Source organism: Squalius cephalus (genome assembly GCF_949319135.1).
Source record: "Squalius cephalus genome assembly, chromosome: 9".
NCBI lineage: Eukaryota > Metazoa > Chordata > Actinopteri > Cypriniformes > Leuciscidae > Squalius > Squalius cephalus.
Genome location: NC_137130.1, coordinates 35788213 through 35859631, shown reverse-complemented (window position 1 = coordinate 35859631; position 71419 = coordinate 35788213). Strand labels below are relative to the sequence as shown.

General features: G+C 37.2%; 7 protein-coding genes across 12 annotated transcripts; all 7 read right to left on the bottom strand.

Moving 5' to 3' along the window:
* Nucleotides 1-15461: 15461 nt before the first annotated feature.
* hoxd3a (homeobox D3a) lies at nt 15462-33157 on the bottom strand. 2 transcript variants are annotated; one of them, XM_079881756.1, is made up of 4 exons: nt 33049-33157; nt 19948-20010; nt 17122-17666; nt 15462-16970 (listed from the first exon to the last, which is right to left on the bottom strand). In XM_079881756.1, the coding sequence occupies exons 3-4, from the start codon at nt 17561-17563 to the stop codon at nt 16228-16230; spliced, it is 1185 nt and encodes a 394-aa protein (XP_079737882.1). In that variant the 5' UTR covers nt 17564-17666; nt 19948-20010; nt 33049-33157; the 3' UTR covers nt 15462-16227. The 2 variants fall into 2 exon arrangements, with proteins under 2 accessions (XP_079737882.1, XP_079737883.1); XM_079881757.1 differs by lacking the exon at nt 33049-33157 and having other exon boundaries at nt 19948-20164.
* Nucleotides 27437-28993, bottom strand: hoxd4a (homeobox D4a). Its single transcript, XM_079881810.1, has 2 exons — nt 28469-28993; nt 27437-28087 (listed from the first exon to the last, which is right to left on the bottom strand). Exons 1-2 carry the CDS (start codon nt 28920-28922, stop codon nt 27786-27788), a joined length of 756 nt encoding a protein of 251 aa, XP_079737936.1. The 5' UTR covers nt 28923-28993; the 3' UTR covers nt 27437-27785.
* Nucleotides 33158-40756: 7599 nt separating the features above from the next.
* hoxd9a (homeobox D9a) lies at nt 40757-42062 on the bottom strand. Its single transcript, XM_079882125.1, has 2 exons — nt 41433-42062; nt 40757-41100 (listed from the first exon to the last, which is right to left on the bottom strand). Exons 1-2 carry the CDS (start codon nt 41968-41970, stop codon nt 40859-40861), a joined length of 780 nt encoding a protein of 259 aa, XP_079738251.1. The 5' UTR covers nt 41971-42062; the 3' UTR covers nt 40757-40858.
* A 1446-nt stretch (nt 42063-43508) lies between these two features.
* hoxd10a (homeobox D10a) lies at nt 43509-53339 on the bottom strand. 2 transcript variants are annotated; one of them, XM_079881760.1, is made up of 3 exons: nt 52953-53339; nt 45254-46189; nt 43509-44504 (listed from the first exon to the last, which is right to left on the bottom strand). In XM_079881760.1, exons 2-3 carry the CDS (start codon nt 45972-45974, stop codon nt 44230-44232), a joined length of 996 nt encoding a protein of 331 aa, XP_079737886.1. In that variant the 5' UTR covers nt 45975-46189; nt 52953-53339; the 3' UTR covers nt 43509-44229. The 2 variants fall into 2 exon arrangements, with proteins under 2 accessions (XP_079737886.1, XP_079737885.1); XM_079881759.1 differs by lacking the exon at nt 52953-53339 and adding an exon at nt 46365-46562.
* Nucleotides 50022-52383, bottom strand: hoxd11a (homeobox D11a). Its single transcript, XM_079881761.1, has 2 exons — nt 51404-52383; nt 50022-50713 (listed from the first exon to the last, which is right to left on the bottom strand). Exons 1-2 carry the CDS (start codon nt 51996-51998, stop codon nt 50481-50483), a joined length of 828 nt encoding a protein of 275 aa, XP_079737887.1. The 5' UTR covers nt 51999-52383; the 3' UTR covers nt 50022-50480.
* A 1733-nt stretch (nt 53340-55072) lies between the features above and the next one.
* hoxd12a (homeobox D12a) lies at nt 55073-59431 on the bottom strand. 4 transcript variants are annotated; one of them, XM_079881144.1, is made up of 3 exons: nt 56354-59431; nt 55795-55817; nt 55073-55541 (listed from the first exon to the last, which is right to left on the bottom strand). In XM_079881144.1, the coding sequence occupies exons 1-3, from the start codon at nt 56871-56873 to the stop codon at nt 55347-55349; spliced, it is 738 nt and encodes a 245-aa protein (XP_079737270.1). In that variant the 5' UTR covers nt 56874-59431; the 3' UTR covers nt 55073-55346. The 4 variants fall into 4 exon arrangements, with proteins under 4 accessions (XP_079737270.1, XP_079737272.1, XP_079737269.1 ...); XM_079881146.1 differs by having other exon boundaries at nt 55370-55541; nt 56371-59431; XM_079881143.1 differs by having other exon boundaries at nt 55402-55817; nt 56354-57017; nt 58553-59431.
* Nucleotides 59432-60396: 965 nt separating this feature from the next.
* hoxd13a (homeobox D13a) lies at nt 60397-62191 on the bottom strand. The gene is made up of 2 exons (XM_079881148.1): nt 61529-62191; nt 60397-60978 (listed from the first exon to the last, which is right to left on the bottom strand). The coding sequence occupies exons 1-2, from the start codon at nt 62055-62057 to the stop codon at nt 60755-60757; spliced, it is 753 nt and encodes a 250-aa protein (XP_079737274.1). The 5' UTR covers nt 62058-62191; the 3' UTR covers nt 60397-60754.
* Nucleotides 62192-71419: the final 9228 nt, after the last annotated feature.

Here is a 71419-nt window from a genome sequence, read left to right as displayed (position 1 = left end):
TGTGAGATTGAACCAGTTTTACGCCATCTTACAGTACAGTACTTCTGAAAGAGATCTCATTTTTGCATGTTAGACACCGAGAAAGAGAGGATGAGAAAGAAAGAGGGAACGAATGAATGAATGATAGAGACAGAGTATCAGAGACAGAGAATGGTTGCAATTGCACCAAACAAAGCCACTCAGTTTGAGGCACTAGCAAAATACTGAAAGAAATCCATTGTGTTAGCTCTGTTTCAGCTCTGACAGAAATTAAATTGTGTCCAGAGACTTTTTTATATAGCAGCACAAGGTCTGAGACAATATTGCCAGTGGCTCAGAGTCGGCTGTCTTCGCACAGATCTCTCTGTTTGCAAAAACAGATCACACCGCCTCATTCCTCGCTGACTCCAAAAAAAACTGTACAACTCTCATTTATCTTAACATAAAGTTCATAAAGTTCCCCAAATGACTGAAATCTGGAAATGCTTATAACTTGATTTCATTTTCCAGCAATGGTTATGATGAGGGATTGTATACATATTAACGTAGGTTCAATCCAGTTGTTTGTTGTTTGAACTTTGAAGGTTTACATTTAATTAGTATTTAATTTATATTATGTTTGCTTTATGGTTTTGTTAGATTAGACTCTCTCTTTCATTGCAGGTTCTTTGTCAATGTGTGTGTCTCTTGCTGGAAAGTTTGAGTAGTGTCTTGTGTTTCATGAGGTCTAAACTCAATGAGATTATAATGTGCTTATATGTGTTCCTCCACACAGGAAATCATATACTGTTTTTTTTATGTATTTAAAACATCTTTGATCTAAAACTGCAGGCCTTACTCATTATGAGCACTTTTTTTTGTTTGTTGTTGCTATAAACATGATAACAGGGTTGTGCATGTGCATTGCACATGTACAGGTAGGTGTGAGGTCGTGCCTGATTCTCTTTTGTATTGAATGAATTGGAGCAGCAGTGCTGAAAAACTCACACAGCAGTGTAAACACACTAAGACACAGTGATGTAATCAGCACTGACAGCGGAGGCTCACAGATCAGAGACTGAAGCGAGAGAATGAGTGATGATAGTGGGAATGGAGTTTATAGCTTTATATTAAAATAGCACAGAGACATGGCGGAACAGACAGAGAGACCACAGAATAAGACTGATTATACTTAGAGAGATAGAGTGAGTGTGTGGCATGCACGCTGCATCAGAGTGAGACATGTAGGCTGTGTTGTGTTGTGAGGAGTGTGTTGTGCTTGTTCATGTTACACATTTCTCTGTGATCTTGTGATGCGTTTTGTATATTTTTGTCTTGTCTCTCAAGGCCAGGAGAGTAAGCTTTACTTGCACAGCTCTTACTACCCTGCTCAAAAGCATAAGGTATGTTTTACATGCTTTGGATGCTGGTGGAACAGCATATATTATCTTCTGGATGCTGGTGTGATCCCAGAAAGACCACAACAAAACTTGCACATGCATTAAATGTAATGTTTCTTAGTGTGTGTTCAAGGTTTAAAAAAAAAAGACCAAGACAATTATCCAATTAATTTTAATAGATTATTTTAAAAAAGAAAAACACATGTTGCAGGGAACATGTTCAATGGTACACAGTCAAATCCCCAGTGTTAAATGAACACTGCTCAGTTTTCACATGGTCCCAATCTAGAGTAAAAGTAACGCTGAAACAATGTTGCAGTTAGTGAAATAAACTAGATTCACTCTACAAGTGATGACTGAACATTAGACACCTGCAGTTAACAAGCAGAATCACTGAAGATAAGAGGAACAAGGAGAACAGAACAAAGAGAAGCAGAAACACAACAACTACAACTGACTCTCAGTTGTATTTTGAGGTGGCTAATTCGTACAAATTAATACGACCTCACTCGTACGAATTTGTAAGGTTTTTGCTAAATCGTACATATTTTACAAGATGCCCTATTTGTATGAATTCATATGAATGACCTACCCCTCACCCTGCCCCTTAACCTACCCATCACTGGGGTTTAGACAAATCGTACGGATTCGTACGAGTGAGGTTGTGAGATAGCGCTGGGAATTCATGCTGGGTTTTTTTCAGCAGGATACAATCACCCCCCTAAACTTCCCTCCCATCCAGGTCACAGCACCAATGTAGCCCCTCCGGTTCAATTCAAAACTCCGAGCGGGATTCGATCCGCCATTTCCAGCATGGGAGGTGGGCAAGCTAACAAGGATGCTAGGATGCCCTGTGCCTGGTTGCCCTGTGTTGTGATGTGATGTGTTGCCCTGTGATGAGCTGAAATGTGTGATGTATTATACTATTCTGTGCTGTGATATATTGCTATAACAAAGATAAAGGCTCAGGGAAAGAGGTGGGAACCGGCGAAAGTTCAATATAAAACTACAAACACAAAATACAAGCAACAAAAGTAAAGCGGCAGCCCCTCACGGACGACTGCCACAAATAAACATAATAAAACACAACATGAATGTCCCAGGCTTGGTCCTCTCTCGTCTTGCACTGTTGTCACTCCTCCTTTTATCCTTCTGGAGTTCCTCCATGGAACTGGAGACCGGTATAACTCATTTTCACTCGCTCCGTTCCCACGGATCTCGTCCACGCCCTTCTTTCCTCAGTTGCCTTGTTTTGTGATATGTTGTGCTGTATTGCCCTGTGCTGTTTTGTGCTGTTATGTGATGTCGCCCTATTATTGGATATGTTGTGCTGTATTGCCCTGTTGCTTCATGTTTCACAACATGAAAACACATCACATTATATTACATTATATAATGTAATATAATGTAATATAATACATTATATAATGTAATATAATGTAATATATTACATTATATAATGTCAAGTGTTTTCATGCTGTGTTGCCCTGTGATGTGCTGTGCTGTTATGCAATGTGTTGTCCTGTTATGTTATGTGCTATGTTGCTCTGTGATGTATTGTCTTGTGTTGCCCTGTACCTTTCTGTAAAGGTGGGCTTGATGTTTATTTAGTACTTTGCAGATGTGCATTAAAATAAACAGTGTGTGACATCACCAGTGTGTGTTCCCATGGCTGCGGTGATGTGTTAAATGGGCTGAATTGTGTAATTGTGTGTGTAGGTCCAGGGGCGTCTCCAACCGCGCTCTCGGGCTCTTTTTGTACACACCTCATTGCTTTACTGGTTCCCGGTCGACATGATTTGCCTCATATTCCTCTTATGAAATATCTAAAACCACATGTACCCCCACACTAAACCTGGAAGCTGTTTAAGATGCTCACTATATTTAAGCTTTAATGGTATTTAGCATAAAAACCATTCACTCGGATAAAACCAGCTACCACCATGATGGCGACTGGTGCTAGCAAGGTGGAACCATGTTTATTTGACACTCGGGGGACCAAACAGATGGTGAGACACACAAACACACACTCTACTGGACATTGGAGCCCTCACACAGGCAGACATATTGTTCTTCAATACATAGAGAGGGACAATACTAAACAGAAGCGAATGTGTCAGTCGTGCACACGCGAAACGCCCCTCCCCCATCTGAAAACAATACAGATTGTTGGAGATGTTGATTAATGGCACAGATATAAAATGTAAATGTTTGCACTATTGTACGTGTCCTCTGCTGTTGTGTGGAAATGCGGGTCAGACACTTTAAAGGTAGCATGGTGCTGAGCAGGAGGGAACAGGATCAGCCAGGGGACAGCAAATGTATTCAGATTATACTGCCGCTCAGGACGCATCCCAAAATCTCCCTGTTTGATTTTAGCTCATTTATCATTATTCTCTTTGGCAAGCACAATGTCATCCTCTCCCAGAAGAATTATAGGATTGCACTGCAGAAGACAAACAATTTACTGGCACTTTGCCTCACTGAACAACACTGTCTGCCTGCCAGCTCCCATCCATTTCACTGTTCGCACCATACGTCACACAACACACACACACACACACACACACCAACATATATGCACAATACACACTGAAACAAACAAACATCTTGAACCACAGACACAAACATATGCGTACGCAGCACAGACCTGACTCAACCCAGCAAAACATTTGTAACAAACAGCATGTGTAATCACGTGTAGTGGTTCCTGCTAAAGGTCATGCCTTTCACTTTCCTCGGAAGATGAATACTCAGGTTGGTTTTTCACATTGAAATGTTTGTGTGTGATTTTTTTGTGATCCAGTTTAATCAACGCTATCTCATGACCAATTCGTACGATTTGTCCCCAGTGATGGGTACGTTTAGGGGCGGGGTGAGGGGTAGGTCATTCGTACAAATTCATTCGAATAGGGCAACTCGTAAAATATGTACGATTTAGCAAAAATCGTATAAATTCGTATGAGGGAGGTTGTATGAATTCGTACGAATTAGCCATTCATAGGTTGATTTTACTGAGAAATTTAAACACAATTGTTTTTTGTCACTATATCAAAGTCAGGGTCACCGTGATTTTGCCAAGTAAGACAAATACGATTGACCATTAGCATATATTTTGGATTGGTGGTATGGTTCTGTTCTGAGCAGCCTATGGATAAGAGCAGGGAGAGCAATAACCCCCCTTGGGGTAAACAGAACAGAACCAACATGAATGTATTGCAGATATCATTAATTCAAGATTTTAAGTACAATATAATTTGAGAATTTATTCTGATTTAAATGGCACTCAGAAGGCCAAATCCTGACTGACGAGAGGTGGAGCTGGGGATGGAGGAGGGTAATTAGCTCCTGATAAACGCGATAGCTGCTGATAATACTGGAGGAGCTTATATATGAATACAGTGATAGGTGTCGTATTCCTATAGGTAGACGTGGATCAGCTGATGCGAGCTTGACTAACGTGACCTGCCAGAACTAACACAATGCTTAATTTCCTGGATCAACATATTTTGTTGACCCTGGAACAACATTCCTGTCCGAAAATGTAGTCCTTACTCTATCCACACCTAACCCTAACCATAACATCCCTAAAATCAGAGGGAAATGATAGGTGAATGAGAATGCAGAAACCCTCAACCCTTGGTGTAAGCCTAAACTTGACAGAAACTGTAAACTTGTTCCTCAAATCTGATTGGTTGATTAGAATGTTGTTCCAGGATCAATAAAGATGTTGTACGTGCTGAAATCATGTTCAACGTCAGGAAAGTGCTCTGTAATTTCAGTTTCGTTACAGTAGTCATGTAGAAATACAGTTCATCTTTTAGGTATGTGAATATGGAATTTCAAAGAAAATAGTAAGTGTGTAAAATGTGCTGCAAGATAAGGAAAGAAACATGAACGGTGAGCTTGGCTGATTTTTGTACTGCAAACTCCCTGCTGGTTTCTGCCGCAAATGAGCTATGAGGATCTGCCGTGGGCCGAACGAGTGGAACGGTAGCAGGAACGGGATGGGGGGAGGGAGGGTTTGGTGACAGCCCAAGTCCTGCTCACCCCCCACCCCCAGTGTCCCGTGCTCGCTCTGTCCTCCTCAGACACTGCATTCTCCAGACATTTACATTATTCAAAGATAAATGCATTGTCAATTCGGTGTCTCCACACACTAGATATGTGCGCTGCTCTACTCCCAGCACTGCCAAGGGTCTCTCACCCCTGCTGCCCACAAGACATGCTACAAATGAAATCAAATGGATACTGCTAGAGTGTAGAATAATTTAACCTCACAAAGTGTGCGAGTGTGTGTGTGTGTGTGTGTGGTTGCACTATGATTAAAATACAACGTACCAAAGCTCTGTGAATTTATCACTACAATGTCACTTAGAGTTTTTGCCCTAGATTGTGTAAGAAATGGGCAGTGATTTCAGACTTGCGGTTCAATATATCTCCATGTCATTTCTTGTCATGTGTAAGCGAGGTTGTCCCTGTGAGAGAACATGATATTGATTAAGTGCATTACTATGTTCTTGCCACTAACAGATAATAACCTGTTCACCCTCCTTGTGCATACATTATGCATCGAATTTGTATGGTGACGTATGGTCTTTCGCACTACAGTCTGCACAAACACAATGCTCTCTCTCTCTTTTCCATGAAGATAAACACCCTGTTTTTCAGTATTATGACATATCCCTCTAATGCTCCATTATCATCAAGTTCTGTGTGTGTGTGTGTGTGTGTGTGTGTGTGTGTGTGTGTGTGTGTGTGTGTGTGTGTGTGTGTGTGTGTGTGTGTGTGTGTGTGACAGAGAGAGAGAGAGAGAGAGAGAATCCGCTGAGAATCAGATTTCCTAATGAAGGCAATCTCAGAACACTCCTGAGATCCCCTGCAAACGACATGGGCTTTTTTCAGCCATTTTGTGTGATCATAACATGAACCATAATGGACCCCGTCTGCCCACCACTAATTACATATCCGGCTAACCTACCCAAAGACCAGCAAAGAGAGAAAGCTGTATATATATATATATATATATATATATATATATATATATATGCTTTGACATCACATAAATAGATGGTATTTTTTAAAGTATATTAAAATAGAAAACCATTATTTTAAATTGTAATAATTTTTTTCTGTATTTTTGATCAAAAAATGCAGGCTTGATGTGAATAAGGGACTTCTTTGAAAAAACAAAAACAAATAGTAATGTGTGTGCAATTTTTTTTTTCTTCGGCCTACTGTACTATTATACAATTGCTGCAAAATTATCAAATATGTTAAAATAATAAAGTCACCATTTCGCGTGTCGTTGTCAGCCTACACTTCACATAATAGGCCTGTAGGCCTGGGCTTCATTTAACAAACTATGATTCATCAAATGTTAAACCTACATTTACACTAGAGCATTTTCATTTTAAAACACATAACTTTTGCTACAGTTATGCCTGCCGTCCACACACTACTCCGGATTTTTAGACCCTTGAAAATGGAGACTGACCCCGTCAGTCAAGATCGAAGCGAGACACACGTAACTTGACGCAAATGACGCAACCCATAGCAACGCTTTAGTACGACACCTCAGACTGACAGAAACGTAAAAATAACATAGACAGTAAAAGAAATGGACACAGCGACCCAATTGGCTTCAACGGAGAAAAGTGAAGTCAATTAGAAACTCTTACTTCCTGGGGGTCGAGCGTACTGCGCAGACTCAAACTGAGCTTGACGACGTGGATGTGACGTGAGCAACCCGTCTGTCTTCTAGTAGCTGTGCCAAGAGAAATCTGAATCATTCCCTTCCGAAACTTGCAGAGACGGAGAGTGTGAGTAGGAGGTGTCCATGAGCTTGGAGCAGGAGAAACTTTTGCTAGGTATTCTGATTAATTATTTTGTCATTTTGCCTCCACGTCCCCCCGATTGCCCGCGAGCTTCTCCTCCTGTCCATACAGTAATCTCTCTACTGTGCGACAGAGAGACGCAATCGTTAGCCTATTTTTACAAAAACTGCTTCTACGGGGCCATAACTTAAGCTACAAGGTAATGGAGCCTTTTATACATTTTCGTGTTTCTTTAGAAATAAATAATGGACACATGGAGTCTTTAAACGCCTCAGATGTAAAGTTATTCGCTGTCAAAGAGTCAATGGGATGCTAACAGCAGGTGATGGTCTGCTAATCAATGGCGGCGCCCGGGGAAGCTTCAGTTTTTTCTGAAACATTGCCCCCCTGAAAAATAAACGTGAAATTTGGCTACTTTAGTTTTGTACACATTGTAATGTTAATTATAATCAAATGCATTTTTTTTTTTTTTTTTTTACCACAATATTATCATTGATATCTGTTTGTTTAAAAATATATTAATTTTGAAATAGGGCAGGGGCTTGAGCACCCAAAGCTTTTAGCAAAAGTTTTAAAAAAGTGAACTTAAAAAAATAAATAACAGAATTGTACGTATTGTTATGAAAAATGCACAAACATACAGTATATATTCAATTTATATATGAAATATATATTTTCAAAATCACGTTTTACGCTAAAACTGCAAAAAAAGCAAAGCCATAAATCTAAACGAGTTGTGTTTGAGCTTGATATCTCAAAAAAATTGCTTTCAGTAAGATTTTGTTTGGCCGCAGTACCAAAAGTTTTCACTAGATAAAATTAGTCTCCCATTCATTTCCAATGCGGTCATTTTTGAGTGTTACTATTTTTTTACAGGACCATTTAACCTTTTCCAATCATATCCATGAATTTTTTATTATTATTTTTTTCACATAGCAAGTGCCAAAACCTTTACCAAGTTTCGTACCATTCCAATGAAGTAAGAAATTAAAAAATAAATTAAAAAAACTTTTTATAATATGTGCAAAATTAATTCTCAAACCTCAACACACAATGAAATATTATAACTTAAAAAATCTAAATTAACGGGTTTTATTCAAGCCAAAAATATTATTTATTATATTTATTTAATCAATGAATCAACCTAACTACATTAATTTATGAATTTGCACAATGTGAATGGTACTAAAATGTACTGTTTTATTTTTTAGAAAACATGAAGGTTCACCCCTAAACATAACCACTACTTAGATACACTTAGATACTTAGAAAAGTACAAAATGAGATACAAATCCATGAATTAGCCACCAATTTACCAAAACATAAAATAGTTAGAAATTGCCATGCCATTGTTACATCACAGACCGTCTTTGCTTTCCATCTCAGATACCTGATACTTCTGTTTGCTTGCCCTTTTCAAACATCCATGTAACATAATATAAAATATCAACACATTTCCAAACCAGACATATGAAGTGGATCCACAACTGACAGATCTAACAATCACAGAACTAATCTCAGGTTTCATTTTCATAAAGAATCCGTGGCTGGAGGGCTTATTATGGGTTATTGCAGCTTGTATCTGTCTACTAACATGCAACCTGATCGGCTCTCTTGCTCTGAAACAGATCATAAAAGCATCTAATGTAATGCAGCGGAGCAGAGCTGTGCACGGATAGAAGAACAGGTTCGTTCTGTCGTTACCTGTGGAAGTGAGGATGATAGAGATCTTCTCTGTGCTCAGGTTAGCACTCAGAACGGATCTCACATAGGTGTCTCCCGCTCTTGATAAGATGTTTAATTGCCCATTTTTAAACTTCCTTTTCAAAGAGAAAGACTGTGACGTTTAAAACCCAAACCAATGAACGAAGCTGTCCGCCAGCCATTTTTCATATTTAATAGTGGGAGGCCATTTTACAGAAATAACGTGTCTGGGATTACAAATGAAAAGCAGAGAGATTCATTCTTTATCAAGCAGACAGATTAAATTCCAAACCCTGTTACTGTAATAGGTGCACTTGTAACTCCACATAAATTAGAGCATTAATTCAATCAGACTCTGTTTTAAACAAAATAACACATAGCTCAGAATCCAGCGGTGTAATTTATAGCAAAGCCAGGTTCATTTTCCAGAACAATCCATTTCTCGGCACGTCTGAGGGCTAATATGATGATGTTCTGTGGAATTCGGAGTGTCTGAATCTCTCATCGCAGAGCCAAATAAAAGACAAATGAAGATGTGTTTTATTCCTTCATAATTTCCCACTGAGAATGCCATAAAGGATGACATCCATATGGATTGAGGGTGGGGGTGGTGTTTGTATGCGGAGTGGTATAGTGCTTCTGTAATTTATGGCATCTTTCCTGTATGATCAGTTTGTCTGTCAGGTTGGTGGAGGAGAAAGGAAGGACCAGCCTCAGAAAGAGAGAGAGAAAGACATTGGCTGGGTTAAATATCCTAATGATAAGAATAAATCAAAATTATCAACTGCTGGTCAGTGAAATATACACTACGCTGAAAATCTTGCACATGTGGAAAAACATACATGGCATATATATATATACGGATATGGTAACACTTTACAATAAGGTTCATTAGTTAGTTAGTTAATATATTAACTAACATGAACTAACCATGAGCAATACATTTGTTACTGTATTTGTTAATCTTTGTTAACGTAGTTAATAGAAATCCAGCTGTTCATTGTTAGTTCACAGTGCATTAACTAATGTTGACAAGATTTTAATAAAGTATTAGTAAATGTTGAAATTATCATTAACAAAGATTAATAAATGCTGTATAAGTGTAGTTCATTATTAGTTCATGCTAACTAATGTAGTTAACTAATGTAAACTAATGAACCTTATTGTGAAGTGTTACATATATGGTCTCTATATATGGTAACACTTTACAATAAAGTTCATTATTGTAGAAAGATTGACAAAAATGTCTTATATATATATATATGGAAGACATTTTTTGTCAATCTTTCTTTCGTGTTGCAATTTAAAAACAATTGTCATAACACTGTTATAAACACTATATAATGAATACTTATTATATATGGCTGTGTTTGTGTGTGCAAACTCATAGCTGGTAACTATTAGTCTTCATTATTTTCAGACAACTCTAGCATGATGCTGCGCCCCAAATGGAGGCCATAATGTAATGTGATGATGTATGGAGACCTGCTCACATTAGGCTTTTCACTCATTTTCATGGTCTTTTTTTCTCACATTAAAAAGAGTCATTGGTGAAAGGGCATTGCTTTACAACTAAACATCTCAAAATTGCTGTTTCAGCAATTTTACAGCAAATCCAGCAGACGTGTCTGACCTTTTGTGACGACTTTTAGGATGAGCACGCCAAAAATACTCTTTCCTGGTAGAACTAACTATACACCAGTCAAGCTTTGCTATTTAATCATTAATACGGACTGCACTGTTCCTGAGCTAGTAACACTATAGACTCCTGTTATATCCAACTCAGGGCACATGGGGATAAAGAAGGACTTGGCAATGACATTTCTTGAGTTATTTCTATAGAATGTTTTACTTCACACCAAACTACAATTTTATCTTCTCATCTTTTTTTTTTTTTTTTTTTTGGAAAGAAGATCAGTTTGATCGGATTGCCATTTGTTAACACACCATTAATTCTGTCAAAAATCTTTTAAACTCTTCATCTGATATCTTGAATGCAAAAGTGTTGCAGTCCTGAATACAGAATTCGCATAACCAGTCTGAACTGACACACAGAGATGTTCATATTCTGCACTTGGTTCATGTGTTCAAATTATTCTTTACAAGAACACTTGGGTTGGAATACCATTTTTATCAGTAGTGTATGACTTCAACATAAAGAATAATAAGCACACAGTGATTCACTTTTTATAAAAGTTGAATAATTTGAGTCAGCAATAACAACAAACTCTTGAGTTTAAAATGATCTAATCACATCAAATACATAGTGTGGGAATTATCACTCTTTGGTTACAATAATTTGCTCATCTAAAAGCAGTTAGCTAAGAAGTGGACTGTTGTGAAATGTAGCCTGCTTTATAAGCTCTCTGCTCACTGTAAACATACATTAATTCAAAATCAAAGCTCCATCAAAATATATAAGTTTAAAAAAAATCATATTTGTATTATTACATTTCTTAATATTTTATATATAATGAAAATTGCTTAACTTATTTTCATGAATTCAATCAATGTAAAAACACATATTGTGATAACTTATTGATCTTATCCTTTTTTACAGTGTGCAAATCAATAAGGGCATTCAGACAGTAAAATCCACACCATGAGATTCGGATGAACTGGTGGTTTGATTTAGTTCTAGGCACTTTTATCGTGACAGCGAGAGCAGTGTGATAGAGCAGGCCTTCCTTCTCTCTCTTCTTCTGCCTCATGGAGCTGTTCTGGAACCAGATGAGTCTCTCTCAGGTGCACAGAGAGAGATATCGCAGTTCTTCTTGTGGAACTGAGACTCCTTCTCCAGTTCAGTGAGTTGTTTGGTGAAATTAGTGTGGACAGCAGTGTTGGTCGACCAGTTTGCAAGTCCGTTACCTGAAAAAAAAGACAAAGTAATACGGGCATAGTTTATTTTGGCTATATGCTACATTTTAAAACGGAAAACGTCAACCCAACAAAACGTACTGATTTTAAGATATTTTTTTTCCAATTGAACTTGTTAACCAAGTCTCCTGCTTGCTCCCATCTCCAAGACTTGCCGCGACCCACCCGGGACTGAGAGAAACTTTGGGAACCGCCACACTGCGCGTTATATAACATGCATACGTTGTTTTATCGCTTTGCCTTAACTAACATATTTCTCCAGAGTTATTGTCGCAATGCTCGTTGAAAAGGGGTTTCCGTGCAGCATATAGCCTAAACTACATCTTAAACCTATAGTTCGGTGAGCCAACTCACTAGCATTTCTGTCATAACGCACTTGAAAAGAACCTTGTCCGAGGTTAATCGGGTGTTGACATGATGATCCAGAATGCTTCTCGTCAGTCTGTCTCGGGTGCCTCCGGGGTAAGACGGGCCGCAGTCTTCCTCTGATCCTGGCAGTGCTTGGCCGTGAAAGTCATAAAGTTCCCACCTGGGTAACAGTTGAAGAACGAGGTCATTATGTCTCTTAAAGCGCCACTTTAAACGGTGAATGATAGCTCGCGTCGCTTGTCTTCATTACTTACTGTACTTTCTGGCTCAACATGTAAATATTGCCTACAACAACGAGGGGAGGGGCCTACCCTTCCTCTGACCAATCGAGAGCGACCCATGTGTCGAGCCTATACTGATATCGTTGGACTATTGTGGGTTTATATAGGCTACCCCTTTATTCCCACCCCCCAACATCTTTGCAAGAAATTATTTGCTTTGCTGGCAAACTGAAATTGTTTTGCAGGATTGTCAGGGGCCTCAGAATCAAAGTCACAGGCCATATTATTCAATTAAAATGCATGAATTAATATACCACACTGAAGTGTATTATAAACTAAATTAATCTAATGTTTGCTATTTTTGTCGTGTATTTCAATATTGTGTGCTTTTGTACGACAATCATAAAAAGTAAAAATAATAAATAAAATAAATGCTTCTCTCATCATTATATCGTGTGATGAATTGAGTGCTTGGTTCTGCGGTTTTTGTCTCTTTTGAGCTGAAGATAGACGCAGCGCATCTGGCTTCTCCCCTCGGAAGACTCGGAACTGCTGTCGAGGAAAATTGTGCACAATCAGTGATTGATGAGCTCAAGCTACCGAATACCCATGACAACTGCAGCACTCAAACTGCGACTTGCACTCTTTTTCTGTAACGTGTTATCGAGCGCCTATTTTAAACCGATACAGAGTGAAATAAAGCGTAATTGATCACATTTGTTTAGAAATAGACGTGGGATCAGTTCATTGCATGCTTCTTTCAAAGCCCATAACTAATTAAATGAGTCACCGCGCGGTTCAGCTTTCTGAGAACTTGCATGTGAGATTCTAGAGGAAATTTAGGCAAAGCGTGGTTTTCTGAATCCACAAGACAAGCACGGGATTAAATCCCAAATTTAACATATAAGACCGCAAATGATGGCTGGTGGTTTAGACCTCGATAGACAATGAACTCTGCCTGCTAGTCAAATTTAATAGGCCTGTTTGTGGGTGTGTTTGTCATTAAACAAGAAGCATCTGGAGCTCTTTGATCTGACTTCCAGTTGATGGTCCAAATGAGCTGAAAACGATCTTGTCCCAATTTCTCTGTAAACAGCATAATATATGGTATATCTATTTATTTTATTTATATTTCTCAAGTTGTACATGTTATCCCTAAATGCAGAAGAGGAAAGATGTAAGGATCTTTTTTATTATAACTTTATTTTTTTTGTTTGTGTGTCAGAACATGTACCTATTTATTCCATGCACCTATTTATTAAAATTCTGCCTATTCACTATTAAAAATAAAGGTTCTTTATTGGCATCAATGGAACCATGAAGAACCTTTAACATCCATGGAATCTTTCCATTGCACATAAGTTTCTTTATAGTGGAAAACGATTCTTTATAGATTTTTGAAATCTTCTTCAAATTAAGAAGAAATTACTCTAAGTTTCTTTGTGGAACCAAAAATGGTTCTTCTATGGAATCACTGAGAAAAAACCCTTTTGGAACCTTTATGTTTAAGAGTGTGTAAGAGTGTAAAAAAAAAAAAAAAAAAAAAAAAAAAACCTAGCAATGCAATAAAAATGTAAAATCCTCAGATACCTGTATAGGCAAAATAGAAATAGAAATACATATAATATATATATTTTTTAAAATCGGATAAAAATTATGATCATCAAAGAAAATATTTGCTTGCTGAAACCTGCATATAGCCACAGGAAACTAATCTAATGTCACATTGTATAATAAGAGACCTTTATTTTCCATTTCAACACATTTTCCTCCTGTGCACCATTGGAAAACTTTGAATCTGTGTTCAGGATACATTTTGGTTCCCATGCAATTTTTTTTTCTTTTTTTTTCCTAGTCGTGAGGATATTTTATTTAGAATCGATATATATATATATATAGGCTATATGTCCTTACCCTCAGTGGTTGAGCCCTTTGCAGCTCAATCTTTCTTTCCAGCTTTGAGTTGTCTCTCATCCATACCAATACCATTGACGCCAGAGTGTGTTGTCACAGTCTCTCTCTCTCTCTCTCTCTCTCTCTCTCTCTCTCTCTCTCTCTCTCAGGACAAAGTTTGGCCTCTTGCAGTTTGAAATGTGTTTCCACAGTTGAGAAAGCAAAAAGCTTTGTTCATAAGGAGCTGGAATCAGTAGCGAGACTGAAAGCGACGAGTTTTTGATTAATGAGCTTTGAAATGCCTCGCTAGGGGAAGCCGGGAAAGAGCCTGTTCTGTTAGAGACGGCTTGCCAGTGCTTACAAAGGCAGTGCCGCTTTAGGCTATTCATTACCACATTATAAGGTGCATTTTAAAATACCTAGACCTATATGTATTAATGCATGCGCAGTGGTTTAGGTTAATGTTATATCAAACTGTTTATAAGACAAAACACTTGCTCTGTATCAGAATTGCCATTGAGATCCCAATCTATTAAAAAACATGATTAGCAATACTTTAATCTTGAAAAATTACTACAACAATAGTGCTCAAGAAAAAAAAATGGCTATATTTTAAATCTAGATTTGCACATCGCACCAGTTTAGCAAAGGACGGCATCATATTTACATTTAGGTATTTAATAAGTAACCAGTGGGGAATTTATCTGTGAAATCTCCCAATTTTCCAAATCAGAAAAAAAACAATCGTTAATCTGTTTCAAATTATAATGGTGATGCACTTTTCTTAATATTGCCAAATTTTAAATAATTGCAATGCCTGGTGAGGTTTGCTATTGTGTTTTGTGGACAGCCGTGACACGGGTGCGCGCACATTCACGCGCATCTGGATGGGGGTGAGAGAGAGAGAGAAGGTGCCTCCTTTGTTTACTATCCTTATGTTTCCAAAATGGCGCCTCCGCCTTGTAATTTGGGCGATATCCAAGTTGTAAATCTTTTCATATCCACACAATAATACGAAGATCTTAATTTCAATTGATCCTAAATCCTAAATATGAAAAGACATGTATGAATATATTGATGTAGCATTTGAAATTGCATTTGTTTAGCTTAAGCACTTTATTTACAAAATGTTTAACACAATAAAATATAACATTTCCATATCGCTACCATTTCATCATTTTATGCATGGACAGTGCAACTTACAAAATAACATTTATAATGGACGTGAGGGTGTGTCGTTACGTGCTGGTGTTTGTTAACCATGGCAATAATGAAAGATTGCCAAATTCCCAATGTAGCCTATAATAATAATAATAATTACAATTTCGAGATTCTTGTTAATTCTTCAGTTTCACAATATTTTATTACTGAATGAAGAAAGAAATACACCAGTCCCACATTGTATCACCTTGTTTTGCACCAGTTCAACGGCTTCTGCTCAAAATAATTTCTACAACTGTTATATAAATAATATACATGAGAAGATAAATAATGTGCATTACAAACGACAAATAATAAATATAATACTCAGTCAATATAAACGCTGGAGGGAAATAATAAATAACGGTATTTGTAATGGAGAAAACAGGAAGAACCCGTGAGAAGAACAAAGACGCAATGGTACTTTTCCTCTACAAATCCCATCTCTATAAAGACGGATGCTTATACTGTCAAATCTACAGAACTTACCTTCAAGTAACACGTTATGGAAATTGCCCTCATTTTGCCAATACGGTTCTTCCAAGAACCAAACAACAAACAACCGCGTGTATCGTCAACAGTCAAGAGAAATGGACCACAGCTATTTTAAAAAATAATTACAATCATAGCAGTAATAGTCATATCAATAATAATAATAATAATAATAATAATAATACAGGATAATACGGTATGTTTCTCTCAGAGTGTAGTTTTATAAATTAGTTTAACTAGTGAGGTAATAAAAGAGCGACTTTGCGCTTGGGATCCTTACAGATGCGTGAGTTTGGGCGCATCGGGCAGCCTTCCCTGAGACGCGTGGTGAGAGCTGAGGTCTGTGTATGTGGGGTGCGGGTCACACGGTCCGTGGTGGTGGTTACCCGGAATCTGAGCGGCACAGCTGTAGTCCACACTAGCGGATGAGGGATGGGGAAGATGACCGAGGTTGAACATGGGGCCCGAAGCTGGCATTGAGTCAACGAAGTTTCCCCCGACGTACACAGGGCTACTTTGTAAATTCGCATTGGCAAAGCTGCCGTTGCCCTGCATGCTGTGGTGCTCGTACTCTGTTCCCGGGTACCTTTTCTGTTGCGGTAAGCAGCCGCCCAATGGCGCCGTGTAGGCTGCCAACCCGTACATGTTCTGTTGCGGTTTGGCGAATGACGGCGGAGACGGCGCGTCGTAGCTTAGGCTGTTTGGAAGCTGACCAGAATATCCAATGTGATTCGAGCCACTTAACGGCGGGCTTCTGTCCGGAGAGTGTCCTAAGGGAGAATGCATTATGCCTTTAGATTTCTGATCTTTTTTGTACTTCATCCGCCTGTTTTGAAACCAGATCTTTATTTGGCGCTCGGTGAGATTGAGCAGATTGGCCATCTCCACTCTTCTGGGACGGCACAGGTAGCGATTGAAATGAAACTCCTTCTCCAGTTCAACTAGTTGGGCGCTGGTGTAGGCAGTGCGCACTCGCTTCGAGGCAGGACCAGGTGGACTCTTGTCATCGCAGGGTTCTCCTGAACACAGAGAGCAGAAGTGTGCAATGGATTAATTGTGTTACATCACTTAAAGACCAAAGAAAGACAAACAAAAAAGAACTAGGTCATAATGATAATAGCTGTCTGCAAGTGTAGTTCTGGGTAGATTTCGGGTTGGCCACACACATACCTGTGGTTGGGCAGTTGGTGCTTTTCTGCTTTGCGTTTTGGCGGGACTCTTTCATCCATGGGAAAATCTGCTTGGTGATGACTGGGGTGGCAGTGCTGGAACCAGTGGAGCTGGGAGATTTCTTTTTTTGTGTAGAGTTGGTGTTTGGACTGGGTGAGCTGGCTGCTAAAGGAGCGGCCTGCTGTTGCTCGCTGATACTCTCTGGCTGGCTGTTGCCCTGGCTGGCACTTGGTCGCATACAACTTCCATTGATGTCTCCATTTTTATGTGCTGGTGGCCGGACTGAAGTGGTTTGAATGGGGCAGATTGGATTTTGATAGTCATTCTCTATGCTGGGGGATGAGAAGCCTTGGTGTGTAGAACCATATGAATAGGAGTCAGATTTAGGGTACGAATATCCTCCGAAAAGTCCAGCATTGTCATAATAAGTGGCTTTCTGCATTGTGAAGGTTCAAACTAAGAGAGCCTGTGAACTCCTGTCCAGTTGCATGGACTTGTCAATCACGTGATTGGAGCTTCCCACAGATTTTCTGTCCTTTGACCTGCTGAGAAAGAAAATGAATCAATTTTAGCAAAAGATTTTGCAATTTCAACTTGAAACAATCGTTGATGTGAGATTCCAAACACTTAAAAACATCCATATTTGCATTTGCAGATTTGCATTAGACCCCACTGCAAATGAAAACAGCCCGTAGCATTTTCACTTTTTAAATATGAGATGGAAATAAATTTCTCCAAACTCTGCAATTTCTGGTGTCAGATGTCAAGCAATATTCCCTATTCCTCATAAATGTGATCGTTTTTTCTTAATGCACTTAATGCAAAAGGCGGCAAGCCATAGTTATGAGGGGATGTATTCATATGTGGCTTCCTTAGCTGGACTATTAAACTTAACATTAGTTTCTTATTGTCATCTTGTGAAAGTGCCTTTAGTCAAATCTTGTTGCTCTACAGAAAAATGGTCTCTGGCCTCTTTGCAAATCAGGTTGGAAAAAGGCCACATTGTACATAGTTTTGCACCATAATTTTTTTCCCTTTTTTTTTTTTTTTTTGTTGAATGTTTTAGAATGTTTAAAACCTAAACACATCACCATTCACCACATCTAAACAGTAATAGACCTCATGTTGTGATCAGCCATTTTTCGCAAGGCCTCTCTCTCTCTCTCTCTCTCTCTCTCTCTCTCTCTCTCTCTCTCTCTCTCTCTCTCTCTCTCTCTCTCTCTCTCTCTCTGTTTTTTTTTTAAATTCTTGACAAGCCAAACCCCTTCATCTTTTCACTTTCAGAAGACGGTTAAAGTTTAACTTATGCTAAAAGTTCCCCATTGAGTGAAACGAGACGGCAGCAGAAGGAGATTCAGCATTTCTCTTCAAACAATATCCCATTCTTTCCCGACTCGTTGCTCAGAACTAGACATTTTGGGGGGTCGTTCAATAGAATAGAACATAAAACATTCTATATTAAATCTATTCGTATATTTTAAAGAAATATCTGTCCTGGAATTGTACATCTTTAACGTAGTTTGAAACCACTTATAGTTTGATCGGTTCACTTTAATAAAGTTAATCGATTGATTTTTGCTAAGTTTGATATAACTGGTCTGTTCCTTGCTCTTGTTTGTGAACATTATACGAAAATACACTCTTCATAAAGAAAATGCATAAAAATCCAAGATATAGATTATAAGAACGCAAATACGAAACATCTAGTCTATTTTGTCATTTCTATAATATCGTAACTGATACATGTAAACAATGTATAATGTTTAGTTTATTATATTAGTTTATTGTAAAGCTTTTGGAACACTCTGCAATACCGCTATTAAATTGCTACTTAATCTGTATCATTATGACATGGTAGCTTCGATGTTAGGCTTGTTTCCCACCGATTGTAAAATCAGGGGCATTACGAAGAATGCGAATGTAGCAAATGTTGTTAGCAAAGTCCTTCCACAAACTGAGAACCCAATGTGCAATACACCACACCAAACAGACTTTCTTTCTTTCTTTCTTTCTTTCTTTCTTTCTTTCTTTCTTTCTTTCTTTCTTTCGAACAAGTGACTGTAGCTCGTGCTCAATACAGTAGTTATTAGACGGCCTGAAGCTCCGCACGATACATATCAATGCACCTGTCATTGTAGAGCCCGACTAAATTTATGAGTGGTCATGCTAGAGCCGTAAATGCCTCACAGAGGGGCGAGAAGAAAAGCACTCCTCAAGAATTGGGACCATCAGAGGGGTAAAACTCTAAGCGTAGGAGGATGGCTGGGGGCAAGAATGTCCCGCTACAAGCAGAGCCCACAGCCCGCCAGTATAAATCCAGCTACTGCACTAATTCACACACTCTTGTCTTCAACCTTCTTTAACTACTTGTAATGGAACACACTTTTGACCAATTGCGCGGATAGCCGTGGATTTTAGTAAAGGATACTCTAAATTAAGAAGACAGTGCAGTTCGGATGGGAATATTTGTTTTGGTTTTTACATGCATGCCTTTTTGTTATGTTTATTTTATTGTTTTTTCTTCTTCTATATCAACGAGATAGCATTGCTATTGCATGTTATAATTTGCTCTAGATGTAAGTGTAAACTTGAAATTGCATGGGACAAACCAAGTAAATAATTGTAAAGTTATATTGTTAATTTGTTGTCTAAGCTCAGAGCGACACAGGAATTTTAATTCAACTCGTATTCTTTTTTCTGGCCCATACGTTTTTATGGGCTGTGTTGCAAGCTATTAATTATAGAATCACAAGACAGTGCACGGCAGGTTATGAGTAATATATTGTTTCATTTCAGTGCAAACTTAAATATATAGACATCTCTTACCGCAGTCTGTGGTTTCCTCTCCCCTCCTTCTCCTCAAGCAATCTTCATAATTTATACGGCGACCTAAAGAATAAAAAATATTTTAATTGTTGTTCTTTTTTTTCCCCTTCATGCTCCCAGTTTAATAAATAAGGGCTGTTTTATATGCGTTATACTGCTGAGTATGTTACGTTTGCAAAATGACATCTATGGTTGAGTCTTTCATTCTGAATGTGAATTCACGGCCATCAGCGATGATACCACAAATTTATAACATTTTACATGATGTCCCATTTATTTAATGAACTAATTTATTTTCCCCCCAGAAGGTTAGACTGGTTTTGAGAGAAGTCAAAGATGTAGCTGCATGAGAGAGAGAGAGAAGAAGAAGAAGAAAAAAAACCGACATAAGCGATTTTACACAAAGAGATGCTGGCCAAAATATTTAGCACTCATAAGCCTTTTGGGTGACCTTTGGCTTCCTCTCCAATAACTCACTGATTAATGAACAACGGACGGAAGGGACTCAAGTCACAATGCAATCCACACCACACAACTTTTTCACCGGTGATTTTAAAACCAAGCGCGAGCCTGAAGACGAGATTTTAATCCTCACCCTACCAGACAGACGACCTGTTCTGTTTCACTCTGAAAATCCTTTCGAAAACATGAGACGAGGACATCACCTTTCAACTAGCCTGTGGGATTAATAATACTAGGCTATTACTATTATTCTTATTTGGCGATGGACCGCAACGTTGGCAAATGTAACTAAAACAAGAGAATGCATGCAGCCTGTATTTTAAACTGGTGTGTCACGTTCAAAGACTTAATAGGATAAATGTAGCGAACAAGTCAGCCGAACAAGGTCTGCCTTTATCAGGCGAGCGTGTTTTCGCCCACGCACTCCCACGGTAAGTTTGGTACTCATAATAGAACAATAGGCGGTAAAAAATAATGGACTCTGGAAGTCGGTCTGTAAATATATACATGTATATATCTGCTACTAATTTGCATGCATCTCTTTGGTAGAAAAGTGTTTTATATGGCAACAATTTTAGGCCATGGTGAATTCTGTAATGGAAGTATAGTGTGCATTAATGTCAGCTTAGTGGGGGGAAAAATCCCGAATCATCTCACAAATCAAGTAGAATAGAAAACCGTTTGTGATTGAGCCTCAAGATATTCCTCAAGTATTGGTAAGATATTGCGAAATGAAGAAGAATGCAAGAATGTTTTGTGAAATGCATATGAAACAAACCCTATTTATAAATAGGCTAATCAAAAGCGCTGGTCTGAAAATCTGTTATTCATTTGTAATCACCATTCCGTAAATAGAGCAAACTTAAAAAAAAAAATCAACTTTACATCTTAATTCATTATTTCATATTAAATGACTTTTTGCTCTTATATTGCATGCGAAATATGGTTTCCATTCAAAATGCATGTAATGTTAGAGTGTTTGAATCCAAATATTTTGGTATAAATTACAATCTAAATCAGAGAGACTGATTTAAATGTATGGAAACATGGATGTTTAAAAGAATACCCTAACCCACATATGTCATGTCTAAAATCGCATTGACTATAACACAAATTAAAGTGATTAACGATCTCACAATGTATGACACAGATGTTTTATGTGCATGGCTAACTCAACTACCAGAATATGTAAAATGAAATAGCAACTCTAAAACTGTATGACTGAAATGACCTTACATGTAAAACCTCAAAAAAATAGACAAGGTTGCGCAAAGCTGAAAAACTAGTCTTGCAGTTTTACCTCTATGTCTTCAAATCGTACTTGCTTAGTTGGTAGGCGATGACATTAATAAAGATCAGCTGCTTTGAATGGAATAAATCATATTTTTACGCCGGCCTAATGTAAACCCACGCTTAAAGGTTACGTTTTGCCGTGCAATTGCTTACCTGTAATGCCAATTTATTATATAGCCGTGCTTCTTAGTCTCAATATCTCTCAGTACAGCTGCTCGGATATATCCTTCACCCTTTGTCTATAGACAGTACTGTCTTAAAACTGATCTCGCGCTTTTCCAGTCATTTCCATATACCAATGCAGACAGTATTCCCGAAAGAATGGGAGCCACTCACTCAGCTACCAATAAAAAGCCAAGGTCTTCTTATTCCAAAACGAAATATTACTAGCAATCAACTTCCCATTGGAAAAAAAAAAAAAAAAAAAATGAAGGTTTTACAGAGGCAGGCTCAGCGAACGAGTCGACATTACTATATTTCGGAAAACTTATCATGACAAATAAAGGCGCTGCCTTAAAATACAAGCATATTTGTTCACGTGATCCGGATCGCAGATTGTCCTGATTGAGACTGCTACTCCAACCAGCTTCACCTCACAAATACATTTAAAAAGCAAGAGCACTAACATTCCCTCCAGCCGCACATCATTGTACAATGATTTTGCACAAGATCTCAGCCACTGTATGGGAGTGTGTCATTATAAGGCAAATGCTATCGCTGTTTATTATAGCCTTGCAACCCAGGCATAATAAAGAATTAAATAAAAACAAACGTTCAAATGAAGCACAAAACATTAGTTTTATCGTTACGTTGTCTTTATTTGAAAGACAAATTATTGGATAATCCGCGCAATCATTATATATTTTTTTCACTCTTTTTCTTTATTTCTTTATTATTATTATTATTATTATTATTATTATTATTATTATTATTATTATTATTATTTAACGCAGTGTTATGGGCCTGTGGATCGGACAATCTTTGAAAGCAGCAACATTATGATTTTTTTCTTTTTCTTTAAGATTATTAAATATGTAGTTGTTACTTTTTGCTCGCTGTTTTGAAAAGAAACCCGGCTTTAAGAAACCTCTGAAATATTGTTTGACTACTATGGTTTAGGCAATGACAGCTATGTATGACCTCGTCAGCCAGAGAGATTCATCAAAATCATCCCAAATTCTATATTGTTCTTCTCAAAAAGCAAGAGTGTGTATTGATCCCCATATGTGAGTATGACGTGTAAAAAGAAGTATTTTAAATGTCTAGATTTTTACTACACTCTTATAAAATAAAGGTTCCAAATGGGTGTTTTAGCATCAATGTCATAGAAGAACATTTCGGTTCCCCAAATAACCTTTTAGTAATAACCGATCGGTTCTTAAAATAAAATACAACTTTTTTCCCCTTAGTGTGAAGAACATTCTAAAAATCTGAAGAACCCCTTTCCACTATAAAGAACCTTGAATGATCCATGAATGTTATGGAGCCGTCGATACCAATAAATAACCTTTATTTTTAAGAGTGTATAACTGTGCATTAAAATACATTTTTGTTTCATTGTGTTTTCTAATCGCCTCTAAAATACATTAAAACTCTCTCACCCTTTAACATAACATAATTTAAGCGGTTAAATGCAAGTCGGTTAGGTTATGTGTAGTCTGAGTCCGAATGCTTGCTTTATGGCTGTGCTGTGTGGATATGTACTGGATGGAAAGATGGAGATGAAACGATTGGGAAGGCGGCCGAGCGCAGGATTGTCCTGAGGAGAGGATGCGAGTCTTCTCCCCTTGCAGCATATGTTCACGGGCTAATAAAAGTGAAAGATTTACAGTCCACGCCCGGCCCCCAACAGCCTCTCACCCTTTCAGGAATTACTGAGCATGATTTACAACGATGCAGATCACCGTCATCTCTCTCCAACAGCTCCAAACACTTTGTGGATAGATCTACGATCACAATGCACCATTACTAAAAACGAGTGGAGTTTTGTCACCAATGAAATTGCAATTGGATGCATGCTTTTTATATATATATATATGATTATTTGCTGTTTTGTTAATGTTTGTCAGGATGCAAAATCCACTTATTCAGGCAATTCTTCACGCCAATAACTATGTGACGATTTCCCAGATAGACTTCTACAATGAATTCAAGCTTGTGTCCTTTTTTATCAAACCAAGTCTACACAAATGCTCACCACTAAATCGGTAAAGAACAGCATCTATGACGGATTATAAATCACAAAAAGGCCTTCGTTAAAGCCCTAAGCTAAACACTCTGGCACTGCACTTCACATTTTTATCGCTACACAGATGCATCAATATAACATTACTTAAGAAAATATTTACTAGCCTGCATTTAATGCTTCAAAAGTAAAAGTGTTGTTACTGAAGAGTTTTTATTTTTTGACTCAGGATTGTGCCCCATGCTGAAGCTATTTATGAAAGAAAAAAAAAAAATCACAATGAGCCTGAAGTTGTTTCAGTCAGTCCGCGAGGAAGACTGAATCAAAGGACACCATTTATCAAAATTCTGACAGATATGTTTATTCGATGTCTTACAGCAAATATTAATCTTAAATGTTTACCTACCGATCTTCCATTGGCTGAAAAGCTGTACGAATGTGCAGGTTGCGGTGGTGTGAGATACAGGACCGTTTGGATATTATTTTCTTGGATCTCTTCAGTTTTCAAGTCTGATAGAGTCCTCGCGATTAATGACGACGCCGTGTTTCTAGGGGACGTGCTGCATTAATTATTTAGACAATCACGTGGTCAAACAAAAAAGATACAGAACGGAACCATAGACCGAATTCTATCTTGGGATGTCGACAGCGCAGGTTGATTTATCTTAACGGTTTGTCTCGATGGGCGAAGACATTTTCACCGAACAGCTGGAAATCAAAAATGGCCGTTTGAGTTCGCATTGTGCGAGCGGCGGTATAGTCGGTGCAGAGTCATTGCAAATGGACCCGCGTATGGCTCCCATTTATTCTGTTCAGACATCCAGGTCAATACTCAGAATGCCTTGCGTACTGAAAGACAATGGAGAGATCCCCTGAGTTTTCACAAGGGTTCAAAGGCTTTTTAAACAAATTATATAATATGTATGTATGTATGTATGTATGACACATCTAACATGATTGTTTGTTAATGTTTTGGCTATTCAAGCTGCAATAAACTTTACATTTTGTCCTGGATGTGTGTTGGTGGTATTATAATCTCTCTCTCTCTCTCTCTCTCTCTCTCTCTCTCTCTCTCTCTCTCTCTCTGATTCAAGTGTCTTTTCATTGACAATGCATTGGTAATTTATTACACACACACACACACACACACACACACACACACACACACTCACACACTCACACACACACACACACACACACACACATTTACTCACATTAAATGTGAACCTCAATAAAAAAATTAAAAAAAAAGTTTATAAAATAATAGCAAATATTCTCTCTTGCGAGTGCAACCTTTCTGCACCACACACACACACACACACACACACACACACACACACACACAAACACGTTTCCATGTTTTATAGGGGGCCTTTCCATACAAACCGTATATTCTGTCCCTAACCCTACCCCTAAACCTACCTGTCACACAAAACTTTCTGCATTTTTACATTTTCACACAGTATGATTTATAATCTGATTCCTTATGGGGACCAAAAATGTCCCCACAAGGTCAAAATGAATGGTATTACTATCTTTGTGGGACATTTGGTACCCACAACATAGGGTATACCAGGCAACACACACACACACACACACACACACACACACACACACACACACACACACACACACACACACTAAAATATCAAAATGGGAACATAGACTTCTTTTATTTATTTTTACATACAACTAAGTTTTAAATACTATAGCCTAATCATAACCCACGAGCTTCATTTATTTTACTATTTTACTGTTTCAAATGAGGACATCCCCAAAAGGAGGCTTTGGGAGATTTTGTCAGGTTTAGCTCACTTCTACAAATGTATCCTCAAATATATAGATACACGACAGTAGCTAAAACGCAAGCACACACAATTTCGGTGCTGATGGACAACGCTGAGAACAAAAAAGAAATTTGATTAATATTTAAAAGATAGAACTTTTAACTGCTGTTATGTAAAAACAACCATAGTAGCCTATTGCTTGCTCATAATTCTCTCTATAAAGAGCAGAGGAACCTCTATGCCTACATGAACGGTTTATCAATAAAGCTTTGACATGATATATTTCGCTTAATGAAGCAAAACATATGGTGGTTTATTTACGATTCGTAGTTTTACCATGATCGCAATCAATGTAACATTGTTAGGTGCAGCATAGCCCTTTTTTAATGTGTAGGATGATGCAGAATCTGATAACAAATTCGAAAAAGTTACACGCGGTGTGGCAAATAATCACCGTTTAAAAAGCAAATGTTACTACAGAACACACACTTTTTTTTTTTTTTTTTTTTTTTTTTTTTGGTGCATCTGTGTGCAGAAAGCGTCTGAGAGAAGCGGCTGAAGGTCCATCAGGTCACGGGTGTAGAGGTCAGTGCTCGCGGCTCAAAAGCGTCTAATGCAACAGAAACTCTGTCCTCTGGATGAACCTGCCCGCAAGGCTTTTGTTGAACTTCTGTAAAAATACCTTTTCATTCTCACAACGTGAAGGCTTCAGTGTGAAGACTCCTTCGCAATGTATGTATGGCTCATGTTTTTGTTTAAGGAGACAAAGACACCACAAAGATAGCAGAGCGTCTGAGTTTAATCACTGTTGGAAAGCCATTTCCAGATTCGACACCAATCCCTTTTAAAAAAAATAAAAATAACAGTGTGTATGAAAGTGCTTGATAAAACGTGTTTGTCCTATCTCGTGAGTTTCTAGATTCAACACAATACGACGCAGTTTGAGTGAAACCTCTCTGCATAATATTTATTTAATTACTGCAAAATATGCCTGTAGAAAATATGCACAATATACAGAAATATATACACATATATAAGAACTTAAAAACTGAATTCGATAGCTAATTATGGAACGGATAAGTACGTTCTCATAGAACATAAAGCTTTTAACATTATATTTAATAAATAGAAAGTTCAAACATCTTGAGGGCTAAACGTGTCTAAAATGGAAAATAAAAAAGCGGCTTTTCAAGACTTTCAGGTAATATTCGGAAGACAGATAGGCTATACTGTTCTTTAATGTTTACAAAGATGTCGGGCGGGATTTATAGTGAAGTAAGGCATGGGATATTCGTTTTTTTCTGGATTAAATATGTCATTTTAAAAAGCTGCAATAAACAATTGTAAAACACCTATAACGAAATTCTTAAAAATCACGAACAAGTTAAAAATTACTTGACTGAAATAGTCTTTTAGAAAGTAAACCTTTAAAAAGGCGCGCACAGTTCACGCGAGGTTCAGAATGAAATTTATTCAGTTCTTCAGTCTACAAATAAATAATTTCTCAGGCAACGATTTTTTTCGTATTATTAACTAATTTTATTTAGTTTTTATTACTTGCACCCAGTTGACTCAAGTACCAAAAAAAAAAAAAAAAAAAAAAAAAAAAAATCATAATTTATTATTCGCTGGACATTTCCTTGCTTGAGTTCTGTTTAATGATTAAGTTAAGATAAATTGACGCACCATAGGCGTAAACTTGCCACAATGAGTTTAAAAAGAGGAAAGGGGTGATTAAAATACAGAGTTTTTTTTTTTTTTTAAATTGTGAATAGTGTCACTAAAAAGATCCATGCTCTTCGAAAATTTTGGCAAGTTTGTGTAAAATAGCGTGAGCTTTCTGACGTTTTACTGTACCTCGTTGTGGCATGTGAACCTCATATCCTCATATCCTCTTTGCTTCAGTTACAAACGGTTACAATACTGGAAATTGAAATATTTTACGCATAGCAGTTTTCACGCTGCATTTAGTCGTAGTGTGTGCTTCTTCTCAGTTTTTGGCACTTGTACCCAACATGTCATGATTTGCTACCATGCAATGTCAAATAAAGCATTGTCTATTACATACAGTTCATCTGTACATCTGGAGGGAGGGAGAAAGAGATATCCACTTATAAAGTTGTGATCTCTGTCTGGTTGTCCTTCTGAGCGTGTTGTGCATGCTGATTCCCAACTGACGCCGATCTTCCTTTCGTGTTAGGGAGTTTGTGGTCCTTTTTCCATTTCATTCTTCTGTTCTGAAACCAGATTTTAATCTGTCGTTCAGAGAGACAGAGGGTGTGCGCGATCTCTATGCGACGCCGTCTTGTTAGATACCTGTTAAAATGAAACTCCTTCTCTAGTTCGAGAACTTGCTGTCTTGTGTAGGCTGTCCGAGAACGTTTGGGTTCAGGTCCTGTGTAATCCGGGTTGACTGAGAAAGACAAAAACACACTTCTGTTAGAAAAAAAGAACCCAACTATCAACAAAAAAATCGCTCATTTGAACTTTTGCAAAATAAAAACAAATGCCCGCTCTTTTGAATTTGATCGAACAAATACTCAGAACTCGTCTAATTTTAGTTTAGGAGAATTAATCAAAGTTTATCATTACTAAATGATTCAGTTCAAAGCTTTGGGCCAAGTGGACTGCAGTAGTGGCCAGCACAGCTAGCGGCCTATTTCCTAAGCAATAAAAATTTATGGCTGGTGTAATTGGCGGCCCCTTCAGAGGAACCCATAAATATTTCACTGAATGGTTTTAACTGTGGCTAAAACAGCAGAACAGGACTGGCCTACAAGAGAGTGAATCTTACCCGTAGTAACGTGTACTTTCTTCATCCATGGGTAAACTACAGCAGGCTGCTTGGCTGGTATCCCGTTCTGGCTCTTTGTGTTTTGCGGATGTCCGGATATTTGGACCGCGGGACACTGCTCAGTCTGTGCGGGGAAAGGGCTGTGTTGGCCGGCTTGATCCTGCGCTTGACCCCGCGGCTGAACCGATGAGCCCTGGACAGTGTTGCAACTGTAAGGCTGCTCAGAGTAGTTTGACCGTGAATAGAGTCCGGGATGCTGGAAACCAGTGTCCTGCGACGGACTGTAGTAGCCCGGGCTCTCTTCAGGTATATAGCTGGTCTGAGAATATTCCTCACAAGGAGGAAATTTTGGATCCACATACTTGGAGTTCACCATGTACGAACTCATGGCCATTAATTTCTGAAGGTAGGAAATACTAATTTTTCTCGAGTTGTCTTTTTTTCCTCCCTCCATAAAGCCCTCCTACTTGCTGTCAACTGAATAAAGTTAGGCTACCATGTGACCAGCTTGGCCAATCGAGGTGGAGGGACTTCATCAACACAGAAGAAGCTGTGCACACCTAGTAGTGAATTTCACAAACTTCACATTATCTCTCAATTAGGATGGTGATAATATAATATAAAATTTAGTTGATTAAATACCCGGTCTGTGTAAGAAGAAGAAAAAAAATCTGTTTTGAGACCATGTGGGCATGTACATCATCACATGGGAGGATCCCACACTCTTACAAATAAAGGTTCTTTATTGACATCGATGGTTCCATGAAGAACCTTCAGCATCCATAGAATCTTTACATTCCACAAACGGTTCTTAATAGTGGGAAAAGATTACACTGTTCTTCTAAGATCTTTACACTATTAGAATGATCTTCACACTAAGAAAAAAAAATATTTTAAGAACTGTTCACTGAAAGGTTCTTCTATAAGTGCAAAAAAAATTATATAAATATAAAAGCATGTATTTGCATCACATATATGTGCATGAAGCCCAATTGGTAAATTAATATTCAACTAAGCTAAATCAAACTCGACCCAAGTGGTAAAAAACAAAACAAGACAAAAGATAAAAAACGGTCCAAGGCACAAAAAGAGTCACATAAAGCCAGCAGACAATTGCTGGAGAGCGTCTTTGTCATGTAGAGGTCACTCAGAAGTTACTGGAGTCTCATCATTCCAGTGCTTCTCATCCTTTCAGCTCGCTGTATAGCGCACCCTGGTTCGCCATCAATGCGCGTGCCAATCAATAATCAAACACCACAGAACAGACAATAACCGCTTGCCAGTTCTTAAGGTAAGACCAGGGGCACAGTACATGGGTGTGCAAAGTTTGTTAACATCCATACAAAATATTGCTAATATTATTTAGTGCTCTCTGTCTTATAAGAGGGGCGATTTTATTGCACAAAATTTCAATAAAAGTATTCGGCAGCACTATTTTACAGTGTTCCTGTTACACATTTTGCATGTAGTTACTATAGTAATTACAGTCAATTATGCATAGGTACGTGCAACTAACCCTAAATCAAATCTTAAACCTAACCCTAATTATATATTAAGTGCACGTTAATCACTATTAGGCTACTAGTACTAGTACACTGTATAATTACTGTATAAAACACTGTAATAAGGACACCTTAAAATAAAGTGTAACCAAATATTCTATTCTATTCATATGTACACATTTAGTAAGATTCAAGCGCTGTATAAATGGTTAAAGAGACTTGTTTCAGTAAGAACGGGTAGAAGCGCAGTACACATGATCAAAGCTTTCATGAGTTCAACCACATAATCATATTATGTAATTATATGCGTCTCATTTGATGTTCTTCGTTGTACGAAAGTGGTTCTTCGCTGCCAGCTGCCATTTTCCAAAGCACATTGCATTGGCGATATTGCCCGTACATTAGATGGCAAAAGCATTCAGTGGTTGAACACTCAAATAAGACGAAGTTTTATTCGAAGTTCTTGCATCGACCATATACTCCCCTAGAACCGAATCTGTGACTGTCATTCTTTCACACAAATTCGGTTCTACAGGGTATATATAGACAACGACATGTATTCGCTCAACAAACAAAATGTCTTAGAAAAAATATTCTAACTCAAACATCAAGTGTTGCGAGTGTTTCTTCAAGATTTGCCTTGATTAAAAAAATAAAAAAAATAAAAAATAAAAAAAAAGAAAGAAAGAAAGTTCCGTACTTTTTCAATACTCTTTTATTAATGTTTAACAGGGAGCATAAATCTTAAGATAGAGGCCCGCAGCTCCATTTTCAGACCTCGCGTGCGTTCATATTTTTAAAGTGAACTAATCTAACTAATTCAATTACTAATTATTTCATTCTGTATCTCTAACAACACCCTATACAATTGAACGGAATACTCCTCCAGATCCAGGTACGGGATTGAGGGCTTTAGTGCCAGATGCTGTCATTGATCAGGTATAGCCTTAAATCTGTGTGCTGCACGTGAAGAAGCATATAAAGGAAGGCTAAAGGTCGAAAGGTCAAGCAGAATCATTTACAACACACATCAAAAAGTTTCATTATTTTTGGTAAGACGACAGCGGTAGCGGAAAAAGAAGAAAAGTTCATGGATAATACATGACCTTCTCAGATAAGCAGCTCCTGTGGTCATTCCCACCCGGTCACCAGAGCCAACATATAATAAACCTAGGATCCGTTCAAAAATTAAGAATCAAGAACGCTCAACATTTTCCCGCTTAGGAATTGAATAATTATCCATTTTTATTGTTACTTCTAAATTTAACAGCGACGTTAACTTCAAGTTCTTTTCATATTTACCATGATTTCCTTAAAACAAGCAGATTAAAAGTCTTATGAATTTGCATCGATTTATTTGATTAGCTGTCTGTTCATTTTGATATAATATTTTGGATTGTGATTTTAGAACTTAGAGATGATTATAGCATTTTAGAACAAAATAATAGGCTAGTGCTTTAAAAGAGATGAAATTCTTTCTACCTTTTAGCTGGCAATTCATGCGTGATATTAGCTATTTAATATATTAATTAATTTCTGTATGTATTTATATTTACCAAGCATAAAGACAATGTGCGTTTTAATACGTGTTTTTTATGTAGGCTATGTTTGTTAGACAGCGTGACCCGTGTTTCACCTTGCTTTGCGACTCGTTCAGGCGGGTCAAAGCCGAGTTACTGATGCACAACTGAGTCACATCTGATTTTAAATGAAAATATCTCCATTTGTATATATATCTATATATATAATTCGCATGCATTCACATAGGGGTTTCCATGATATAAACCGTTTTAAATAATTACTTCCCCCATGCGACGTTAAACAAGTTGAAGGTTTATTTTTGTAAGCAGATGTGTGGATTGAGACGGTCTTTCTCTATTAAAAGACATTTTTGCAATGAGTGAATTATTTAATTATAATAATAATAATAATAATAATTTCAACTCACACGGGAATTAGCCACAGTTTCGCTATCAACGAACGAAATATGTAATTTCAAACCTTTTAATACAAAATATCTTGATTATTGGTCATAGAATACATAGGCTTATATTTTGAACTTCATTAGACTGAAGTTTGATTTAAAATTATTTAATATCATTTCGTTGTTTCACTGACATTGTATGGTTGGAAAGCAGTGAAGAAATTATGTATTTTATATTTTCTAACATTCACATTAAATTGCGCATCTCTGCAATTCTGAATTCAGATAATTTAATTAAACAGGACTTTCGATCTTTTTTTTTTCTGACCAGCCACTGTATCAGAGATGAAAATTAATGTAAAGTATAAATGGTAGGGTCAAAATGAGAGTTTCTTTGCTTGGGGGCGCTAGAGAGCTTGTCAATAAAACCCAGAAACCCTGCTTATTATAGAGTTCACTTACAAGTCACGAAAGCGCGTGCATCGAATAATTGATCTCTATTAAAATGAATGGTACACTGTCTAATAACAACAGACGGAGATACATAACAGGTGGAAATTTGTAAAAAAAATTATTTCCAATTCAAAGCAAAAATAAATAAATAAATAAAAAAATAAAAAAAAAATAAAAAAAAATAGTTTCGACATAAATATGTTGTAATCAAAAGACAACTCTCAATTTAGACCAATGTATACTCCACACATGGAAGAAAATCACATTTAATAAGCAGTTTATTTTACTTTCTCCTTATTAACAAATAATGAAAAAGTAAAGCAATTCATAAAAAAATGCTGATGCCTTCGTATCAAAAATGTAAATAAATAACAATAATAGTAGTAGTAATAGTAGTAGTAGTAATACTTCTACTAATAATAATTCAATTCATACAAGCCAAGCCCTGAAAAGTAATCTTTTATAACGTGGCGCCACATTTGCACCAAAGCCGGACTACTGCATAACATTTACGTCACCTTCATCACAACCTATTTTTTCTCTAGTTATCCAACCAACCCAAAACTGTGCACAACAACACAAGAGGGGTTCACATAAACAGATCAGAGCAGGTTTGGTCGATATGAGACTACAGTAAACATCATGGCACAATCCAACACGCGCAAGTTCAGCGACGCGTACACTGAAGAACACAAGCTTACCTCGAGAAGCAGGCGCGTCGCGTAAAGCGCATATATCCATGATCAGAACTCGCGTGGAGACTCTTTCCTCTGCAGCGACACTGGGATCTTTTCCAAACCGTCTGAGCGACCTTTCTAATATACAATGTGAATTATATTTTGGCTTGTCAACTCCCTGGCCATAAAACAAAGTTTAATGGTATCACGTGCTTCCCCACAGCCATTCATGACAGCGCGCGGGTGCCATAAATAATCCTGAAAGTTGCACTTATTCAATAATGGCGATTACTCTGATCTCAGGAGGAAATAAAGACACGGGGTTCAATTCACATTCACTGCACTCACAGGGAAAAACACACAGAGTTTATTTCTCGTAGTATGCTAAAGTAATGTCTGCTGTATGCTTTTTGTAGTATTTATAGAATAATAGAGTTATTTGGTGTAGCGCATTCTTGTGTTACTTCAGTTTGCTCGTTATTTTGCCAGAGTTCAGGACAAATGAGGTGTTTGTGAAATCTCTGACGTGTGAACTAATGGAAATATTTTTCTGACTGTAGATTTTTGAGAGGAAATAAAATAGCGCCATATGGCGGGTTGTCGATTTCTGTGAAGTCACAAATGGCCATTGGGAAAGTTTCAGCAAATAATATTATAACATTTACTGAGAAATGTTCTCACCTCTGTTTTTTTTTTTTTTTTTTTTACGGGATTAAACATTCAATTCGATATTCACCTTAATACATTACATTTTAGTCAATTAACAGTTAAATACATTTAATATGTTATTTAAGTGCATGAAATGTACAGGCATTCACTGTGAGTGTTTCGGGACTTCAAACTCTATGTCTACGATCACAAATATTTTATAATGATATTTTGATCGTCATATGATCTATTAAAACGTAAAACAACGTAATGTCAACACTGCAATGCGTGCATGTGAAAATGATTAAATTATAATCAATAATTGAATACAATATTTATAATATAAATATAATAATTCCAACTGTACTCACACAGTTCCTTTTTATTTCGTTCTAAAAAAAACATTTCTATCAGTTAATAAAGGAACTGTGTGACTTGTGTCACATGACTGCGACAACCAATCACAGTCACAGGAAATGAGCTCAAGGACAAAGATGCAGATAGCGGACAAGCAAGTGCCCGAGTGTTAGACAACAGCGCCGCCTGCCGACCGAAGAAGACACTGCATAGGTGTTCGGGCTTTCTTTTTTTCTTTCTTTTTGCACAACTGCTCATACAGAAATAGAGAACTGAACAACTATTAGAAGTTTTTTTTTTCTTTTTTTTTCTTCTTTTTTTTTTTTTAGATATAGACCATACTTTATATAACAAACACATCAGTGTTCAAATAATGCATGAATAAATAATACAATTTATATTACTGCCATATTTTACAGAGCATTTTTATTATTTATTATTTAATATTTAATATTTAGACAATAGGTATGTTTAATATAATGTGATTTGGGTTTTAATCCTAACTCTAACACTTTAAATGTTGTGGTTTTATAAAAGCTAAATTAGCGAGAATCTCCTAGTTTAAGAGCAATGCAGATCTCGTGGTTATAAATTCATGGATAATTCTAGACTATATAAATTGCATTTTGGACTGCATTTCAAGTTTGTATTGCAGTATATAGGCCTAGATATATTGTTCAGAAGTAAGTGAACTGAATGTGAAGCTCGTTGCATGAACTCGTTCAGGCTCCTCTAACGCTATCTGTTTTGCCGCATTGCAGTGAGGTTGTAAATACCTCTGCCTGTCAGCTGACTGTGAAATACTGTCTTTGTCCCGCACAGCCTGTCTCTCCCTTCCCAAAAAACTGCGCCATTCTCACCATTAAGGGAGGCATACATTAAAACGCACAACTCCACCGTCCGCCACAGGTTTCCAAACGTTCAAAATCATTATTTTATATTTGGATCTTTATTTTCTTGCACAGATTAATTATATATAAAATAATGACGAATGAATATATAAGAATCATTATTTGTATGCACAAATTAATTGTAGGTAAAATAATAACGTCTGAATATGTATTAAGAATGGCTGTGGATCATTATTTTTATGCACAGATTAAATATTTCCTATATTGATAGGCTATATTTAATCTGTGCATTAAAATACTGATTCACAGCCATTCTACTCAGACTTCATTATTTGATATATAATTAATATGTGGATAAATGTGACACTGGCGAAATAGCCTAAGTTAATAGCCTTAATTTAAATTAAAAATCACAAAAAGGGTCTGTCATAAAATGTATGTTAACTACTTGTAAATCCACGAATCTGCTTGCAATAATCATACACGTAACTGCTGAACAGTCATCATTTGAAGGTTTGCATTACTTTTTTATTTCCGTAAAATAATTTTTTCATAATTATGTTTTTTTTTTTTTTTTTTTTTTTTTTAAAGATTTGCTGCTGGCTCATTTGAACGACAACAATACTTTAACTATTGCTGATAATAATGCTAATAATATCAGTTATTGGGAAGTATTTATTCGTAAAGGTTCATGTTTTCAACATTCAGATCAAATCAAACATGAGTAAAATCACATTTTAAGATCTAGTAAAGAAAGGCCATCAGCATTTAAAGAACACAATAAAAACAGCACTCTTCTAGCTTTAAGTGCAATCCAAAATTAACTAATTGAGTTATCTGCAAAAAAAATACTGCAAAAACAGTAAGATTGTTTTTAATAAGATTGCTAATGCTGCCGTCACAATCTGAAATTATAATAGCAAACCAGAAACCTGTATCTTCTGACTGACACGATAGCATGTTCAATCTTATGAAATATAAACTTACCCAACAAAGCCCTATAATCCATGTTTTCCTCCTGCGCTGCTGCTGAATATTGCGAAGCTGGTTTGAGATCAGTCGTCCAGTGCTGTATTGTTGCACTGTTTAGAAATGCAACTCTTGTAGCACCCGTCTAGCTTCTGATCTGACAACAGCCTACGCAATCGGCCTCGAGTTTGTCTTCTCGATCTCTAACACAGATAGACATGCACGGCAAAAAAAAAAAAAAAAAAAAGAGAGAGAGAGAGAAATTATATGATAACACTCTGTATTTTGGATTTGTAGCGTTTAAGCCACAGAATGCAGTGGGAAAATCGCTTGGGAAATCAGGAAAAGGGGTCACGGAGACGTTTGCGTCCTGCACATGACCAGTGGCATCCAATGACCGTCGAAACAGGCTCATAAAAAGATCTATTGCAAAGCTGTAAATTGTCTTCTAACAAAAAAGGAATCTGGGCTGCCGCAAAGCCTATAGTTTTTTGCACATAATGACTGAGCCAGCTGCACTTCCTCAGCAAAGAAAATACAGTCACAGACATCTGTGTGTGTGTGTGTGTGTGTGTGTGTGTGTGTGTGTGTGAGAGAGAGAGAGAGAGAGAGAGAGAGAGAGAGAGAGAGAGAGAGAGAGAGAGGTAGAGAGAGAGAGTGAGAGAGAGAAACAGAGAAATTACAAAAACACTAAAACATTCTTAATACGCTGTTTCGAATAAGTAAAATAATTCAAATTCATTTTAATTTAATTTAAGCCTAGCTAAAAACTGAAACTGACCTAATTAGCTACAAAAACATGTTTCCCAAGTAAAACAAGAACCGTCGAACAATAAAAATTTATGACAATTATACGTGCTAGTCTAACTCAAGTCTAAGTAAATGCTCACAATATATTTTATTGAATACGTAATGCATTTCGAATCGATAGGAAACAAAATAGCCTATATATGAAATGCCTTATTATGTATAGATAGATAGATAGATAGATAGATGATAGATAGATAGATAGATAGATAGATAGATAGATAGATAGATAGATAGATAGATAGATAGATAGATAGATAGATAGATAGATAGATAGATAGATAGATAGATAGATAGATAGATATTAAAATAGAATAATAGCCTAGTAATTGTTCATTAACCTATACATTTTATAAACAGCAATAATGCACAGCTCTGAATATGATTCTCACAATCTGCTTTGAGCAAAACGATCTACGAAAATTCGAAAATTTAAACACATTTGCCACTTTTTGTCTCTGGGTCAAAACGAATAGCCTACTCTAAGCAATTCAGTGGACGGAGTTTTACAAAAGACAACAGATTACCTAGCGATTTTATATGTTATGACTAGGCTATGTTTTTTTTTTATTAGCCTTTTTTTTTTTTTTTACCGCAAATAGGCTATAGGCCTAATGAAAAATACTAATAAATCACTTTACTCGTGGCTGATAATGCGAAATCAAATAACACTCTCAAAAAATAGTAGGATAGGTTATACATTAATTATTGTCTGGTATTTTTCTTATTGACCTTATTTGTACACATCAGTTAAAAGCTGCATTTTTTTAACGCGTGAGATGCCATTTGTCACTGCAGGCAATTTAATGCAAAAATAGCATGCCTGCATAAATAGGCTACATGCTTCTGAACATGCTTTCTATAGATGGACAGATATATCTCTTTCATAAATGTATCATTTTAATTCAAGTTTGCATAGAATAGCTATAATGGGGAGGTATGGAGAGGTGGTGGTAGGGGTCTTAAAAGGGAACGCCTTTATAATCAAAGTAATCTGAAAACCGATTTTACGGCAGACAACCTTGAAGTTTCATCCAAGGGAACATCTGAGAGACGGGGGCGAGCGCTGATTTAGGTATACTGGTTCCGAGCCAGTATCACAACTGGACGATTTACAGGCTCGGTATTGTAGCGACCCGGTCGGCCTCGCAGTGTCGTAAAGACCCGCTGTCTGTGAAAGTTATCGTGTGCGTAAAATAAAGAGATGTCGCAGTGACACGTAATTCCAGCAGGATTCGCCTGATAACTGGCGCTCTGTGTCTGGACAGATTTCCCTAACAGATGAAATTATTGCATCAGTGCAAATACGCCATCGCATGCCTACCGTTCAGCATCTTGTGGAAATGTTGATCCGCAGGAGAAAATACATCGCCCACTGTTCTGTGAAGGGTCGACAAAGTGAGAACTGATGGTGTCAGATCGTTAGCCTACTTATTAATGCCACTGGAATCATATATGATTGAGAGCTGCTGTTATTGAATAGTCTGTTTGGTGAACAGGCCCAGAGCCAAATCCATCGGTCAGGGTTTCTCCTGCATGACCCTAAACACGCTTGCTTTAGCTCACATGAGAGACAGGGAGGGAGAGGAAGGAGAGGGAAATTAGATTAACTGTAGCCTGTGTTTTTCTCTTTTTCCGTTTGGGGTTTGCGAAAGTCTTGCTCGGCGTAGGCTGTGTTTACATTACATTTGCATTTATTAATTTATAAGCTACTACTGCTACTGCTGCTGCTACTACTACTACTACTACTACTAATAATAATAATAATAATAATAATAATAATAATAATTAATAAGAAGGTTGCACTATTTTCTTGAAACATGAAGTACCGACAGGCTTTTATATAGAAAACAATCTCCCAATAATTCAGCATGTAGATATTTCAGATATAACAATAAATCAACACATATTTAAAACTACATTAAGTTTTTAGTTGTTTTGTAACAGATGCATGAATAGCTTATATATAGGCCTATTATACGCTATAACAACAACAAAAACAAGTATATTAACTGTAAATATATGTAGGAGTGTTAATGTGTGTCGTGCGTGCGTGCTTAAAACAAATAAAACGGCTTTGTTATATTTATATATTTTGCTGTATGTTGTGTTGAGTAAAGCTTCCATTTTTACTTTTAATTTCTAAATGGCCTGGACTGTTCTTCCTGATGATTCAGTTTGTATTGGATACCTTCATTCGAAAGGAAAGAAACATTATGTCAAAGAGAAAGTACAGAGAAATAACCTAGAAAACTCGCTTAACATTTAAACACTTTTAGCTCAATCGTTATGGGTCATTATTAATATACTAGGCCTTTTCATAGGTTTAAAGTTTTATCCGTTTAGCCAAAACTGAGCTGAAATATATTTGCCCACACAGTGCTCCATGCTGGGATACATGGAGCGGTCCAAATTTCTTTGTTCCTGTCCTTTTCTCATCCCTACATCTATTCAGAACAGACCCTGCAAAGTGCAATAGATGCACCTTTATGCATAAACTGGGAGGACTGAGGGCATATGTTTGACCCGAAATATTAACTTTCCGGAAGCAAATTAATTTAGATACTTGAATTATCGTGTTTTAATAATAAGATCCTGTTAGTAAGTGTGCACGGGCACATACAGTCCTTTATTTTCACAGAACAACTATGCCCTCTAGTGGCAATAATGTGCACCCCTGATTAATTTTGCATTCTTTGAAATAGCGGGATGCATTCACGTTTCCTTTTTCTATTCGCATTTCAAGGCATGTCTATACACTTTGAAGCCTATCTGTTAATAATCTAAAATAAGTGTTGCAACGAATGTATGACTGAAATTAATTACGTTGATAATCCCTGCTGCATTTTGTTGTAACATCAAAAACTATTATCAGCTTTAAGGTTTGTGGAAACATTAGGAGTGGAAATGCATTTCGAGAATAAACGTGACTTTCAGTGTAGGCCTACTGGGGGGTCGATGCCGCTTTAGTCTCACAATCAATACATCGACCAGACGCCCCGCAAAAAGTGTCTGCGTTTTTGTGTGCAAGTACAGATACAAAGAAACAGTGAGGCTAGTTTCAAAGAGAAGAGCAATAACAGTCCTATACCATAAACTCATTTAGACCAGACGTCTAGCTCTTCTATGGCTTTATTGGACCCAATTTCTCCCTGCTCTAAAGCAATTCTTGGTACAGGTTTGACGATAAATTGGGGTTCCTTGCAACACCTTTTCCTAATCATAAACCTTTTTTTCTGCAATATTCTCTAACAATGAATCTCTAGTTTGTGTTCAGCATGAAAGAAACTGAGGCTGATCCCATATCACTGAAATGTAAAATATCAGTACATAAGCAGTACGCATGTCGAACTTGAAATTTATTTGTAAAAATTGGTCTAAAAGGGAAACATATTATCACAGTAAGTGCACAAGTTGAGTATTCAACAAAGCTTGTCTACACCCAAATTCACTATACAGCACTGAAGTCAATTGAGCTTCACTTTGACCAAAATAAAAGACATAAAATAGACCAAAAAGGAGTTCGTTTTACTTATATAATTTAGACCTTTTGATGCATCTAACACGCCAACAAAAGCTTCAACGAGAAATACAATATTTTAGTAAGGAGAAATTCGAAATAAGGGATTGAATACACGATGTCCAATTTAAAAAGAAAGAAATTAAAGGCACAGTAAATTATTCATGTGGCTGCATGAGGGTGAAGAGGTTTTGCATGCATTATGGACAAAAATGTAAAGATCAGCAGATTAAGAACTAACCAGATCACGGACCATATCCTAATTTCCTATAAGACATTATTATGATGAGTAATGATAAGAAACCACTGACGCTGAATTTCACTGTGCAAAAGAAAAAACTGGATTCTCAGATCTTCAAAGAAATACTCCACCATGATTCTGGGAAATCGATTTTAGGGCGTTTTAAGCCAAATGTAACTATTTTAGAAATCGTTGTAAAATACCCAATCATTTCAAGTCACTCAAATAATTATTTTGACTCAGAATATATATATATATATATATATATATATATATATATATATATATATATATATATATATATATATATATATATATATATAATAGAATATATGCCAATTCAATGTTGGGTAAAAATTTAAAAATCACAAAAGGTGTATCCTAATCCAAGCATATGTTAAAGGGACGCACATTAGCTGCTGAGTTGAAGCACGCTTTCCACTAAGGATCTTTACCGGTCCTCTCTCGGTTCATCTTCTTCATTTTCATTCTTCTGTTCTGAAACCAGATTTTAACCTGCCGCTCTGTTAAACTCAGGATTCGTGCGACTTCATAGCGACGATCCCTCGTTAAATACATGTTATAAAGGAACTCCTTTTCCAATTCCAGAGTCTGATATTTTGTATACGGACAACGTTTCTTTCTTGTTGATCTCGCATGGATCCAGTTTGCAGCAGGGTTGCCTGAAAAGAAAGAAACAAGCTAAAGAAAGCATAATAATAATAATAATAATAACAATGTGAAAAGAAAACCATGCACATAAGCTTAACTTCCACAAGAAATGTCATGACCATATCAGAAACGGAGATACGTTCATATTTAAGCATTAAAATATTGTGTAATTGGTGTTAAACATGTGTGTGAATGCAATTATTTCAAAAGTTTTTTTTTTTTTAATGCCCTCTACACCTATGAAGGCCAGTGGTAAGAGCCCGGACACTTTTATAGGTTTGTAAAACTTCCAGTTTAGGGCAGTTCGACAGTTGTAAATCACAGGGCAATTCATTTTACTTACTTGGGTCAAGTTGTTGTTGTTGCTGTTTTTCGTCTTTAGGTTCGCCGTGGCTCGAAGTATCATTTTCAACTCTTTCTTCAGTAGTTTTGTCTACGGATACAGTGCTGCAGCGAAACTCGGGAACCACCGGCGTCTCTGCTTCAAACGCCGCGCTTTCAGTCCTTTTCGAGGGTAAACTTTCAGTCTTTGTACCGCTGAGCCGAGTGTTGGAGTGGAACCCCGATAAAGAGATATGGTTCGCGACTGGCTCTATCCAGGAGCGGACGTATCTGTTGTCAGAAAGATGGGTCTGGTGGACGTATGGATGGTAAATCCCGGACACTGTAGCAGGAGAGGGCTGATGAACCGAGGACCAGGACGCTGGGAACACGGCCGACTTGGGAGCGAAGCTACACGAGGAAAAGTCCGCATTTTCGCCCACACCTGACGGCCTCGCGGTGTGTGAACCCTGGACATAACGCGCTCCGTACACATCCTCCGTCTCGTGCCCCATAATAGAGTCCACATAATAGCTACTGAGAGCTGAACTAGTCGACATTTCTGGATCCCTTCGAACTCATATAAAACGTTACTCTGTTTCCGAAACCTTGCCTCTGAACAATCATAGTATTTTTGCTGCCTTCATCTTCAGTGATTGGTTGCATGAATCACGTGATCATATTTACTAATACAGAGAGTAAATCAGTCCTCTGATAACGGTATGTTTGATTTTGTGCTCTTAAAAAAGACAAGTTATTTTTATCTGAACTTGTAATGATATTTTGCATTCATCTTTCTTTAAACTACGTATGTTTCTTTTTATATAACAAGGTCAGATTAATGCACCCATTTATTTGCACTCACTATTACCTTAACAAACGATTCCAGCCGTGTAAAATCTTGCAAAAATTTCGTCATAAGGTATGTCATAGTCTAGCCTTGTAAAGTATTTTATAGAGTACCGAGTTGCAAGTCATCGTAAAATAAATGTAATAACATGCTGTAAAACAACGAACCACCACAGCCTCACAGATTCTCATATTTTATAAACTACTTTAGTTTTAAGATCTGTTATGCGGTATTTGTAAGTTTGATGCTGACTGTAAGGTGTTGTAAGATTGACACTGGAAGAAACATTTGTATATTTTTGGTACTTATTCAAAAGAGAGTCATAGTATTTTATGTGTATCAATAAAAATTTTATGAGGTGCATTTGATTATGTATTAATGTTCCCTTAATAAAACAGACTCTTGGTATTTCAAAGTGTCTTGACCTATGTGTTTATCATTAATAACAATAATAATACAGCAATATTGGGATCTTTTTAGATAACAATGTAGCCTTCGTCGAGATTGAATTACTGGTGGTAAAAATGTTAATCTACCAAAATAATAGAAGTTTATATATAGATAAAATAGAATAGATCATTTGTGTAAAAAGGGATTAAGTCAAGGGAAATGTAAACACAAGGAAATACAAAATATAGACGAATGCATTACATATTTCATCTTAATTTGAGAAAATAATTTGTGTGAAGAAAACCATGTGGTTTAGCTTATTTGTCGACAAGTTGTCACTGAGAGCTCAGCCGTTACAATTTCGGTCAAAATGATAATCTGTGTTTCCATCTGTGACCACACACTTGAACACATCTTAGAATGTGCCTACAGGGGTGTATGGCATTGTGTTTGTGTGCGCACATTATAGAGAGTGAGTGGGCGATGCTAGAAATATACTTTTTTTAGACGCTTGGAAGGATCGGTATTAAAAGACGAAAATAATTAGGCATGACAACTTTTAAACAAAATGTTGTTTATGAATGTATGGATTGACGGACCAAATCATTTTCACCTATAGTTTACCAAACCTCTATGTGCTTCTGGTTTGCCTGATTTGGACTATTATTATTATTTATTTTTCTTTTTTTTGGCGTATCATAATTTGAAATTTGGGATATTGACGTTGAAGTTTGAAGGTTACAGGGTTACATTTTAGTATTTTGAATTAAGTTAAGGTTCTATTTAGTAAAAACTTACACGTTTTTTTTTTTTTTTTTTTTTTTTTTTTTTTCAGAACACAACAGTCCATTTTTGGTAATCAGAACATACAGTGTGATTCATTTTTCAAATAAACGACAATTGACATGTACCCCTATTTGTATATTAGTTTGTATTTGCTAATTTATCTTTGAAGAAGAAAATATTTACCTTTGTAATTTATCTTTAGGGGTGTGTGTGTGTTTGTAAGGGGGAGGGGCGAGACATGATCTTTATTAAGCTGTGGTTTAGAAACACTACACCAAATATTACACCAAAACACTATTATGACATTATCAATTTATTAGTCCACTGACCACATGCCACAAACATGCACTTATACAGACATATTTAAACATCTATTATACAGAAATCTTTAAACGTAATTATTTCAGATAAATGTACGTTTGCATTGGAGAAAGAATGGGAGATCTTCACTTTCGAATGTGCTTTCATGTCCAAAGTCATGGCTTTTTGGCGCCACATTTTTGCTCTGTTCCCGCTAAAATGAAACCGCTTGGAACAGCCTGTTCTTCTTTTATAAATTAAGACCTTACACCACTTTTATACCCTGTGAAACATATGAAATTACACCAGGCTTCACATTTCAAATGCAATCAAAGATCTAGCAACAAATGACAAGTATTCAGCAACGATCACAACATTGGAACGTGAAAGTAGCCAAAACAATGCACACTGCCCTCATGTCATCATTATACAGGAGAACATAGACTGACCGAAATGAGGGTGATAAGTTTTTGATCTGCACTTGTTTGCATTCTCACGAAAAAGTAAGATTGGACGTCAGTTCACGGATGCGATTTTCTCTACTCGTCTTCTTAAGTTTCATCCTGCGGTTTTGGAACCAGATTTTCACTTGTCTGTCAGTAAGGTTGACGCTTTTGCTTATCTCTAGACGGCGCTCCCGAGTCAGGTACATGTTGAATAAAAATTCTTTTTCTAATTCCAAGGTCTGGTGTTTTGTGTATGGACATCTTTTTTTCCTTCCGCTCTTCGCGGTCAACCAGTTGCTCGTCGGTGTGTCGTTTTTGGATTCTGCAAAAACAAAAAGGACAGAATGTCAGAAGACAGAATCAGCCAAACAAACAGGGAAAATAGGACACGTTTTATTTCTACATAAAAACATAGACGGCATAGGCTACGTTTGTTAAAACGGCTGTCATAATTAAATCTACACTTACAGGTCATTAGAAGTAGGCTAACGTACTGAGTCAAAATATATATAATTGTCCATGTGGCCCACAAGTTACCAGTATTCAAGTGTTGGTTAATCTCTACCACGTCATTTTATTTAATGAATTTTAATGTTTTGTTTCTGTTTTTTTGCGTTTGGTTAACACAGGATCTTGTCTTTTTATATATAGCCTAAGTCATTACATCATGTTATAACCAATGCACTTTTATATATGCAGTTTTCAGATACTGCACCAGAAATAGGACTTTACTATATTGAACTCCTCAGTCAGTATCAAATAAATAGCAATGAATGATTTCTACATCAAAAGAGCATTCATTCTCGTGCTGAATGGATTAAGTCACAAATACATTTCACCAATGCTGTTCTTATATTGACCAAAGAAGAATGTCAAGTCACTTGCAACAAAAGGTATTTGATGTTAACGCGCCCTCGCAGCGCCGTTTCCTGTTAGGGCTTTTACTGCAACCTGAGAAAGACTCCCATTAAACATTACGACTTTCGGGCTGTTTGTGTTTTATATTGGGTTTTATGATGCTAGAGCGTTCGCGTTACACCAAGACGCGATTAATCCGTTTATTGTACTCACCTTTGGTTTCTCTGTGTGGCAATTCAGGGCTGGAGACAGACGCCTCAGTTGAGCAATGCTTCTCCTCCAGCGAGCTGAGTTTGGGATCTGGACTCTGCGCCGGGGAAGAGCTCCTTGTGTCCCGATCGAGCGCAAGCTTCTTTTCCACCTCGACAAAGGGCGTTGACTGCGACTTTGGAGTCACCCTGTTCAGCTGCATTAACGTAGTGTTTGGGCTCATCGTCTCGTTGTCATAGTCCGGGTTTTTCGCCGTCGCGTAAGTTTGACTTAGTCTAAAATATCCAGGGACCGGGATCTCGGGACTCTCAACGGAACATGATTCGGGGATCAGGTTGGAGTACGCGGGTATCTCAGACGAACTGACCTTTGCTCTCTTGTCGGAGTACATACAACAGTTAGTCTCTTCTTTAATGTTTTGTGAAAATGTGCAGGTGGACATCTGGTTGAGCGGTTGCTCTAATCGGCAGGACCTGCTTGGATCTGCCCAGGTATCAGTTTGAGGTATGTACGAGTGGACGTTCATGCCCATGTTTTGGTGGTTTACTTCCCCCCGTTTGCCAAGAGACGGCAGGAGTCCACAGGTTTGCATTCCATAGGTTCCCATTTCTGCAGTGGCTGGCATGTACATGTTACTGCTGGAATAAAAATCTGTTCTGCACGCCCCAATCAAGGAATCTACCAAAAACGTGTTTGCAGCAGGAGAGCTGTTGGGAAAGGACATTTTGGAGAGTTTCTTTTTTTTAAGAAGCAGAGAAGTGTCCTCTGTAAGCTGACATATCTAGCAAAACAATCCCCGTATAACCAGCGAGTCTCTCTGCAACCACATGACACTCTCACCAATGAAATTTGAAAATGGCCTTGAGACGCAGGCTCTTCCCCGTCACGTGGGCGCATTGACACATGATTTGAAGTTTCAGACGTGGTCAACAGCGACACCTAGAACAAGGACTTGAAATTGGTTTCAAGACTGCCGAAATAACGTTGTTAAATCCATTTCAGGAAAATATATAAAATGAAAACTTGGACTCATATATTGGCCTGCTGTTAAGCAAAGAGCAAGAACAAGGAAAGTGAATTATTGCATTTAGCACAGACTATTTTGTATAGCTACCTTTAAATTCCAATTCAAGGTCAAGATAGGAAATGTCTGAAGAGTTCTCGTAGTTCACGAGGCAAAATGCAGAGGACTATGCAGAACAAAATGAGCCGGTGTACGCGGGCCTAAACACCGCTGACTCGATTAAGAGGGAAAAACAAAATTGTGATTAATCCTTTCTATGTTTGTTTTTATCATGAATTATGTTTTAATAGACACATCTGATTTTGCATGTTTTCCACATTGGCCTTTTTGTCGGACACAAAGGAAATTCAAATGTTATTACTTCTTAATAATTCATGTAATAGACTACATTGATTGTTGTTTGCTGCTATTTTCAAAATTAAATAAAAGAAACCTTGAAGAAACCCTGCTTGTTAAATCATAGCCAGTCAGTGTATTTTATCACGTTATCAGTCACATTATCATTATAAGGATGTAAGGTATTCGTTTATATATTTGCAAAATATAGGCTATAGCGCAAGTCAAATGTTTAAACGGCTTTACTGTTTTGTGTAATTAATGCAGTTCTTTCATATGTGCAGAGTGGAGTTAATCAATTAGTATGCCATGTGTCTTGTAAAATAGGCCGATATACTATAAACGCATTTTAACATTGACTTTAGAAATACCTGCATTTTCACTCAGCGAAAACATGTTATAGGCCTATGCATCATTATAAAATTATTGTGGGAAAAACATGTAGAGTATATTATTCGCAATAACTAAATACGCAAATACGTTTGCAGAATTTAACAGCATTTATAAAGGATATAATATTATCTCTGCTTAAGAACTGGATACATTGAAAATGCGCAAGGATAATTAAATGATATTGCTATCTTTATATGCCGCTGAATGAATCATTTGCAATGTGCTTGTTACAAGGGTGTAAACTATTATCACAAACCAATAATATCGTCATGTACACAAAATCCTAAAATATCAAATTAGCTATAATGAGCCATTAACTATTTTATAGAAATCTTGATTTTAGGTAAACGTAACGGCGCACGGTTTCTTTACATAATTTTGAATAAAGCATAAAGACAAAAAAGAATGCATGTACGCGCTAAATCAGTGGGTTTCCTACTAAAAATTGCAAGCTGACAAATCTTCCAGATAAATAACAAATAAATAAATAAGAATCACTGCAGAGGACTGACATCTGAAAACACACATAAACACCAAGCATATTGGTAGTGTTCAAGATTAAACCTTTCAAATGATTAATCTGGGTTATTAAATTAAATGCAAATACTCTAAAAAGCCTATAATTACATCTTCTAAAGAGTGTTTGGTTATTTAATTTGTTGGTTCACCTTTATGTGTAATACATAAATAAATAAAAATAAAAAATAGATCTAAGATAAGAGGATGTAGATGCGTGTACAGTTTAATACATTTCCTAAATAAGTAGTGGACTATAGCTGTTATGATCCATGTATCATTTGAGATATTAGGAATATTTAATTGTACTTTTTTACACACAAGCCTGCAGTCTTCCAGCGAACTGTTTAGGCTATATAATAAAGCTAAACGATGGTTAAACCCTTACAAAATCTATCTGCCATAATCAGTCGTAATACGATAGCTAAATTAAGGATAACAACAAAAACGACAAATAATAATAATAATAATAATAATAATAATAATAATGGTGGTGGTGATGGTTCTGTATGGTTTCTTTATCGAAGGGGACATTTCCAAAAGAGGGGACTGTAAAGAGGCACGCTAACCTCTGAGACTATGAAGAAAATGTTTACTGAAATTGTCTCCTCAACTATGCAGATGAAGATACCCTCCGTACGTGACTAAAATATGAAGAGTTCAGATGCAAAAGCCTCTAAGTGCCATCTGAAATTTTCTTCTAGAATGATCATTTTTATCAAGCTCGTATATTTAAGTTCAGTAATTTCACTTAAATGGCAATGAAAATGACCTATTAATTGCCATTTAAGTGAAATTACTGAACTTAAATAAACGAGCTTGATAAAAATTATCATTCTAGAAGAAAATTTCAGATGGCACTTAGAGGCTTTTGCATCTGAACTCTTCATATATTTTCCCGGTTTTCAGGTTATTCTGAGATCTGATGCAACAGGGTAAATCTAATTGAGAATAAGAGTGAATCTCAATAATAACATACCGCCAGTAAACGGGCGTAAAAACATTAGATTAGATCACATAACTCCGCTCAAGATCATAGTCATTGTTTAAGAGGAAAACTGCACTTGGATTACACACAGCACCAGGTCCGATCATTGCTGTGAGTTCGCCCTCTCGTGGCTTCAAGCAGCATCAACAAAATATACATAAATAAAGGGGTTGTCAATGTTAAGATTCCTTAATTACTGGCAGAGTAGCCTATTATAAAACTCACAACAATACAGTGTTAATTTGTAATTATAAACGGAATTTCCAGTACATATGGCTGAGAGATTTAGGTAACACATATCTAGGAAACAAAAGCTTACGATTCTCCGTTTGCCTCCACTGCAAATATCGGGTTTGCATCTCCAGCATATTCTGACTCCACCGAGGTAGCCGATTCTTTACAGTAGGCCTATATGTCCGCTGATAAGATTAATTTCTGCACCAACAGTCTTTTGGGAGCTTTTTGGTTCTTAGGGTATAGCATAATCTTAAGAAAACACCACTGAGGCTCTAAACGTAAACAGTGTAGACTTTTACTGCATTGTTACCCTTGCCTAAATCCCATTTGTAGGAGAAAAACATTATGGAGGATTTGGTTGTATTATATGGTTTTATTTTACACAGCATTTCACCAGGCTTAACGGCGGCTATGTGCAGTGTTTAACCTATAGTACAGGAAGTATCAGTGTGAAGGCCTTTGAAGGCAGATCAGTGGGATTGAGGGGATGCGGCGGCCATATTGGACGTGCTGCACTGCGGCGGCTCTGAGAGGGCGTAGTTTTTCAAAGAGAACCGCAAAAAAGGCGCCTTTACTTATTCGATAAGGTTAAGGGTGACGACCTTGACGTAACAGAAGTTCAAATACAATATTTCTTTTGACGTTCGAAGTTGTTGACGAAATCGAACTTTGTAAACCACTGTGTTCAAGACGGTAAGTGTTCGCGTACTACATTTGACGTAAACAGAAATAAGCTTGTCGAAATGGGGTGATGTCTAACGCATAGGCCTTATAGTTCAATTCGAAGACTAGTCCTCTTTTGTAAGATAACACGTAGCCTATTATTAGATTTTCACTCTTATCTGTTCACATAGTACTCAGTTCTTCTCTTTCTAGACAGAAAAAAGAAAACATCTGCACCCTTTGTGTTTCAGGGCAAAGTCACAGTTGAAGTGGATAGAGGGTCCAATAGCCCCAATTTAATTTACTGCCCAGAGTTTATTGTACTGTCTAGACTGTTCAAGGTTTAGTAAATAGCCTTAGTGTAAAACAACATACAAGGATAGAAATTTGTCAAAGACCTATAAAAGTTACCATTGGAAATTGTTCTCTCTCCATCTCGCTTTCCTTCTTCATCTGTAATAATCAAAACTAACATTCATCTGGAAAATGAGTAGGCCTAACAGTTTGAAACGCAACTCTGTAAAATAATTTTATTTAATGAAAATAAATAACTGTTAAATAACGCATTATGTTGCGCGCACTAACATCATACACACAAAGACACGTCACAACAATTAATAAAAAATCTGCAAATAACTTGCTGTATTTTTATTTAATACATAGATACATTACATGCTTCAAACGAATAAATGCATACACAGCTCTAACTCAATGTAATTATTGATTGGATGTAACCAAAGGTTGCCTACAATGTGAGAATGCAAAAATACAATAAATAAATACAAATACAAAGCTACTGAATTTCAATGGCATTATCACAGAGTATGAAGAGATTGTCGAGGTACCTGTTCCTGATAACTGATTATTTCCCTCACTGCGGATTCATTGTTGTAGATAATTTGTGCAGAATTTTAATTCCGGATAAAATTCATTTTAGATAGCAAGTATTTTGCATAGTAAAATACAGCGTTGACGTGAAAATAAGTCATGTGTCCGACGAATGGATGATGTCCCACAATCATGACACAACAGGATAGCCATCGTCTCCCGAAGCGGCAAGTATATCATGACTCTCAGAACAATGGATTTCCAGTGAAATACTGGAGACGATCTCGGTTCATCTTTTTCTCTTTCATCCTTCGGTTCTGGAACCAAATCTTCACTTGTCGGTCTGTAAGACTGAGCATTCTTGACAACTGCAGACGCTTCTCTTTGTTTATGTACACATTGAAAAAGAATTCTCGTTCAAGTTCTCGGATCTGGTATTTCGTATATGGGCACCTCTTTTTTCTGGACTTTGTTGCACCTACAAAAAGAAACGCAACTTGATTACATTGCAATGAATTTGAACTCTACAACGGCAGATGTTTCTGCAGATGGCTTTGAAAGTTAGAGTCTATCCGACACTTCGGATACTAATGCCTAATTTGTTTTCATATAAAACTTTAGTTTAATCCGAACTACACATGCAGACAAAACACTCGGAAAACGAAAGTATGTTTACAGAGGCAATACAACGAGACAAACACTGCTACATGAAATATACACAAGCACGCAAACGGCCCACAATCGCATGCACACACACACACACACACACACACACATTTACGTCCAAACGCACGCGCACATGAGTAGCCCGTCGGTGTATTTTCGATTTGATTAAAAGTCTTTCGCTTTTAAGTTAAAATATTTGGTGATAATGTTGCATAACACTGAAACAAGCGACAGGCTGAAAATAGAACAGGCTTTCTATCTAAGAAAGTGCGGTCTTTCTCGATTTCAATCGCGACTATAATTTCAGTCTTTACAACAGTTCATAAACGAAATGTTTTGAGTAGGCTAGCCTATATGATCCGACGAAAGCGCCTTCCCCATATTAAACATTTTTACGACTGCAAAGAGAATCTTACAAGCTATATAAAAACTTTTGCATGCTTATAAAGTGCCACATAAAAGCTTTAGGGTAGACTGAACCGCGTTAGACGCGTAAACCTACTTGAGCCGTTGTTCTTTTCTTCATCGCAGGTTGATATCGAGGATTCCTCCTCCAGGGTTTCTGTAGGGTCTTGTTTGGTCTGCTCCGCGCTATCTGTAGACACATTGCATGCAACATCTCCGGGGACACTTGTATCTGGCTTTTGTTCGGACTGCTCAGGGTTGGGCTTCTCCGAGTTCGCAGTCTCAAAGAACTGATCAAATTCTTGTGGAAGTACCCCGTTTCGGCCGACGTTGGTGAAGAAATTGCACGAGGAGCTATTACCACCGTGATGGTGGCTATACACGGAATCGTTTTTGAAAATAATTTCCGCTCTGTTTGTTGACTGTAGGAGATCTCGGTGCATTATCTCCTCCGTTGAATAGTACGAAGCGTAATTGCCCCTGTAATGCCATTTGCTCGGATGATCCAGTCCATAGTCCCTGAAAGTCACTTCACGAACAGGTTGGACTTGCGCTATGTTCGAGGAATAGGGGAAATTTACTTGACACGACGTTGTTTGTGGTAAAAACGATGAGACCGACGAGAAATCATGAACATAGTACGGTAAATACATATTAGATGCACAGTTGCCGCGATCATCGTAGTCGGTCATTGCTCGCTTTAGCCTTAGAGAGGAAAAATCGTCAGCTTGACTGTTAAACTTTGCCCATCTATTGCACCATATGCGTGTGGATAGGACTCGCGAGGAAGAAAAAATCGGAAACGTACGCTGACGTGCAATTCATCTTGATCGATTCTTGAGGTAATTGTGTCATGTGATCCGGTAAAAAAAAAATTACCATATATCAATATCAGTCATTAAGTGAGCGACTCATATGTAACCGCATGAGGCAGGTCATTGGTTGCCTACATTTTTGAAACTCCCATGTTAATTCCCCCATGTGTTGCAAGGCATTAGTAAACAATCACAGAAATACCACGTCAAATATGTTGTTTAAAATAATGCAATAGGTAATTAAATAAAAGACCTTCATCGAAGCGTTAAACAATGTTTTTTTTTTTTTTTTTTTTTTCAAATGTGCGACATCAAGTTGTATTATTCAATTGCTTTATTTTTTATATTTTTCTAGGTTTTCCAACCACTTAACCTCACGGCCGAAAGAAAACTTTGACTATGAAGCAAAAATTTTTAGTCTCTCACCTTAAAGCCTACCCGGAAATTGAGATTTGCAAGCTGTTATTATATGAATTGCTGCATCTCTTTTCTAAACCTGTAATATGCTATTTTACTGAAATTCTGGGGAAATTTAAAGTCCATATCCTGTTATACCTTAGGCTACATACGAGACACGTCATAGGAAATAATGAAAAAGAGAAAGGGAAAAAGGAAAATAAGATTTGAGAGGTGAGACAGAAAACGAGAGAAACGTAGCCTAATGCAGTTCACCAAATATAGTTGTTGCAAGGCAGCGAAAACAGATTTTCTGTTTATTCTACACAGTCTACAGAAAGTCCAAATTTAGTCACGATGTAAACATTGTACAAGAATGCTTTTCCAAAAAACGACAAAGGTCAATGTAAAGTGTAATAACATTTAGAACTGTACCTTTCTGTTTTAGCTTGAAGTAAAATCTGCATTTAGTCCGATTTAGTATTCCAGTAAAGCTTGTAGTAACACAGTGATCAAAAGGAAGAGATACACTGATTCACACTGCCAAGTACAAAACAACTGTTCTGGCTTTGAACGTCTGTGGTCTGAGACAATGCGCAGCCGGCAATCACCAATAACCGTCAGCCAAATCATTTTATTGCACAGACAAAAGGATGTGCAATGGTGTACTGTCCTGGGTGGAGGTAAACACTGACTGGTACATTCCTACCGAGAGACTGTATAAAAAAAATGCATATTTACCGTTATTCCTTTTTTTTTTTTTTGTTCCTCCAGATCTACATGTCTCATATACTATAACACAAAAATGGCGTTGTTAAGCTTATAAAACAAATAAACAACCAAAGTTACTATATTATTTTGTACAGCCTGGTGTTTTTTTAAATAAAATAAAAATCTGGTTTATTTAAAAATATAGATATAATAATCTGGTAACATGCAAATAGTAGCCTAACCATAATATTATCTTTAGTTAATTTAAGAATTCGAAATGAGAACTTAAATTTGCGCGGTAACACTCAAGAAACACCTTAAATCATTTCCACAGTTTTACAATTTCATTTTTATTTTCGTAAATAGAAGCTGTATCGCGCTTTCTTAACGAAGAACGCGTGGCCTATCTTGTATCTTGCGATTCATACTTAAGACTTTTTCATTTGCTGCTTCTTTGTTCTGGGTAGAACCCAAAAGTTTTAGAGCCCAACAAAATATGAATCCGTTTACCAGACGATGTCCAAAGATTTTGTTTAAACAGAAAAAAAAAAAGAAAAGAAAAGAAAATATTTTTTTCGCAATAATATGAAGCTAACTTTGTTAATAGTAGGCTATTAAATGGTAGCGCATCAAAACAAGTTATGTCACGCGGTTTGGCCATATGTGAGAGCTCAAAATTGCTTCTTGCAAACTTTTTTTTTAAATGCGCAAAGTATTCTTAGTAGAAAGAATGTCAGTGCAAGAAAGCCACTAACTTGACCTTAACTTTGTATTGGCGCCCCCAGTTTCTACAGCGGTCGCAGGACGTCTGGCAGAGCCATCAATATATTTACTCTCCGCTTGCTTTTAACTTTTAAAGGAATTATTATTAATAATTAACTTGGACCAAACTTACCTTTGTAATATTGAATAGTTGATTGATTCATTCACTCTTTCATTGATAGGTAGAAAACATTTATTTTAAATTAAAATAATGATAATACCTGATATTAATGAAAATACTTAAACACATTTGGTGAAAGTGTACAGTGCAGCCATGCCTATAATTTAGAGTTTAGTCTGCAGAGAGTAAAGATTTTGTTAGGTAAATATATAGGCCTATAGGCAATAATAAAAATAATTATTTATTTATCTGGTTTTATTTAGCCTACTCATTACTATTAGGCTGCCTTTTGTCAAACTAGGCTACTCTTAAATTATTAATCAGCTACTATTGTACCACATTGTTTACCAAAATACCTTGCAAATAAACAGAAAGTGAAGTATATAGAAAACACAGAATATGTGGATTAAAAAAATTTGGAATTACAAAGTATATAATACATGTCACATGTTTATCATGCTGGTATTAAAAATATAGGCAAGTTTTCGTATTTGGTATGCGCGAGTTGTGTCTTTGTATCACGCATACATGCAACTAAGATAATACTAATACCTCTTTACCTGTTCCGTATACTCTCTTTTCAAATTATTCCATCAGCAAGTTAATTTGTAGAAATAAGAATAATTGACCGCAGTTTGAACTTATTTCTTAAAGCAAACATAAAAAGAGCTACATTAATACATTTTTACATTGTGTACGCTACATTTCTACAAATGTAAATATACTGTTAAAATGATGTTTAGTCATACATTTTCCCTTTACATATACACCCTTAATGCATAAACAGTTACAGCACTTAGTTTTCTATTTAAATTAGTAGTTTAATTCTATAAGAAAATATAAAATAATATAGATTCACAGAAGAAAGATCGAACTTGAGCTTGGACTTTATTAGCGCATTTTAGAAACACCCACTTAAATAAAACAAGACAAATATCACACAAGAATACAGAAGTTTAATATAATGCAGAATTTACAAGAACACTTAATAAATATTACACATCAGTTTTGATTAAAAACGCAACAAAAGTAAAATGTACGTTTTCAGATCGCAAGATACAAATTAGGTTTTATCAAAATGTATTAAAAATGTAATGACTCCCAGTTATATGTTAGCAGCCCAGAGTAGTTTTAAATGATGTCATCAATTAAATATACACGTCTCTATTCTAAATTTGCTGCTGTTCTAAACTACAAAGCATTCTTTTTTTTAGGCTATTTAAAGCAAGCTAACATTACAACTTTGGAATTCTCGTTTTTCCACCAAACACATACAGCAGACACATAAATGCAGCGATATGCCAAATAAATATCAATTTCAATATATTCAACTTGAACATTAAATTACATTTCATGGGTGTTCGGGAGAAAATCGTTTCCAGATTTGGTGGACTAGCAAGAAAAGTCTCTTGTATGAATGATGTCACCACCTAAAAAACAAACCCTACAATTGTTGGAAAGTAATAATTAGTATATGGTGAAGGTATGATCGCGCATCATAAGTCTTTTTTTCTTCATCCTGCGATTCTGAAACCAGATTTTCACTTGCTGATCACTCAGTTCCAATCTGTCCGAAAGCTCCTTTCGTTTCTGTCGGTTTATGAATTCATTAATCATAAATTCGTTCTCCAGTTCGGCTAACTGTGGCTTCGTGTAAGGTTTTCTCTTCTTTCTTGATCTCACCTGTGAGGGACACCATGGTAGTCCTGAGGAGGAGGGAAGAAAGAAAAAAATACACTCATCATCATTCATGTTACTGAATCAGTATCTTCATCTTAAAACGCTAACTCTTAAAGACAACCACAACTCTGTTGACCCCGGTACATTTAAAATGCTATATCGTGGAGCATAAGGAATCAGACAGTAGGCTATTGTGTGAAAACAAAAGTTCTGAAAAATGAAGAGTGGCTGAAATAGTTTATAACTATACAAAGTCTATAACTGAACAAAGCAAGCATGAAAGTGCGTATCTATAGCACGAATTGTATTTATCGTGTAATTTATACGCAAAAAAAGTGTTTTTACGTGCATATGGGTTTACAGTGTACAAACTGCACGTGCACGTACAAACTGTATTTTGCGTATAAATTGCACGATAAATACAATTCGTGCTATAAATACGCATTTTCATGAGATCGTGTTGCAATTGCACACAATAAACACAAGTCTACATAGTAAAATACGCTGAAATCAAGGTTAGAGAATGGCATCTATAGGCAGGGTCAAGGTAGAATTTGCGTACCATCAGAGAAGGCTGACCTAGTCTGGCTGTTAAGTGATGGTTGGACTGGAGCCTTTGAAGCATCGGTCACTGGCTGGTCGATGGAGGTCAGTTCAATCGGCTCAACCCTGTTCTGCTGTCGCCTTTCCAAGTTTGAAACTTCGTTGCAGCCAGAGCTCTGCTCTCCTGCGTAAGCTGCATTAGGTCGACTTGGCTCCTCTGATTTGTGGCTGACATCTTGGAAGTAGTACCTCCCGGATTCCTCCAGTGAGCCCTTTTTGAGGCTAGCGCTCACAGCGGTTGAATTGCTGAAAAACGGCTGAGCGAAGCCACTGTAGGCGCGGCTCTGGGCCGGAGGAGTGCACGCATTTGGAGAAGTCCACGGGAGCGAGCACACCTCACTTCTACTGTAGGACATCTGCGGAAGGCCAGATAGATGGACTCCATTGCCTCGCAGGTTTTGGAGGTACAGGGAGTCGGGAGAGTGAAAATTCAAAAGGGGAGCAACATAGCCAGAGCTAAGGAGATTGTGCTCGCACATTTCTCACGAGCTCGCCCGAACGCGTCTTAAAACCGTTTTTAGTTACCCCTAAAGAATACGAGCAAGGTAATTGTTGATTTGTTAATGCACCATCACGTGATATGCAAAGTAAAATGTTTAGCCACGCCCACGTGACTAGTAGTGCTGCAAAGTCAGAAAGAAACGCATATATTTAGTTTCCTTGAACATTTTTTCTTGATGCAACTGTAACGTCTGTCATTATTTATCATAAGATCAATAACAATCCCCAATAATATGCCTTTGTCCTTAATTGTCCTTATTTATTTAAAATGCATTTTGCTGTAATGTAGTCAGAAAACCCTGACAGTTCTTTAAAATATATCTCACATAAGCATACAGATATATTTTATTAACAATTTAAGGATACAGAGTGATATTCGTGCCACATAAGCCTTACGGGGGCAAAAACGGATTGTGGTATGACTTTCAATCAAGTGTCTGAAACTTAATTTGTAGCTTTTAATAAATAACATACAAATACATAACGTTCTGTTATAGTACAACATCCTGCAAAGCTGCTTCTAAACAATTTGTATTGTGAAAAGCGATATACAAATAAATGTTTAATTGTTAACCGACCTGTGCTATAATTTATACACACACACACACAATACATTTGTAATAAAAAAATATTACAATGCTGCATTTCTGAGGAAATGGCTACATGGACTTTCAAAAGAACCGCGTTTGTGTTATATCGTAAACATAACTGCCAAATTTTCTATATATTGTAGCCTGTAGTATTATGATCACAACTGCCAAATTGTCTATATATTGTAGCCTAATTATTATGATCACAACTGCCAAATATTCTATATATTGTAGCCTAATTATTATGATCACAACTTGTCATAACTGCTTTAATGAGATCATTGCTTGTCTAAATTAATACAGCTAAAATAAAACAGCTAACTGATTTGTACACTGTAAAAAGTAATCAGTTGACTTAAAGAGTGAGGAAACCCGTTGCCTTAAAATTAAGTAAAGAAATTTCATGCGTAATTGGAAAAAAAAAAAAGTTAAGTGGAATTGTCAAGTTTACATTACGCATTAAGTTTATAATCAGGTAAGTCAACTGATTCCTTTTTTTAATTTATTTTTTTACAGTGTATTATCTCAGAACTGGACATTTCTGACATATGGACATTTCTTTGACACAGTCACCTCTGATAACAGATTACTCTGAATTGTAATGTAGAAACAATGTATTTTTTAGTAAAGCTGATTTGAAACAATATGTATTGTGAAAAGCTCTACACAAATAAATGTGAAATAAATACGGGGATAAAGCCAAATAGAGCTTATAATGCATACTGTTTTTAAGCCTAACTTTGAAAGGCCATCTATAAATGTTAAGCTCACAAACGCATGATTACACATTTTTGGTGTAAACGAAAAAGGTTTTGATATTTTATAACTTTGATACAGTATTATACAATTTTAAATAGCTACCAATTCAATTATTTTTTAAGATTTCGTCATTGGTTGGCTGATATCTAAATTCGTTTTAAAAAAAATACTTTGAGTCGATTGTTGGTCTTGAGGTGCCGAGCTATCGGTGCAAGAAATTAAACATTTAGATGTCGTCGGATAATCTTTGTTGTCGGTTTCTAAAATTTTAGAGTAGGTCAGGGTATGAAAGTCATTTTTTATCTTACCTAAAGGTTTGTCCAGATGATCCAAAACACGTTTTAAAGAAAGTGCACATATGAAGGAGCAGACAAAATGACTATTGTAAACAGGCAATTTCCGGAAAGAGTGGAGACAGTACAACCTCCCACTTTTTACGAGTCCAGTAAACGCATGAAAACCTTTAAAATGGGATTGCTTTAGAGTGTTTCACGTTCTATTGCGTGTTGAAAACACAGAACTCTCATCCGTTCAACCTTAAAAAAAAATGTAGCCTACATGGAAAGGATATGGTAGCCTAGTAGCCTACATCAGTATAGTTCAAGGTCAAAGTCCAGGCGCAGATTTACCAAAAACAAGTCCAAGTGCATTTAATTTGACAGAAAAACAGTAGAAAGAAAATCCGTTTGACAGTCTAAATCTTTTCAAATTCATTTAAAAAGGCAGATACTTTGATGAAACAGCGTCGTTTTTAACAGCTGAAATCAGCATGACAGAGAACTATAAACATGTTCTTTAAAAGTTTAAGTGCCGTCGTTTTTAATCCATTTGTACGAATTCGCCGACCAATTCGGCAAAACATAAAACAGCTAGGAACTAGGAATTGTTATTGTTGTGTTGAGATTTCTCAGGGCTCCCTCCGATGGAATTCTTTTCTGATGGCGGATTGCACGTTTTTCCCAATTGTGACAGATTACCTTTATATTACATATTTTTTTCAAAACTCACAGCGGATATTCTCTTTTAAATGGTCATAGCAGTTGAAAAAAATCTCAAAATGCTTAACAGTATTTCTTGGATAAATGATCTTAATGCAAGGCACATGCTGACCTATAGATGGCGACGCAGCTTCATGAATTTGTGGCAAGTATTATTCATGAGACCTATTGAAGTCAAGGTTTAGTCTGACATTGTGTCTCAAGGTCACCGAGAACACCCAGTTTCAAAAGAAGATGATTCATATATATATATATATATATATACTGTATATATAATTGTAAAGTTATCTTAATTATCTTAATATCTTATTATAAAATTATCTTTATAATATATAATTGTTTTTTTGTTTGTTTGTTTTTTTATTAAAAGGCAAAACACAAAAATTGTGCATTGTGTATTTATTTATTTATTTATTTATTTATTTATTTTATTTTATTTTTGCTAACGGTGTCTTTTTTTGCTTTTCGAAAAAAAAAGACAATAATTGATTATCAATCAAAAAAGATAAAATATCCAACTTAATTTGGCTGCTCAATCAAAATAACTGTGAGTCTGGTCGTGCTTAGGTATGCCTATTGACCAATATTGACTCTTCACATTAACTAATTTGGACACCATTGTGAAAAATACACACCATTGCAAGTATCAACAGTTGTTAAATCCATTATATTAAGAATATCAATCCTCTACTGAATTCATTCGTTATAATCAAAGTAGGCCAACATAAAAGTATAGGTCGACTGTCAAATACTAAATTCAAGCCAATCACATGGAAATGGGGATGGGAAGCGCTTTTTTGGCAAATGCTTCATTGTTGAATGTAGGCCTATAGTGAAGCTGCAATGACAATAAACAAAATAAAATTCATGCATATCTCTCTGAATAATGCAAATGCAAGCGGAAATAAATTAATTATCACAATTATTTCGTGCTTTTTACTTGGTGTTACGGGAAAACCATTCACGGTCGTACTGCTGAAATTAACTAAATCTGTCCACGATATTATGATTCTATTTGCAGTATAGAACAACGTCATTATACTTGTATGGTTAAAGAGAACACCGACAAACAAATGTTTTTCCCTCTAGTCGAACATGTGAAATATGTCATGAAACATTTTTATTATTATTATTATTCAGTTTATTCACGTCAGTGTTGCATTCTGGATTTTCCTCATAAAACTCTGGTAATGTAAACAAATATGGTACACAATCTGCACATTTTGAAAGCATGGAAAGAACAGTGGTCTGGGATATAGCGCAGAAAACAGGCTATACTGCTACAAAAAAAATGGTTTAACAATATTTAAATTATTTTGAAAAATAAGATTTGTTTTTATCTGATACTACTGAAATACAATGACAATCTCAATACTCAAAGCTGGACATATGAACTGCGACTTTGACTACTGAAAAAGATCATAATACTTATAGCCATTACTAAAGAGAACTCTTCCCTATGTATAGCCTATCAGCAATTGTATGAATTAATCTTAATTAATAGGATTACAATTATTTTAGGTCTTTGTTAGGTTTCTTCTTATCCTTGACTCGACGGTTTTGAAACCATATAGTTACTTGTCTTTCTGACAGGTTGGTAGAAGCAGAGATCCTCAGTCTCTTCTCTTTAGTAATGAACTTAGTGTTGGTGAATTCCCGCTCGAGCTCTTTCAGCTGCAGTTTTGTGTAAGGAACCCGTTTCTTTCTCCCGCGCTGACAGAACGAAACTCTTTCCCCTGGGGAAATACAAGTCATTTCAATCAAGCAATCTTCTGTTACAAGATCTGTCCATTATTCCAAGATTAACAATGACGTAACATTTAGGAAATCGCAATTGACCTTAACGTCTTTTTTTTTTTTTTTTTTTTTTTTTTTTTTAAGAGCGACATGTAGATTTGAATTAAATAAACTCAAATCATGTTTAAAATAACGCCTATGCTTTTTAATGAGTCATGATTCATTTCAGGTTAGCGTAGGCTACTAAATCTGTGCTTCTGGTTTCAAGGATTCATTTATTTAATTATCTTGATACTGACATGATTTTGACAATTAGGCGCTGCCAAACCGTAGCGTGTACAGTAAAAGAAAAGGAAAAAAGAAAACATGTTTTAAATTGATTATATCCTCCGTCAATGAACACAAGATGAGAAAATCTCTTGATCCTTCGATCAAAGAATTTGTGCATGATTTGCGCCTCTTTAATGTGTCCAAAAAAAGTTGTGACTTTATACCTAACTAATGAAGAGAGGCGAGGAGTGATTCACAGAGCAGAACTCAAGTCTTTACCTGCCAATGATGGTTTCCAGATATGCGGGCTCTGCGTCTGGTGTTTGGAGTAATAAAGTTGACTGCTGCTGCAATTGTTTGACCAGTCCCATGGCTGGTGGTCTTCCATTGTCCAACAAGTATCATGTGTGTGATCTCCTGCTCTATGAACTATAGGTAAATCAAAACAGGCAGGGATTCTTGGGTAGGAATAACCTTGGTAGAGAGCGAACTCCTTAAACCATCTGGAGGCATCACCATTATCCACGGGTTCAGACCGTCCATTCGCACTTTGTTTCAAAAAACTAGGCGGAAACAAAGCGTTCTGTGGTACTTTGCAGCAATAACAACTGTTTCCGAAATTACATCCATAAGTGACTGAGGAATTTGGGGCAATATGGGCTGGAAACGAAACGTAAGGAGTAAGAGACTCGGAGTTTATAGAAGTAAGTTGTTCCGCTGAAGAGAACAGCGGAGTTCCTGACGCAGACCGGCTGGAGAGCGGGTAAAAACTTCTAAACTCTTCATCCAATCCCACTAGTACTTCCATATTTAGTTGCACACAGTGTAGGCTATATGATTTGTAATTTAACTCATCGTCTTATATGGACTCAAACCCAATAAATATGTTAGCGGAGAATAGTCTCCGTTGACAGTTAAGCTTTTATGTTTATTTTCCGGACTAAATACATAGGTCAGATAACCTAGTACCCGATTGGATAGTTGTCACCATGTGACATGCAAATAGTTCAGCTGAACTTGGACTACACCACAGTGTAGTTTTCAGTTGTCCATGAGTAAGCCTGCTTTAAGTCTGAGGCATTTTAACACGTTTTAAATATTTTTTTCTATGTTTATTATATATAGCCTATATATATATATATATATATATATATATATATATATATATATATATATATATATATCTGTGTATATAATCTAGAGTTATTTATTTAAAGCCTATTAAAATACAATCAAAAACTTACTTGTGCAGCACAGCAGTGGAAATGTCTCATATTAGACCTGCTTAAGCAAACATTATAGTCTATCAATATTAGGCATGTGCTTGATGCTCTGTCAGACAAATTACATTTGTCATGTGATTTTACTGTGTGCTTGTGTAAATATAAGGCTGCATTTATTTAATCAAATACAGTAAAACAGTGATATTGAGATATTATTACAGTTTAAAATAACCTTTGATATATTTCTGTGATCAAAGCTGAATTTTCAGCATCATTACTCCGGTCTATGTCACATGATCCTTCGGAAATCATTCTAATATGATGATTTGCTGCTCAAGAAACCTTTATTTTTATCATCAATGTTGAAAACATGTTGTGCGGCTATTTTTTGGAAACAATGAGACATTTTCTTCAGGATTCTTTGATAAATAGAAAGTTCAAAAGTACAGCATTTATTTGAAGTAGAAATTAAACGTCTTCACTTGATCAATGTAATGTGTCTATGCTGAATAAAACTATTAATTTATTTATTAAAAAACCGCTGAACTAGTGACGTGCGTGATAGGCCATAATTTGATGTCAGAAATGGCTGCTGTAATATATTTCAATCACTAGGTGGCTCTGTAATATAGTGTAAAGAAAAGAAGTAAGTTGTGCCACTTTTATCTTTTACTGGTCCTTTCTTAGGAGTAAACTGTCATGTCAAAGTCATTGGGATACACGTCAACCATTTATTCAAATAAAAAAGAAACAAAAAAAAAAAAAAAAAAAAAAAATCAAGCTGGAGGGCTCCAAGGGTTTAGTGTTAATTTTGTGGCATGCCCTTGAGTGTAAGTTAGGAAGACAATAAAGTCATGAAAGAGGAGGGAAAAAAATCCATTTTACCATTCAATTGATCATCCTGGAGTTTGATTGACAGGCCATCTGACCAATCATAATCCGCCATCCGACGAATCCGCCATTTTTGTCCGACAAAGCAGTCAGGAGAGGTAGTAAAGAATCGTTGGAGGATTTGAACTTGAAAAACGGTGTGTAGGCTACTGACGTCTTTCCGCGTTTAAAACAACATGTTTATTCGATGCTATTAACTAGAAGGAAGCTCTACAGCGATACACAATAAAGAGCCACGGAACGGTATTTATTGTTTAAATTTCTTTTAAAAAGGACCAAATTTGAAAGGTGAGACTTTGTTTCATATCAAAAATAACCTGGTCTGTCCTATCTGTCAGCGCGTTGTCAGTGTCCTCTCTGCTCCGCGATGTATGTTTCACTGCGTGAGAACATGGTGTGGCAATTGTCGGACATAGCAACAGTAACTAAAGGGGGGCGGGTCTTTGCGAACAGTAAATTCCTTTAGAACACTCATAGATCTACTATCGCTTCTACGATTTAGCCTACTCGAGTTCACCATTGCTTTGGGGATTTTGGGCCCCATTGCGAAACACCTGTGAGCCGCTCAAAAGCACACAGTTAGAGCTAAAAGGGAAACCAGACAACCTGCAGTTATTTTTCTGTAGTGCCTTTACAAGAAGCCTGTAGTTGACATACCACAGTAGTAAAGCTAGAAGGAGTTTATTTAAATATCACTTGCCTGACGGCTCATGCTACCGCTAACCCGGATGTCGAGGTCACTTTCTGATTTGGGAAAAGCCCATAAAAGTCCTGGCAGAAAGGATGCATAAGGATGTAGTGTAACAACGCCCAGTTCCAGGAATGCACTAATATTTTGTTGGTAGTACCAGTTTGCAACAATTATTAGTTAACACTAAGTTGTCAACACTTCGGAAAAAATAATAATAACTTTTTGTTAAATTCACAAGCTTTTCCCTTACACTTCTGAGTTTTGCAAAGGACTTTTACGGGGTTTTCCCAAATCACGGAAGTGACCTCGTCGTCCGGATAGCAAAAGCCATCAGGCTGTTGTTTTTAAATAAACTCCTGATGTACTTACAAACTTTCCAATGCCTTGTTTAATGAGTAAAGAACCTATTTGTATGACTGTAGAAGTTTGGTACCATTCCAGGCATTATTAGTGGGGTCATTTACGAGATACAGCCTTGGATCCATTAGCGCCTGCACTAAAGGTGATGATACACAGGGCAACTTTTTGAGCAATGTTGCTGGGCAATGTTGCCGTCAACGGGCAACCAGATGAGACACAGAGCCCACGACCGATCTAAATTATCCAGATAGAAATGTATTGCCCATTTTCAATGGGAAAGTGCCCAAGCAACAATCACTTGGCAAGATTGCCCTGCAACATTGCTCAAAAAGTTGCCCTGTGTATCATCACCTTAAGACATTTGGCTGATATCTCTAAATAAGCTCTAACTTTAATAATGTTCAACCAAGGGAAAAAAAGCTGTGTTTGGCTCGAGGTCATGGTGCAAAGGACCCTAGGTTGAAATTATCTCCCACTATAAATTCTGCCTGACACTTGAAAATGACTTTTTCACCTAAAAACAATCCAAAATCCTGGTGTAGGCCTATAGACCTTATATAGCACCAGAGAAACAAGCACATAGCCATCTTTAGTATTTTGTCTTTGAACTTCCGTTTTTGCAGTAGCTCTGTATAATTCTATGGTATCATTGTTGAAGAGTAATTAGCTGGTGAAGTGGATTTACTTATTATAGAGTTAACAAGGTTATCTTGAGCGCTGTAATGTTTGAAGCGGATGTCATAACAAATGTCAGTAGACCAGGAAGATTTTAAAACGAGCAGTTATAAAAGATGAAGTGCTTCGCACAGGCTATTTAAGACAGTGCTGGCTAACTCGATGACAAATGCTAGACATATGCGCGTAGGTGGGCTTAACAGAGAAGTTAATCAGGCTTTAGACATAAGTTATGAATTTCGATGAACACCTTTACAGATCTTTGAAACAATAATGTTTTACTGAAGCCTGGCGACTGACAGACCCACAGTAGGAACAGGAACACTGAGGCCTAGGCCTGAACAAAGGCTGGTTAAATAAAAACTTCTGTGAGCTAAATGAACAAATTGCTCACACCAAACGCGTTTGTAGCCTACTTTTAAAAATGCAAATACAATAGAAAGGAGCGTTGGGTCTCGAGACGTTTTCTTTTTTAATTATTATTGCTGAATTTGATCTTATAAATGTCACCATTTTAGTACATTAAGGCACTTTAATTAAATTTTAGTGTTTTTCACATTAAGCATTTTAGAATGTCCCACTGTTTTTTGTAATTGAAATACATCAGGTGCTGTATATGGAGGAGTAGCGCCAAAAACCTGCATTCTGGTCACATATTTTAGTTTTTTTATTTTATTTATTTATTTTTTCAGAGGTGATTATAATATTCAAGGCCTGCAAACTTCTATGGTTGTTTTGCCATCCTGGTCTCTGTGTTCAGTCACATGACTGACAACTATGAATCACAACCAGCCAGGACCCGATGTGAGATCCACCAATCAGAGAGGTTCCAGAATCTCTCTCTCTCTCTCTCTCGCTCTCTCTCTCTCTCTCTATATATATATATATATATATATTTATTTTTATTTATTTTTTATTTTTTTTTTGATTGGATAAAATTAATGGAGATGCTTTTCTCATGATTTTCTGTGGTTGCCATTTCAGTTGGTCAGTATGGTCTAGGGAGAACCAACTGGGAGTGTTAGGTGCATGGAGAGAGAAAGCCTGGTGTAGGCGTGACAGTGAGAGGTGATGAGGCTTCAAAAGTGATACATGAAACATGGGTGTGATGTGGTAGTGTAGTGGAAGTCTGAGCCAGTATGTGACTGTATTGTTCAATGATAGCGCAGGGACCAATATTCACAGTACGGATGCAATCCAATGCTGTACTTTTTTCATTGCCAATGTTAACATTATTTGCTTAGAAGCATAGCATTCACCTTGAATTCATCCTGTCCATTTGACTTGGGCTTGGAATTTTGAGAGAAGCATAAAGATGTGAGAGGACAATTGGGCCTGGTAGGTAAGTAACAGTGAAATCAAATTGCGTGGGGAAAAGAGCCCCCCGGGCCTGGTGAGGGTTCAGCCGTCTGGCTTCCCATTGGTACTCAGGTGGTGGTGATCAGAAGTGGATGATGGGAACCCTCAAACTAGTGATACCACTCTTTCAGTACCAGCTGATGGCTAGCTGCTCCCAGTTGCCAGTATCATAGTTCTGCTTTGCTGGGAAGAATTTACAGGAAAAGAAAGTGCATGGATGGAACTCCTAGAGGATGTATTGACCTCCACACGAAGGCGATGTTCAGATTAGGGTGAACCAGGACAGGAGCACTAGTAAAGGTAAACAACAGATGTAGCCTCAAGTCAAGAACAGAGTTTCACAGGGCTACACAATTTTAATGTAAACAACTACACATAGCAAACTGGGCTGGTTTCTATTTAAGTAACAGTGGCAGGATTCTCTTCAAGTACAATGTTCTCAGCTTTCTTGCAGGAGAGACTGTTCCTCTTCTCATCAAGAATATAATATGCTCTACTGAATCATTCCTCACTCTCTGTGCTGGTGCTTGAGGCAGATAAATATCTGCATGCAATCTGTGCAAGCAATGGAAAGCGATCTTTGTTCATGCACATGTAGTCAAGTGGATTGTCGCTTCTAGTGATGGATAGTTCAGCTAGATAAATCTCCAGTTGTTGTGTAGCTACACATTTTGTAGCGCTGGTGTGGATCAGGGGCTTTTCTGTATCTCATTAAACATGTCAGAAAGTGAAGGAGTGTGTGCCTCATCACTTGTATGTGACCGTTTCTCTGGCACACTTTGCTGCTTTTTCTTTGCTTCAAAGTAATGTTCTTTAAGTCATGGATCTAGTATTGTTGCAATGCAGCTGAGGGTTGGTGTCTTGAGTTTTTATTTAGCTGTTTTACACCATGGTCTGTTTGTGCCATTTTTTCCTAGCAGATGTTTCATGCGGCAACCAAGAGAATAACTTCAACTACAGATAAATTAGCTGAGCTTATTTCCTTATTTCCACTCTTTGAATGGAATCTGATCAGTCATGTATGCAGCTTAGACTCACTTTCTAACCTACAGTAAATGTTCCAACAAGTGGCTACATCTTACTGCAGTCATTTGGGTGGCATTCCTAACTGTATTTGCAAAGTTTGTAATCGGGAATAAGTGAACAGAAAATGCTTAAAATGACCCACAAATTGTTGTCCCTGCATGTTGCTGTTATTTCTGATATGCTGTGCTGACTCAACACTCCCTCATTCACAGCCAATTTCAGCATGTGTCATGCAAGGTATGCTCTCATGTCTACTGTCCTCCATAGCCTTTGCAATGTTCCATCGTCCACCTAGAATGACCCGAGGCTCCGGACTTCCACACTCTGCTTGCCTCGTTTGACCACAAGCGAGTGTCTACTGTACCTTGGATCACTTCCTCACTCTTAACCTCAACCTGGCTCTTGACACAACACACACTCCTCCACAGGTCAGCTTTTGGCGTAACCTATGCTCACTCTCACCCTCCCACGTATCCTCTATGGTTTCATTCTCACTTCCTCTCCCTATCTCCCTAATCATTTCTCATCACTTGATACTACCAGTGCTACTGACACTCTTTGCTCCACACTTGTTTAAATAACTTTTGCCCCCCCTCTCATCCAGGCCAGCCCACGCCACCCCCTCCACCCCCTGGCTATCTGATGTTCTCCACAAGCATCGTTCTAAACTTCTGCAGAGAGAGAGAATGGCACAAATCTAAAGATCCCACTTACCTTAGTTTGTATCAGTCACTCCTCTCTTCCTTCTCTGCTTATGTCTCAACTGCTAAAATGACATACTACCACAACAAAATTAACAATTCTTCTGACTCCCACACCCTTTTCAAAACTTTTTCCTCTCTCCTTTGTCCTCCTCCTCCCTCTCCTTCGTCAGCTCTAACAGATGACAACTTTGCCATATACTTAATAAATAACACAACAACCATCAGCGGCCAATTCTTCCAATTTTCCACACCACAAAATGACAAACACAGCTTAAAAGCAAACACACACTCTCCCCTCCTTATCTCTGCTCTTAGAGGCAGAAACTCATCCTTTCCAATCACCATACTACCTGTCTGCTTTCAAGCCATTTCTTCTTCAATTGTACCTGCACTAACTCTCAGGTTAGGTCCTTCAGGGTGTTTTGTCACAACATCTAGCTACTGGGGTACCTCAGGGCTCAGTGCTTGGACCACTATACCTAAACTCTCTTTGCAGGTCTTCCAGCATGTACTGTCTTAACTGCGGCAGCAAGAGTGATCTGTAATGAGCTGAAGAGAGCACATATCACATCAAGCTGCTCACATCAAATTCGGGGCACTGAAGTTTGCCTCAGATCAACTGCTGGCTCTGCACCCCTATACCTAAATGCACTACTTCAGACTTATGTGCCCTCCAGAAGCTTGTGTTCTGCAAGTGAACGGCGTCTTATGGTTCCATCCCAAAAGGCACCAAATTACTTTTATGGACCTTTACCTTGACTGTTTTCTGCTGGTGGAATGACCTGCCTAACTCAACCCGATCAGTATTTTTCATCAACACGTCAATGCTATTAATAATATCATTAATACTAACACTTTCTATTCTATTTCTATTCTATCTTTTTTTTTTCTATTTTGTCACAGAATTGATGTTCATGTAATATCACAAGTAGCTTGGATGCAATTTATGTTCATTTAATATCATAAATAGCTTGGATGCACACTTTCTAGTTGAAGGTTTGGCATGGTCTTGTGGGATCTTGCTCCTGCCTCGTCCAAGCTGTGAATTAGTTGGAGGTGATGATTGTTTGTGTTTTGTGGTTATTTTGCTTTGATAATAGGACTGACATAATCACCCTTTGCAGGGTAGTGTCATGATAACAGTTTGAACTAGAGTAAAGTGTGAGTGCTGAGCACTAAGAGGAAGGTGAGTGCGACATATATTTTTGGATCATATTTTAGACCTTTTTTTTCCCTTTTGGACAAAAACCGTTAATGCAATTTTCGGTTTCAAACCAAAATTTCAGTTAACCGGGTGACAGGGATCTGGGGAAGGGGATAACGGTATTTGTTTATGATCATATTAGGTGCTCAGTGGTCAATGCAGATCCTCAAGCCTACCTCCTTTTTGGCCACAAAGAAGAAGTTTGAAGTAGCACAGGATGTGGAGGGGAAGATATATCCTTAGTTCAATGCTTTCTCTACATCAGGGGTGCCCAAACCTGCTCCTGCCGATCGACTGTCCTGCACAGTTCATCTCCAACCCTAATCAAACACACCTGAAGCAAACAATTAAGGTCTTCAGGATCACTTGAAAATTAAAGGCAGGTGTGTTTGATTAGGGTTGGAGATGAACTGTGCAGGACAGTCGATCGGCAGGAGCAGGATTGGGCAACCCTGCTCTACATACTCATTTATGGCCTTCTGTTCAGCGGGAGATAAAGGATAGATCTGGCTTCTGGGCATTGGCACAACTGGCTGTAGCTCGATGGCACATTCACCATGGTGTCTGATGTGAGGTTTTCTTGCTGTGGGCAGAAGACATCCAGAAACTAGTGATATTCAGAGACTTTTACTCTGTGCTCATTGTGAGGACTTTTCAAATAAGTGGCCAGAGAGAGACAGGATGGATCAGCACAGCCAGGACTTTGCTGGTGTACCAGGAGAGTCTGAGTGAATGGTGAAGCAACCATGGTCATCCCAGAATGATATCCCCATGGACCCCTCCAGAACAGAAAAATAGAAACGTTTTCCTAGTGAGCGATCAGATATCGAGGGTAATTAGTTCAGTATGATAAGTGATGTGACTGCTGCCAACTGTCAACATACAAAAATGTGTAATTGGAGATGGAGCATTTAATTTGTTGTACCATAACTTTTAATTTACGGTGATGTTATCTGCCCACTACAGTGCTCATCCAGAGTGCAAAGATGTGATTTAGGTGATCCCAGCTCTATCCGTAAGCAAGCAGTGGGGCTGCATCTCTAGGGCGAAAGAGCATTGCAACAGCAAACCACTGCAATCCTCTGCCAATCCAGAGTAGGGAGTTGGATTGACCATGGCAGAACTGTAAGTCGAAGAAACGAGATTCGGCATGCTGGGTGTAGGAGGTAATTCCATCGGGTTGAGCTCTGGAACTGGAGGGTGAAGAGAGTGCTTGTACCAGTTCTGGGAAGGGGTCTGTGGTGGATGCGTCCATGGTGGGGTCTGGCCTGACCACACAGACACGGGGATATCAGCAAACCCACTTGCAGGGAGTTTTATTGCAGGACATAGAAAACACAGGTAAGTAACAGTTCAGTCAAAGTTTGTTGACTTAACTGAAGAGTGATTGAGATTTTGGAGACAAGATGGTGGAAAACAGTGCAACACCCAGAGAGGAATCAATGCTGGAGTTGAGGTAAGTACTCTACAGATAACAGAGCATTCTGTGTAGTCCAGGTAAGCAAAGACGATACCAGACTCTGACTGAGATTTGAGAGCTAGTTCATATGCTGTGACACGTCCATTTGCTATGACAGAAAACAGAGAAAAAGGGCTGTTGTCTACCCTTTTGTCAAATAGGTAGGAAATCTTCAACACACATAATTTACTGGACATGTCACTACCATCCAAGGCCACTTCCAGTCTGTTCCTACAGGATAAGCTTGACCAGAGTCAAATGCCACCTTGCTTGAGTAGGAATAGTTTTTAGAAAACTGTTCAGACTTGTATTGTTTTCAGGCTCAAGAATTCAAAGGATAAATGTTATTTTTCGGTTTCCAGTCATGGATCTAGAGTGTTGTAGACAGTAGCTAATTACAAAGAATTGTAAGTAGGGAGAGAACACCACTATAGTGTTTTGGGCTAAACTGAGAGGGAAAACTGAAAGAAACTGCAATTCCGTCAGTTAATTTGGAAGAAGAGGAATGGGGAGCACCTTCTAGCCAACCCCCAAAGAAAAATGCAGTCATGTACAGATAAGAAGTCTGTTGTATTATT

Excerpts from the sequence above, each read along its gene's own strand:
- hoxd12a (XM_079881143.1), bottom strand. The coding sequence starts at position 56,873 with ATGTGCGAGCACAATCTCCTTAGCTCTGGCTATGTTGCTCCCCTTTTG. Across the intron at positions 55,818-56,353 it reads TAGGTCAGCCTTCTCTGATG|GACTACCATGGTGTCCCTCA; the intron begins GTACGCAAATTC and ends CCTCCTCCTCAG.
- hoxd11a (XM_079881761.1), bottom strand. The coding sequence starts at position 51,998 with ATGACCGACTACGATGATCGCGGCAACTGTGCATCTAATATGTATTTA. Across the intron at positions 50,714-51,403 it reads AGAAAAGAACAACGGCTCAA|GTGCAACAAAGTCCAGAAAA; the intron begins GTAGGTTTACGC and ends TTCTTTTTGTAG.
- hoxd13a (XM_079881148.1), bottom strand. The coding sequence starts at position 62,057 with ATGGAAGTACTAGTGGGATTGGATGAAGAGTTTAGAAGTTTTTACCCG. Across the intron at positions 60,979-61,528 it reads CTGGAAACCATCATTGGCAG|GGGAAAGAGTTTCGTTCTGT; the intron begins GTAAAGACTTGA and ends GTATTTCCCCAG.
- hoxd10a (XM_079881760.1), bottom strand. The coding sequence starts at position 45,974 with ATGTCCTTTCCCAACAGCTCTCCTGCTGCAAACACGTTTTTGGTAGAT. Across the intron at positions 44,505-45,253 it reads GCCACACAGAGAAACCAAAG|AATCCAAAAACGACACACCG; the intron begins GTGAGTACAATA and ends TTGTTTTTGCAG.
- hoxd4a (XM_079881810.1), bottom strand. The coding sequence starts at position 28,922 with ATGGAGGGAGGAAAAAAAGACAACTCGAGAAAAATTAGTATTTCCTAC. Across the intron at positions 28,088-28,468 it reads GAAAGTACACGTTACTACGG|TCAACCCGGATTACACAGGA; the intron begins GTAAGATTCACT and ends TGTCTTTCTCAG.
- hoxd9a (XM_079882125.1), bottom strand. The coding sequence starts at position 41,970 with ATGTCGACTAGTTCAGCTCTCAGTAGCTATTATGTGGACTCTATTATG. Across the intron at positions 41,101-41,432 it reads ACAACAACAACTTGACCCAA|GCAACCCTGCTGCAAACTGG; the intron begins GTAAGTAAAATG and ends CTTTCTTTTCAG.
- hoxd3a (XM_079881756.1), bottom strand. The coding sequence starts at position 17,563 with ATGCAGAAAGCCACTTATTATGACAATGCTGGACTTTTCGGAGGATAT. Across the intron at positions 16,971-17,121 it reads CACCAACTGCCCAACCACAG|GAGAACCCTGCGATGACAAG; the intron begins GTATGTGTGTGG and ends CTCTGTGTTCAG.